General features: G+C 43.2%; 2 protein-coding genes across 4 annotated transcripts in view; one reads left to right on the top strand and one right to left on the bottom strand.

Annotated features, from left to right (window-relative positions):
* The window catches only part of LOC132398716 (serine/threonine-protein kinase 38-like), a 72,086-nt gene extending 63,117 nt beyond the window's left edge, over nucleotides 1-8,969 (top strand). For 2 of the 3 annotated variants that reach the window (XM_059978536.1, XM_059978537.1), the window contains 2 exons: nucleotides 4,661-4,752; nucleotides 8,326-8,969. In XM_059978536.1, coding sequence (XP_059834519.1) covers nucleotides 4,661-4,752; nucleotides 8,326-8,453 — 220 coding nt within the window. In that variant the 3' untranslated portion in view covers nucleotides 8,454-8,969. Of the gene's footprint in view, nucleotides 1-4,660; nucleotides 4,753-8,325 lie in introns of those variants that run through there. The other variant, XM_059978538.1, reaches the window with a different exon arrangement.
* Nucleotides 8,970-31,326: 22,357 nt separating this feature from the next.
* On the bottom strand, nucleotides 31,327-63,608 carry arl1 (ADP-ribosylation factor-like 1). The gene is made up of 6 exons (XM_059978543.1): nucleotides 63,480-63,608; nucleotides 45,333-45,470; nucleotides 41,385-41,466; nucleotides 38,715-38,826; nucleotides 35,214-35,392; nucleotides 31,327-31,728 (listed from the first exon to the last, which is right to left on the bottom strand). The coding sequence occupies exons 1-6, from the start codon at nucleotides 63,481-63,483 to the stop codon at nucleotides 31,698-31,700; spliced, it is 546 nt and encodes a 181-aa protein (XP_059834526.1). The 5' UTR covers nucleotides 63,484-63,608; the 3' UTR covers nucleotides 31,327-31,697.
* Nucleotides 63,609-72,089: the final 8,481 nt, after the last annotated feature.

Raw genomic sequence — 72,089 nt, 5'->3', positions numbered from 1 at the left:
AAGGTGGAGGGTTATATCGGAGGCAGGGTTTAAGGGTCGGCACTACATTGTGGGCTGAATGGCCTGTACTGTGCTGTATTGTTCTTTGTTCTTTAATGTGTACGCCTTTGGAATTTGGGAGGAAACGAGCACCTGGAGGAAATCCATGCAGTCACAGGGTGAATGTACAAACTCCTTACAGACCGCACTTGGAACTGAACTCAAATCTTACAGCTAATGCTGTAAAGAATTACACTAACGCAATGCTCTTGAGCGTAGTTGATAATGTTGGGCCTGGAACTGTAGCTCAGTATTCTGGACCAGAAGACATTAAGAAAATAAGACATAGGAGCAGAATTAGGCCATTCAGCCCACTGAGTCTGCTCTGCCTTCCCATTATGGCTAATTTATCATTCCTATTAACACCATTCTCCTGCCTTCTCCATGAAACCTCTGACACCCTTACTGATCAAGAGCCTATTAGCCTCTGCTTTAAATATACTCAATAACTTGGCCTCCACAGATTCACCACCCTCTGGCTAAAGAAATTCCTCCTCATCTCTGTTTTAAAGGGAAATCCTTCTATTCTGATGCTGTGCCCTCTGGTCCTAGACTCACCCACTATAGGAAACATCAGCTCCACATCCACTTTATCTAGACCTTTCAATATTCGATAGGTTACAACTAGATCCCCTGTCATTCTTCTAAGTTCTAGTGAGTTCAGGCCCAGAGCCATCAAGCACTCCTCATATGTTAATCTTTTCATCCTGGAATCATTCTCATGAACCAGAAGATACAGGAGCAGATAATGACTTTTTGCAGATGTACTAGAGGGTGTAGAACATTTTCCCCATTCACCAACTTTCAAAATCTCACCCTGGACCCAAAGGGTTAAACAACAAGCAGCGATTCCACCAAGTAGTATTACATTCAAAGCTAAACTCAGGTTTATTGTCATTTACACAATATGGTACAGTATAGTAATGCAGTGGATTCCAGTAAATGGGGACATCGGGACCAGTACATTTTGGCTGAGTTAAGGGGCTGTCCCAATAAGCTGAAGTTTAGAGGTATAACAAAGACAAAGACTGTCTAACTGAGTAACAAATTATGGATTTAAATGAAATGCAGAAATTAGAACACTACCAATACTGCTACAGTCGTATAGAACTGTGTATTAGTTCCTAATAGCTATTGATGGAGAGATTCATCCAGTGTATGCATTGAACAAAATCAGATAAAGGATTGTCTTCAAACAATGTTTTCAATGATTGCACCCTCCAAATCTTCGTTTTCATTGTAACATTCAACATGATTGTCAATACCTTCAAATTCTTTGTAGTACCTAACTTGTTGAAGCATTTTCACGCCTGGCCATTTCTGGCATCTCCAAGCCTGAATGCTTGAAATTATAGTGAGCAAAACAGTTCTGAATTGTGTTACTTCACATTTCTCGCTAACTATCAGTGACAAAAATCACTGTTTTCTGAAAACAAACACGTGCAAATGACGCTATTTCAAAACTATTTGCTTTAAGCATGGTGTTGTGCCTAATGGCCACACAAGCAAATATGACTGATGCTAGTTAGAACCTGTTCAGCAAAAGTATTCTATCCTAATTAAGTAGCACAGTGTCCCAAATAAGTGAGGGGAATCCTGGGAAGCTGACGGTGATGCAGGTGGATGCTTCCCTGGTGTCATGGATTATTGATTCCCTGACTGGCAGACCACAGTACGTGCGCTTGCAACACTGTGTGTCAGACAGAGTGGTCAGCAGCACTGAGGCTCCACAGGAGACTGTCCTGTCTCCCTTTCTCTTCACCATCTACACCTCAGACTTCAGCTACAACAGAGTCTTGCCATCTTCAGAAGTTTTCTGATGACTTTGCCATAGTTGGATGCATCAGCAAGGGAGATGAGGCTGAATACAGGGCTATGGTGGGAAACTTTGTCACATGGTGTGAGCAGAATCATCTACAGCTTAATGTGAAAAAGACTAAGGAGCTGGTGGTGGACCTGAAGAGGGCTAATCCACCGGTGTCCCCTGTTTCCTTTCAAGGGGTCAGTGTGGACATGGAGGAGGATTACAAATACCTGGGGATACAAATGGACAATAAACTGGACTGGTCAAAGAACACTGAGGCTGTCTACAAGAAGAGTCAGAGCCATCTCTATTTCCTGAGGAGACTGAGGTCCTTTAACATCTGCCAGACGATGCTGAGGATGTTCTTCGAGGCTGTGGTGGCCAGTGCTATCATGTTTGCTGTTGTGTGCTGGGGCAGCAGGCTGAGGGTAGCAGACACCAACAGAATCAACAAACTTATTCGTAAGGCCAGTGATGTTGTGGGGGTGGAACTGGACTCTCTGACAGTGGTGTCTGAAAAGAGGATGCTGTCCAAGTTACATGCCATCTTGGACAATGACTCCCATCCACTCCATAATGTACTGGTTAGGCACAGGAGTACATTCAGCCAGAGACTCATTCCACCGAGATGCAACACTGAGCGTCATAGGATGTCATTTCCTACCTGTGGCCATCAAACTTCACAACTCCTCCCTTGGAGTGTCAGACACCCTGAGCCAATAGGCTGGTCCTGTACTTATTTCCACTTGGCATGATTAACTTATTATTATTTAATTATTTATGGTTTTATATTGCTATATTTTTCACTATTCTTGGTTGGTGCGGCCTTAATGAAACCCAATTTCCTTCGGGATCAATAAAGTATGTCAATCTGTTCTCAATTTGTTTTTGTTTTTAAGAGTTGTCCCAAATAAGCTGCTGCCCCAATTAACTGGAATCCACTGTATTTGAAAGACACTTGGACAGATATGTCGACAGGAAAGATTTGGAGAGATGTGGGCAAATTGCAGGAAAATAGGACCAGCTCAGGTAGACAACTTGGTCAGTTGTTAGATTTTCAGATGGTCTTTGACAAGTTGCTGCCATGAGGCTGCCTAACAAGGTTAATAACCCATGGTATTACAGGAAAGATACCAACATGGATAGAAGTTTGGCTGACTGGCAGGAGGCAAAGTGTGGGATTAAAGGGGGCCTTTTGGTGGTGGAGTCTAAGACCAGAGGACACAGCCTCAGCAGAGCGGACATCATTTTAGAACAGAGGTGAGGATAAATTTCTTTAGCCAGATGGTGGTGAATCTGTGGAATTTGTTATCACACACAGCTGTGGAGGCCAAGACATTGGGTGTGTTAGTAAAAGGTTGATAGATTCTTGATTAGTCAGAGCATGAAGGGACAAGGGGAGAATGCAGGAGATTGAAGCTGAGAGGAAAATTGGATTAACCATGATGAAATGGCAGAGCAGACATGATGGGCCAAATGGCCTAATTCTGCTCCTGTACATTATGGTCTTATGGCCTGTTCTGGTTGGGTGCCAGTGACTAGTGGTGATTCGCGAGAATTGGTATTGGGACTGCTTGTATTTCTGTTATATGTCAATGATCTGGATGACTGAATTGATGGCTTTGTGGCCAGGTCTGTGGACGATACCAAGCTAAATGGAGGGGTAGCTGGTCTGAGGAAGAATGGAGTCTGCTAAAATACGATGACACTCAAGGAGAATGGGTGAAGGAGCAAAAGATGGCATATAATGTAGGGAAGTGTATGGTCAGGCACTTTGGTAGAAGGAATAAAAGCATAGACAGTTTTCCAAATGGAGAACAAATTCAGGTGCAAAGAGACTTTGGTGTCCTCGTCTAGGGTTCCCTAAGGATTTACTTGCAGCCTGAGTCAGTGGTAAGGAAGGCAAATGAAATGTTGGCATTTGTTTCAAGAGGACTTGAATACAAAAGCAAGGATGTAATGCTGAGGCTTTATCAACCATTTGTCAGGCCACACTTGGAGCAGGTTTTACCCCATTGTAACCACAGACATATAAATTGTTTTGGTGGCGATGTCTTTGGATGTTTCTTGATACTACCATCGGTCAGAAGGTGCAGGAGCTTCAAGACACACACCATCAGGTTCAGGAACAGTTGTAACCCCTCAACCACTGGCTCTTAAACCAGTGTGGATAAGTTCACTCACCACATCACTGAACTGTTCCTATAGACTCACTTTCAAGGACTTGACACTCATATTCTCAGTATTATTTACTTATTTTGTTTTATTGCACAATTTATTTCCTTTTGCACATTGGCTGTTTTTCATAAATTTCATTGTATTTCTTTATTTTCCTGTAAATTTCTGCAAGAAAATTCAAGATTGTTTAATGTCATTTCCAATACACAGGTGTAAAGGAAATGAAACATTTATTACTCCGGATCCAATGCAGCACAAGCACGATAAGATAAAGGACACAGTCATAAAAAATACAATAAATATTAATACATACAGTAGATAGCCTCTATACATAGATTGGTTATATGTCCATAAAATGACACTGGGCATGGGAGAGTCTGTACATAAGTTGACTGATAGGAAATGATAAAGTAGTGGTGGTTGGAGGTGAGGAGGGGTGGGTTAGTGGGTGGAGGTGTTTATCAGCCTTACTGCTTGGGGAAAGTAATTGTTTTTGAGTCTGGTGGTCTTGGTGTGCTTGCTACATAGCCCATGTAAATGAATCTCAGGATTGAATATGGTGACATACATGTACTTTGATAATAAATTTATTTTGAACTTTGAATGGAACATTGATGTCCGTGTATTTCTGTTTGGCAGAGAGCGCCCAGCGGCAATTCCCATCGAGATAAGAAGCATAGACGACACTTCCAATTTTGATGATTTTCCTGACTCTGGTATCTTGCAGCCAGGTAGGGCAGATTGGTCAGATTTGTCCCTGATATACCTATCTGTTGTTTGAATTGGAGAACATGACAATAGAATCTTGTAATCAAACCAGATAATCACATACAGCCTGTTATAAACAGGGTATCATATTAGGCCATTCACCCCATTGGGTCTGCTCTGCATTTCTGTCCTGGCTGATTTATTAACCCTCTGAACCCCATTCTCCTGCCTTCTCCCTGTAACCTTTGACACCCTGACTGATCAAGAAGTTATCAACCTCCACTTTATACCCAATTACTTGGCCTCCACAGCTGTCTGTGGCAAAGAATTCCACAAGTTCATCACTCTTTGGTGAAAGAAATTCCTCATCTCTGTCCTATGGCTGTTCCCTCTGGTCCTACACCCACTCACTTTAAGGAACATCTTCTCCACATCCATTTTACCTAGGCCTTTCAATATACGGTGATTTTCACAGATATCCCCCCTCAGTCTTCTACGTTAACTCTTTTGTTCCTGGAATTATTCTCATGAACTTTCTCTGGACTCACTCCAATGTTAGGACAACTTCTCTTAGATAAGGGGCCAGAACTGCTCACAATACTCCAAAGAATGCTAATATTGCACTTGTCTTTCTTACCACCGACTCAACCTGCAAATCAACTTTCACGGAATCCTGCACAAGAACTCTCAAGTCCTTTTGCACCTCTGATTTTTGAATTTTCTTACACCTTTGAAAATAGTCTTATATCTTTATTCCTTCTACCAAAGTACATGACCATATATTTCCCTACACTATATTCCATCTGCCACTTCTTTGTCCATTCTCCAAATATGTCCAAGTCTTTCTGCAGACTCCCTGCATCCTTAAGACTGCATGTCCCTCCAACTATCTTTGTATCATCTGCAACTTGGCCATAATGCCATCACCCAAATCATTGACATATAATGTGAAAAGAAGTAGTTCCCCTGCGGAACACAACTTGTTACTGGCAGTCAACCAGAAAAGACGCCCTTTTTCCCCATTCTTTGCCTCCTGCCAATCAGATTATCTAATATCCATTCCTGTAATACCGTAGGATCTTATCTTGTTAAACAGCTTCATGTGCGGCATCTTTTCAAAGGCCTTCTGAAGATCCAAATGATCAATTTCCACTGACTCTTCCTTGCCCATCCTACATTAATTCCTCAAAGAATCCCAAAAGATTTGTCAGGCAAGATTTCCCCCATGCTAACTTCAGCCTACTTTATCATGTGCCTCCAAGTACCCTGAATCCTCATCCTTAATAATGGAGCCCAATATCTTCCTAACCATTGAAGTCATGCTAGCTGACTTACAATTTCCTTTCTTCTGTCTGCCTCCCTTCTTGAAGAGTGGAGTGATATTTTCCAGTTCTCTGGAACCATCCTAGAATTTAGGGATTTCAGAACCCTGGGGTGTAGTCCATCTGGTCCAAGTGATTTATCTACCTTCTGACCTTTCAGTTTCCCAAGAACCTTCTCCCTAATAGCAACAACACTTATTTCTGCTCCCTGACACTGGCATACTGCTAGTGTCTTCACAGTGAAGACTGACGCAAAATACTTATTAAGTTCACCTATCAATTCTTTGTCCCCCTTTGCTACCCCTCCTACATCATTTTACAGTAGTCTGACAGTCAATATCACCTCTCTTTTACTCTTTATATATCTGACAAAAAGCTTTGGTATTCTCTTGGATATTTTTGGCTCCCTTACCTATATTTTTATCTACTTACTGTCCTTTTCATACAGTGTGTATTCTTGAATCCCAACTATGATCTTCTTTCAGCCATGACTCAGTGATGCCCATGTCATACCTGCCAATCTGTAGATGTGCTGCAAGATCATTTACCTTATTCCATATACAGTGTGCATTCAAATATAACCACTTCAGTCCTGTATTCATCACCCTTTTTGATTTTGTCCCGTTACAATTTAACTCATCTCACTGTCTGAAATTTTGCCCTATCATCTGTCTGTCCTTCTTCACAGTCTCACTACACACTGCATACACTTGTATACTAACTGCCCCATTGTCATCCCTATCATTCCAGTTCCCATAGCTCTTCCAAATTCAGTTTTAGCAAACCAGCATGCAAAGATATTGGTCCACCTTAGGTTCAAGTGTAACCTGTACTTTTTGGTTAGTCAGATTTTTGATTAGGGCATCAAAGGGTATGGGGAGAAGACAGGAGAATGGAAAATAAATCAGCCGTGATGATGGAATGGCAGAGCAGACTTGATCGGCTGTATGGCCTAATGTCTTATGGTGTTATTGCACAGGGGAAGAGAAAGATAAAATAGATTGGTCAGTTATCATCTTGTTTTCATATACTGCATGTTTGGAAATGAGATTCCATGGGAAATGTGTTTAATTTTACCCATTTCTGATTGGGGACAGTGTTCGCAATGAGTCTGCACTTTGATGAGCTGCTTTAGTGCCTCTGATGTGATTTGCTGGTCAGGGGTTTGCAGGATGATGTGATTCTCTGTACACAAGATCCCTGCAGGACCTGTTGTACAGACAGTCCCAAGGCAACATGAAATTACCTGCCCCCCAGAGGACCAATGGTGAACCGGTAAGGCTGGTGTCCATTTGCATGTCTCATTAGTTCCATGGTCAACCTTCCAGTTAGAAAAACCTGCCAGGAGAAGGGGCAAAGGCAGGTTATGGCACCTTAAACCATTCACTCTGGACAGACGGAGCTTGTTAGCTGTGGTTGGCAGCTCAGCTAGGAAAAAGAAAACTGATCTCAAATCTCCGCTGCCTTGTAGCCATACCAACTCATGGGGAAGGAGTTGTAGTAAACCCCGAGGAAAGAATTGGAGCTGTAGTCCCTAAGGTGGTCCTACACTGAGTTCAATGCTGACTGGCAACTCCTGTGACACCACTCATGCTAAACTGAATTGGTCTCAGTCATTCGTTTGGATTCAGCAGCTGCATGGACCCCATATCTCAGAAAGGATATATCGTCATTGGAGAGAGTCCAGAGGAGGTCCACGAGGATGATTTTGAGAATGCAGGGGTTAACATATGAAGAGTGTTTGGCAGCTTTGGGCCTGTACTCACTGGAATTTAGAAGAATGTGGTGGTGGTGGTGGGGGTGGGGGGGGGGAGATCGCATTGAAACCTACCGAATGTTGAAAGGACCAGATAGGGTGGATGTGGAGAGGTTGTTTCCTGTGGTGGGGTATCCAGAATTAGAGAGCACTGCCTCAGAATTGAGGGCTAACCTTTTAGAACAGAGGTTAGGAGGAATTTTTTTAGCCAGAGTAGTGAATCTGTGGAATTCTCTGCCACAGACTGCGGTGGAGGCCAAGACCATGGGTGTACTTAAGGCAGAGGTTGATCGTTTCCTGATTGGTCAGGGAAACAAAGGATATGGCAAGAAGGCAGGTGTAGGAGGTTGAGTGGGATCTGGGATCAGCCATGATGGAATGGCGGAGCAGACTCATTGGGCTAATTCTGCTCTTACATATTATTGTCTTCATGTCCATATTCTTTCATTTTCCTCACATTCATGTGCCTATTTGTCACAAACAAAGCCAATCTTTAATCTTATTATTTTTGCTTCCAGTGCCAAATGAGTCTGAATCTGACTATAAATCTAAGGACTGGGTCTTCATCAACTATACCTACAAACGGTTTGAGGGCCTGACAGCCCGGGGAACCATCCCATCCTACATGAAGTCAGAGAAGCTATGAAGGTGCGGTGATGTTCCAGGGATCTACAGCAACCTGACACTTGCCCTCCTGAAGAGATCCCTCTTCACATCCAGAACATCCAAATCGATGAAAATCCCTCTGGATTAGGAGTTTCTGTGCCACCAGAACGTACTTACTAGTGATGGTTCAGTCTACGCCATAATGTTCCTGGATTCTCTCCTTTTGCACTGAGAACAGCAGTTTTGGCTGTTTGCTCTCTGCCTGGTGCTTCAGCACTGGTGAAATGGTCGCATCGTCGCCATTCTGTGTAGCTGAGTGAGACGGCATTACCTACAGATAATCGCCTCTGAACGGAGAGCTGGGCAGCATGGTAGCAAAGTGGCTAGTGGGACACTTTACAGTTCTAACGATCAGGGCTCAACCCTCACCCTACCTGTGCATTCTCCCTGTAAACGCATGGATTTTCCTCCCACGCTCCGAAACAATGCACGAAATAGTAAGGGTTAATAAGCTGTGGGTGTGGTATATTGGCACAGGAAGTGTAGCAACACTCGCACGCTGTGTTGGTCATTGATGCAAATGATGCATTTACGTCAATGTTTTCATGTACCGTTCATGTCACAAATAATCTTTCATCTTTAAGGGGCAGGTGTCATTGGCCCATCCCAGGGCATTCGAAGCTGGCTGGGGGAACCGGGTGGTTGTTAGGGTTACATGCTCACTGACGAGTCAGAATCACGTGAACTTGAGTACCACTCGAAGGCAACACAGGCTGACACTCCGGTGCAGTACAGAGGGAAAGCCGCACAGACAGGGATTTCAAAGTTCAAAGTAAAATTTATTATCAAAGTACTTATGTGACCATATGCAACCCTGAGATTCACTCTCTTGCAGGCATTCACAGTAAATACAAGGAAAAGCAATAGCGCCAACGAAAAGCCACACACAAGACCAACAAACAACCGATGTGCAAATGCAAAAAAAATCCGAAACAATTATTTGTTTTGAAATTGAGTGTACCAGGTGTGAGACTGAACCAAGGTCCTTTCTACTGTCTCAGCAGATATGAAAGGTTCTATGGAATCACTCAAGGACAGGCCAGACCATTCTCCTTTGTATACTGGGCTGAAGCAAGCTCATGATTACGTAGAAGGTCTGGTCAGTAACAAACTGCAGCTCATGGCATCCTACGGTGCACAGAATGGCGTCTACACGTTCTTGTTTCTGCTAAAGACTTGCAGTATCTATACAGAGGTGGACCTTTGGATCATTCTAAATTGGTGCTCGCGAAGTAGGTCTCATCCCCAGCGTGCTTGTTAAGGATTCAGGTTGGTTCTTCTGTGATCACATCCAGGGGTTCAAGCACCAGTACAGTTCAGAGTAAATTTATTATCAAAGTACACCACATACAACCCCGAGGTTCATTTTTTTGTAGGAATTCACAGTAAATACTAAGAAACACAATAGAAACAGTGAAAGACCACACACACATGATGGACCAATAACCGATATGCAGAAGCAAAAGGCAAGATTCCTCACTGCCAATTCTGTTCACTACCAGAGCTGACTTCACCTTCAGTGAAACACTCGCTGCAGTGATCATAAGAGAGCTGGGCAGAAATTTCTGGCTTTCCTGCTCTTAGTTCCCAGGGCCTTTGGATTTCAATAGTTCTCTTTACTGTGTAGGAGAGCGGACCGTATCAGTATGTAGGGATTACAAGGTGCTGCTGACTGTCTGTGCTCTGGTCTCAGTTAGCTAAATGCCACGCTGCAGTTTGGCATTGCCACACGGAGATATCATGTGGTATTGTGTATTTAAAAAGATACCAAAGATCCTTCCTTCTTGATCATACGTTCTGTTTCTATGGGTAACTTTGTCTTATGTGCCTTTAGAATATTATGTATTGAAATGTAAATTTTTTTTAAACAAGTGCAGTAAAGCAGTTTTCTAACTTTTTTTGGTGGTTTAATTCATTTGGCTAATTTTCATGTTCACGTCCCTTTCGGAGTTTTACGATGACATGCACCTCCTGGAACGGAACTTTCACTGTCCGCTTCCCTCCACAGTTGCTGCTGATGGGTTCCTCCAGCTGTTGACAAGTCTAACTCGAAGATTTCAGTGATCTGTATAGCTACAACCTTTTATTTAATAAGAACCATAGAAAAATACAGCATAGAAACAGGCCCTTCAGCCGACGTAGTCTGACCTGTTGTTCTGCTTAGTCCAATTGAGCTGCAGCTGGACCTGAGCCCTCCACACCCCTCCCATCCATATACCTACCCAAACTTCTTTTAAATCAAACCCACATCCACCACTTCCACTGGCAGCTCACTCCATACTCTTATTGCCCTCCGAGGGAGGAATTTCCCCCTCAGATTCCCCTTAAATACTTCACCTTTCACCTTTAACCCATGGGTGAACCTCCAGTTCACAGGTTCCCAAGCTGAGATCCACAACCCCTTGCTTAATGCTGTTGGTCTATGGCATAAAAAAGGTTGTGGTCCACTGCACTAGTTCAAAGTAAATTTATTATCGAAGTACATGTATGTCACCATATACAACTCTGAGATTCATTTTCTTGTGGGCATTCATGTTTAATACAAGCACTATATTAAAACCAGTGAAAGCCCACTCTGACCAGGGTAGACAACCAGTGTGTATGGAAATACAAGAGAAAAAATAGATAAATAAGTAATAAATATTGAGAACATGAGATGAAGAGTTCTTGAAATTGAGTCCACAGGTTGTGGGAACAGTTCAGAGTTGGGGCAGGTGAATTTGAGTAAAGTTATTGCCCCTGGTTCAAGAGCCTAATGGTTGAGAGGTAATAACTGCTTCTGAACCTGGTGGTGTAAGTCCTGAGGGTGCTGTACCTTCTTCCTGGGTGGTGGGGGTCCCTGATGATGGATGCTGCTTTCCTGTGATAGTGTTTCATGTAGATGTGCTCAGTGGTTGAGTTGGCTTTACCCGTGATGGACTGGACTGTAGCCACTACGTAGGATAGTAGGGTTTTCAGTTCAAGGGTATTAGTGTTTCCATACCAAGTCATGATGTACTCTCCACCACACATATATAGAAGTTTATCAAAGTTGTAGATGTCATGCTGAATCTTTGCAAACTAAGGAAGTAGACGTGCTACCATGCTTTCTTTGTAATTGCACTTACCTGCTGGACCTAGGACAGGTCCTCTGAAATGATACCACCGAGGAATTTAAAGTTGCTGACCTTCACCTCTGACCCTTCGATGAGGACTGACTCACGGACTTTGGTTTCCTCCTCCTGAAGTCAATAACTAGATCCTTGGACTTGCTGACGTTGCGTGAGAGATTGTTGTGGCACCACTCAGCCAGATTTCAGTCTCCCTCCAGTATGTTGATTCATCACCACCTTCGATTTGGCCAATGATAGCGTCATCAGCAAACTTGAATATGGCTTTGGAATTACGTTTAGTCACACAATCATAAGTGTAAAGTGAGGAGAGCAGGGGGCTAAACACACAGTCTTGTGGTGCACCAGCGCAGATGGAGATTGTGGAGGAGATGTTGTTGCCAATCTGAACCACTTGTGCTGGTAGGCAACTTGGAGTGGTTCCAAATTGCTTCTCAGGCAGCAGTTGATTTGTTTCATCACCAGTCTCACAAAACACTTCTTCACAGTGGATGTAAGTGCTACTGGATGACAGCCATTAAGACAGGTTACCCCATTCTTCCTAGGTACGTGTAATTGAAGCTGACTTGAAGTAGTTGATCAGCACAGGTGTAACCCCTGGGAAAGGTTTTCACTGCCAATGTAATGGTCGTTCAGTGTTTGGGTTATGGTTAGAGATAATGTGCGCTGTCTAGCGAGGGGAGGGTGTTTTCATGCGGTGTGCCTGACACCGAGGTGATCTGGGTCTTTTGTTTGGCGAGAGATGGAGAGAGAAGACGCCGGAGAGGTTATAGGAATGGGGCTGGGAGTTGAAAAAGCCCGGGGAAATCGATGAAAGATCGGCGAAAGGGAAACCATGAGCTCCGACTCGTGCACTGTTCACTGTTTCATTAAAATGGGCCCTTTCCTTTTGCTTTTTCTTTACTAACCCTTTAGCCAAATTGAGAATTATAAATCTAAATCGTTTATTTGTATGTGGTGTACTGTCTGTTATTTTGTGGTACTGATTTTGTAACAGGGTAACACATCACACAGCATCCACACAAACGGGGTCTCGGGTGAGCTTAGACCTCAGTCTCACTAGTTTGACAGGGTGAGAGACTGTCTTCCCTAGACTTACACAGCCGACAGAACCTGAGGGTTTCTCAGGTCTTTAGTATTCAGCCAGGTACCCCAGCTGGGCTGGATGCTTTCTGTGGGTTTAGCCTCAGAGATGGAAAGCGCAGGGTTATCAGGGACTGTGGGAGTTCATGAAGGCTGCTCCATGTTTGGTTGGTCAAAGTGAGCAGAGAAGACATTGAGCTCATCTGGGAGTGCAACCCTGTTGTCACCGTGTTGCCTGATTGAACTTCATAAGAGGTGATGGCATTCAGCCCTGCCACAGCTGCCCAGCATCCTTCATTCATTCAGGTTTCGTCCCGACCTGCCACTCTGCTCATGAGATGGCTTTCCAGAAAGCATACCTGAACCTCTTGAAACCTTCTTGGTCGTCAGACTTGATTCACTCTGATCTTGCCTTCAGCAGATTGTGGATCGTATGGTTCCTCCAGGGCTTTTGGTTGAGGAAGAATCTGAATGATTTTGTGGAGACATGTTATTCTACGTCTTTTTTTATAATGTCTGTGACAACAGTCCTTCCCACCCAACCTTAATGGGGAAAGTCTGCAAGCATTCACCCTATCTATGTCCCTCATAACTCTGTATTTCTCTCTAAGATCTCCCCTCATCCTCCTGCACTCCAGGGAATAAAGTCCTAACCTACTGAACTTTCCCTATAACTCAGGTCCTCAAGTCCCAGCAACATCTTGTAAATTGTTTCTGTACTTTTTCAATCTTATCTATATTGTTCCTGTAGGCAGGTGACCAGAACTACACATAATACTTCAAAGTTGGCCTTACCAATTTCAACATAACATCCCAACTCCTGTACTCAATACTTCGATTTATGTTGAAGTTCAGGCTTACTTACTGAAACTGGAGAAGGTGTGGCAGCTCCTGGAATCTAGCACAACAAGCAATCTGCTGGAGGAACTCAACAGATGGAAGAGCATCTCTGGGAGGAAAGGAATTGTCCATGTTTTGAGCTGAAATCCCACTACATAAGGCCTGATGTAGGATTTCAAACCAAGATGTCAACAGTTCCTTCTCCACATCCCCCAACAGCAAACACTGATCGACCCGTGGGTTCCTCCAGCGCTGACAAGTTTATCATTTGCAAAAACAACTTGTATTGCTGTTTGTTCATAAAACTACAAAACATAGGAGAAGTAGGCCATTCAGCCCATCGAATCTGTGACACTATCCTATCATGGTTGATTTATCATCCCCATCAACCCCATTCTCCTGCCTCTTCACTTTGTTGCCTTTACTAATCAAGAACCTATCAAAATCCAGAATAAGTTTATCTAATGACTGGCCTCCTCAGCCATTTCAGTAAAGAAATTCCTCCTGATCTCTGTTCTAAAGTGACATCCTTCTCTTCCGAGGCTGCGCTGTCTGGTTCTACACTCTCCCACTATAGGAAACATCCTCTCCGTGTCCACTCCATCTAGGACTTAAAGCGTTAATTTGTCATTTCCAATTGCCAAATTTCTTCAGCTGACTCCTAGCAATGTCACAACTGGTTTCCCACCCAGCTCAGTTCCTCTCCTCTGAATCTTTGATGCTGATTATACAAAGGCAGATGGTGTTGACAGACAGTATCTTCTTCCAAAGGTTGAAATGTCTAGTACCAGAGTGCCTGCACTTAAGGTGAGAGAGGATCATTTCAAAGGAGATGTGGGGGAAAGTGTCTTTACACAGAGTGGTGGGTGGCTGGTATGCGCTGCCTGGGGTAGTGGAGGCAGATACATACGGCATTTTTTACAGACGTTTAGATAGGCTCATGAATGTGAGGAAAATGGAAGGATATGGACATTGTGCCCTTCAAGAGGACCACAACCTTGTCATGGTTAGGAGGTTTGTGTGCCTTAATGATCTGGAGAGCTATCCTGGCTGGAGTCAGGGCTTTATGCTTTGGCTTTTGGTAGGGTCACCCATGCCAAACAGGTCAAAGGGTAGAGGCCAGACTAAGAGCGATCTATCACTCCTCCAGGTTCAGGGGTTCAGCTCAGGGCTAACAACCCTGACTGGTAAAACAAAATTGTTATTGAAACAGCAATGAAACATCCTTCGACATCCGAGTGTGACGGTATTCCTGAGTCTCCACCCAGGACTTGCATGACTGACAGGAGTGAAAACCACGAGGAAACTATTGGCATGATTAAGACCCCTTCTTTGCCGCCCTAAATGCCAGCGTAATATAATGGGCAGTAAGTATGGCCATTGTATAGGGAAGAGATTAGTTTAGTTGGCCATTTGATTTCTAATTTAATTGGTGTGGTACAACATTGTGGCCGAAGGGCCTGTTCCTGTACTGTGCTGTGCTCGGTTTTATGTTGTACGTTCTACAGTGTGTTGTACATTCTGTGTTGCATGTTCTATGTTCTACATGTAATGTTGCATGTTCTGTGTTCTATGAAGCCCTTGTTAACACTTCCAGGACAGTGAGCAGACTGTGACCATAGTGATTGTGTAAACCTAGTAAAGACCCCATATTTCACTGAAGTACACACAATAAATCTTGTTGAAAAGAAGAATATTCCTATTCTGGCTCCCCTCTTATCTCTTCTTCTCTATTCAATTCTCCCTGGTGCCTCTCTTCTTGCCCTTACCTCCATGGTCCGCTCTCCTCTCCTATCAGATTCCTCCTTCTTCAGCCCTTTACCTTTTCCACCAATCACCTCCCAGATTCTCACTTCACTATCCCCCCGTCCACCCCCTCACCTGATCTCCCCTCTCGCCTGCCAGCTTCCCCTCCCCCACCTTATTCTGCCATCTTCCTCCTTCCTTTCCAATCCTGATAAAGGGTCTCTGCCCAAAATGTCGACTGGTTATTCATTTCCATGGATACTCCCTGACCTGTTCCTTCACCAATCCCTGTGTGTTATAATGTGGGAAGTTATCTCTTAATTATTAGTAGTGTAGAGTTCAAAGTATGGATATATATTGCAGCTGCCCTGTGTACAATCAGGGAGTGTTTGTTTCTGACAGAAGACAAATTGAGTTCATATAAACCACATAAGAGAAGAACCTGCATCCCACCTCCCTCATAAAACAATAAACCTCAGAGTAAAATGATACAACAGTTAGTGGAGAGCTGACATCGATCCTGAGCTCAGGTACTTCCTGTGTTTATTCTGTTTGCCCTGTGACAGGGCGGGACCCTCCCACACCACCAACGTGTGCAGCTGGGTGAATCAGCGTTACCTCTAGTGTAGGTAGATGGTACAAAATGAGGGGTGATTTTCTTATTTAGAGACACAGTGCGGAACAGGCCCATCTACCCAGCAACCCACCTACGCTCAGCAACACACCTACGCCAGGCAACACACATTTCAGGGATGACTTCTCCCCCTCTGCCATCAGATTTCTGAATGGACATTGAACCAATTAACACTAACCCACTACTTTTTTCTTCTCTTTTGCACTAATTTATTTTAATTTTTTTTTACATATACGTCTTATTGTAATTAACAGTTTTTATTATTATTCATTGCAATGCACTGCTGCCACAAGACAACAAACATCACAACATATACCGGCAATATTAAACCTGATTCTGATTCTCCCAGAATTAACCTGAGTCTAATCACTGGACAATTTACAATAACTACCAACAGGTACATCTTTGGACGGTGGGAGGAAACCAGAGCACCCAATGGAAACCCCCGCGGTCATGGGAGAATGTACAAACCCCTTACAGGTGGCACCAGAGTTGAACTCTGAACTTCAGAAAGCCTCGAGCTGTAATAGCTTTGTGCTGACTAGTATGTTAATATGGCGCGCCTAATGGGCAAGCAAGACAGAATAAGGCTACGTACACAAAATGCTGAAGGAACTCAGTGGGTCAGGAGGCACCTGTGGAAAGGAATAAACAGTCGATGTTTCGGGCTGAGACCCTTTTTCAGGAATAAGGCTGCAGGGGTACAGGGAGATAAAGAGGAGAAGGTGGATTAGTGGGAGGGGCCTGGCATGGATCCAAATGGGCTGAATGGTCTCACTAGTGTGTCATGATAAGTAAGAAAGGAGAACTAGTCATGCAAAGCCAAAGACAGGTTCCTCAGCCCTCTTGGAGCTTAACATTGGGATAAACATGTTGTGGAAAGGACCCTCAAGAAGTACCAAATGAAAATCAGAATCAGGTTTATTATCACTGTCATATGTCATGACATTTATGTTTTGTAGCAGCAGTACAGTGTAATGGGGTGTATGGCGTGTCCAGGGAGGGGTACCATCTCTGGTGAAGGGGCTTGGGGCAGCTCACTCACCTTTGGTTCCCCCTGGACACTCAGCTCACCAAGTGGGTGTTTACAGCCACTTTCCAATACACTGCTTCGACAGGCAGGCTAAACCAGGAGGGGCTTACCCAGCGGGCATCATATCCTGGTGAGACAGTGCCATGCCTGTCTGAGCAGGCAACATCAGCTCCAGCAGGCTGGGTGGATGAGATCCAACAGATAGGAAGGGGTTCAGTAATGCTTTGTGGAGAGTGAAGGCACAGAAGAAATCATGGTCATCCACTGCAACCATGGAAGACCCCAGTTTGTGACGACTACTTCTACCACCGGACCCAGACTTCCAATGTGGAGAGAGTGGAACTGCCCCAGTGCAGTGGCTTTTCCACTTTGAAAACTCTCCCGCAGGTCTGCTCTCATCATTGGATACACAGTGCAAAACATTAAAAAATACATAAGTTACAAAAATAAATAGTTATATATTCATTAAAATAAGTCGTGCAAAGACAGTGAGGTAGTGTTCATGTCCATTCAAATTTGATCACTCTGCTATAGAAAAGATGCAATTAAGCAGAGGAAATTTACCATAGACCATAAGACATAGGAGTAGAAATAGGCCATTCATCACATCGAGTCTGCTCTGGCATTCCTTCATGGCTGATTTACTATCCCTCTCACCCCCATTCTCCTGCTTTCTCCTCGTAACCTTTGCTGCCTTGTTTAATCGAGAATCTCCCTTAGCTTCAGCATAGCTATGGAAAGGGATAAAATCAGACGAAATGGTAAAGTGCTTAACTGGGGAAGGGCTAACTTTGAAGGGATGAGGCAGGAACTAGCGAGAGTAAAATGGAAACAGATGTTCAAAGGGGAAAGCACAGAAGTAATGTGGGAGAAGTTTAGGGACCAGTTGAGCTGGGTTCAGGAGAGGTTTGTCCCACTGAGGCAAGGAAAACACGGTAGGAAAAGAGAACCGTGGCTGATGAAATACGTGAGGCAACTTGTCAAGAGGAAAAAGGAAGCATATGTTAGATATAAGAAGCAGGAAGTAGGAGGGGCTTATGAAAAATATAGGGTAGCCAGGAAGGAACTAAAGAAAGGACTTAGGAGAGCTTGAAGGGGGCATGAGAAGGCCTTGGCATGTAGGATTAAGGAGAACCCCAAGGCGTTCTATACGTATGAGAAGAACAGGAGGATGACGAGAATGAAGGTGGGACTGCTAAAGGATAAAGAAGGCAACACGTGCCTGGAGGCGGAGGAGGAGGATGGGGAGATTGTAAATGAATACTTTGCTTCAGTATTCACAAGTGAAAAGGATCTTGATCAGGGTGAGGTTGAAATAGAGTGGGCCTGTGTGCTGGACAATGTGGAGATTATGGAAGAAGTAGTGCTGGATCTTCTTAAAAACATCAAGATTGATAAATCCCCAGGACCGGATATGATACACCCCAGGTTGTTGTGGGAATTGAGAGGAGAAATCGCTAGAGCATTAGCTATGATCTTTGAATCCTCTTTGGCTACGGGGGAAGTGCCGGAGGACTGGAGAATGGGAAATGTAGTTCCCTTGTTTAAAAAAGGTAATAGGGAGAAACCTGGGAACTATAGACTGGTGAGTCTTACGTCGGTGGTCTACGAACTACTGGAAAGGATTCTTAAGGATAGGATCTACGAGCATTTGGAGAAGTACAGTCTACTCATGGATAGTCAACATGGCTTTGTGAAGGGAAGATCGTGCCTCACGAGCCTGATTGAGTTTTTTGAAGAGGTAACAAAAGAAATTGATGAGGGTAGGGCAGTGGATGTGGTCTACATGAACTTTAGAAAGGCATTTGACAAAGTCCCTCATGAGAGACTCATCTAGAAAGTCATGAGGCATGGGATAAATGGAACCTTGGCTGTTTGGATAAAAAAAATGGCTTAAAGGAAGAAAGCAGAGGGTAGTTGTGGAAGAAAAGTATTCTGCCTGGAGGTCGGTGACTAGTGGAGTGCCACAGGGATCTGTCCTGGGACCCCTGCTATTTGTGATTTTTATAAATGACCTGGATGTAGAGGCAGAAGGATGGGTGAGTAAGTTTGCGGAAGACATTAAGATTGGAGGAGTTGTGGATGGAGCTGCAGGTGGTCGAAGGTTACAAGAGGAGATAGACAGTCTGCAGAGTTGGGCAGAAAAATGGCAGATGGAGTTCAATCCAGACAAGTGTGAGGTGATGCATTTTGTAAGGATAAACCAGAAGACTGAGTACAGGATTAATGGTCAGTTACGTAAGAGTGTGGATGAACAAAGGGACCTTGGGGTTCAAATCCATACATCCCTCAAGGTTGCTGCAGAGGTTGATAGGATAGTTAAGAAGGCCTATGGGATGCTAGGCTTCATTAACAGGGGGATTGAGTTCAAGAGTAGAGAGGTCATATTGCAACTCTACAAATCTCTGGTGAGACCGCACTTAGAGTATTGTGTTCAATTCTGGTCACCTCATTATAGGGAGGATGTAGAAGCTATGGAGAGGGTGCAGAGGAGATTTACCAGGATGTTGCCTGGTTTGGAGAACAAGTCATATGAAGCAAGGTTAGCAGAGCTGGGACTTTTCTCTTTGGAGTGTAGAAGAATGAGAGGGAACTTGATAGAGGTCTACAAGTTTATGAGAGGCATAGATAGGGTGGATAGTCAGTACCTGTTTCCCAGGGTACCAACAGCAAACACCAGAGGACACATGTACAAAATTAAGGGAGAGAAATTTAGAGGAGACATCAGGGGTAAGTTGTTTTTTTTTAACTACACAGAGGGTTGTGAGTGCCTGGAATGACTTGCCAGGGATGGTGGTGGAGGCTAAAACATTAGGGGTATTTAAGAGCCTCTTGGACAGGCACATGGATGAAAGAAAAATAGAGGGTTATGGGGTAGTGTGGGTTTAGTACTTTTTTAAAGGATTATATGGGTCGGCACAACATGGACAGCTGAAGGGCCTGTACTGTGCTGTGATGTTCTGTGGTTCTAATCAATCAATCTCCAAATAAATGTACTCAGTGACTTGGTCTCTACAAACATCTGTGGCAATGAATTTGACAGAGTCACCATCCTCTGTCTAAAGAAATTCCTCCTCATCTCTGTTCTAATTAGAATTCTTTGAGGAAGTGACCAGGCATATAGATGAGGGTAGTGCAGTGGATGTGATCTGCATGGATTTTAGCAAGGCATTTGACAAGGTTCCACATGGCAGGCTTATTCAGAAAGTCAGAAGGCATGGGATCCAGGAAAGTTTGGCCAGGTGGATTCAGAATTGGCTTGCCTGCAGAAGGCAGAGGTTTGTGGTGGAGGGAGTACATTCAGATTGGTGGGTTGTGACTAGTGGTGTCCCACAATCTTCGGTTCTGGGACCTCTACTTTTTGTGATTTTTATTACTGACCTGTGCTGTACTATTCTATGGTCTATCTTCTAAATGGACATCCCTCTATTTTGAGGCAGTGCCCTCTGGTCCTAGACTCCCCACTATAAGAAGCATTCTCTCCACATCCATTCTATCGAGACATTTCAATAGTTTGATAGGTTTTAATGAGATGGCCCCCCACCCCATCCTTCTGAACTCCAGCATCTACAGGCCAACAGCCATCAAAAGATCTTCATAAGTTAACCCTTTCATTCCTGTGGTCATCTGGTGAACCTCCTCTGGACCCTCTCTAATTCCAGCACAGCCTTCTTTTGAAGAAAGGTGAAATGCTTAAGAGGAACCTAAAAGGGAACTTTTTCACTCAGAAGGTGGTACAGGTGTGGAACGAGTGGTGGATGTGGGTTCAATTGCAACATTTAAGAGAAGTTTTGATACGTACATGGGTGGGAGGGGTAAGAGAGCTATGGTTTGGGTGTGGTTCCCAGATCCCTTTGTTCTACCGCACTTCTCTGTCTAACTATTCACTGTATAAGACCTACCCTAGTTGGCCCTCCCAAATGCAACACCTCAGATTTCTCTGCTTTAAATTCCAAATGCCATTTTTCAGTTTTATGGTTTTTTTTTGTATTTTTGCACTGCACTACACAACGATTTTCATGTCACGTAAGACCTAACGCGAATAAACCTAATTCGGAATGCGAGTCGTTCCACCCTGGAGTTATGGAGAGCTGCAGTTAAAGCTGGGCTTCAGCAGGGGGCAGTGTTAGCCCAGTCTGGACCGGGGCGGCGGGCGGCGGGTGGACGGGATCATTGCCAGAGATAGCCACACAACGGTCACCAAACATTCGCACAAATATCTGAATTGAAAAATATTAATAGGCCAGGAACCAAGTGTCAGAAAACTTCCATCAGCTCGGACCAGCGTGGATAAGTTCATTCACCCCAAAATTGAAATATTCCCGCAATTTAAGGGCTTACTTTCAAGGACTCTTCACCTCATGTTTTCGATACTACTGCTTGTGCATCTATTTATTATTATTTTATTTCTGTTTACTTTTCTTTTCGCATTTGCACAGTTTGGTTTTTCTCGCAGTGGTTGTTAACCGCGCTGTTGGGTGCAGCCTTTCAATGATTCTACTGTGTTTCTTGTATATACTGTGAATGCTGGCAAGAAAAATGATTATCAGGGTTATATATAGTGACACATAAGTACTTCAATAATATATTTAATTTGAACTTTGTACTCTGCCCAACACATGACGGACACCGTCTGTCCATTATCGGTCGCATCTCAGGTGAGGCTGCCTCAAGAATGCGAGACCCACCATTAAAGATCCCACCATTCGGGCCATGCCACTTTCTCACAGTTCCCATCGAGCAGGAGGAACAGTACCCACACCTCGAGTCTCAGGAACAACAACTTTCTGTTCTTGAACCAACCACACTAATCACTGTCCCAGTGTATCAACCCTATTCACTGTCACAGTGTATCAACCGTAATCACTGTCACCGTGTATCAACCGTAATCACTGTCCCAGTGTATCAATCCTTAATCACTGTCCCAGTGTATCAACCCTAATTACTGTCCCAGTGTATCAAATGTAATCACTGTCACTATCACCTGTAATCACTGTCACCGTGTATAAACCATAATCATTGTCCCAGTGTATCAACCCTTAATCACTGTCACAGTGTATCAACCCTAATTACTGTCCCAGTGTATCAAATGTAATCACTGTCACTATCACCTGTAATCACTGTCACCGTGTATAAACCATAATCATTGTCCCAGTGTATCAACCCTTAATCACTGTCACAGTGTATCAACTCTAATCACTATCTCAGCTCAGCAATACTATGACCATTTTATTTTCATTTTGCACCAAAATGGACTCTCATAATTGTGCTTTCTTGTTAACATTACGTATAGTTTGTTTCCTTTGAGTTTACTGTGTGCAGATGTTGCTGCCAAGTTTTTAATTACACCTGCCTGTACATCAACTTGTGCAGATGCTTAGTATGGATGGGTATGTGATGCTCAGTACAGACATAATGGAGCTGTTGACAAGTGACTGTTATTATTTATCTGTTAACCTTCCGGTGAGATTTCCTGTGTTTAGCCAATAAGCCATGCGCCTGCATGAAACTCGGAGGCCTCTGCTGTTTGAGGTGGAACATGGACGTTGCGTCCTAGCTGTCTATGATCGATGCACCAGCCACTACATAAGCCTGACCAGTACAATATGGCAAAACAAGCTATTGCCCAAACAGCAGGCTGCCCCTCTCCATGCAGCTGATGAACACAAAGAAACAGCAGAGATCGATACAATTTAGCACAGGTGGAGTCACAGTTGTCATTCAGTGTTGAACTCAACATAGGACTGCTATGGGATTTACTCCCAAAGTCTTCCCCATTTGTGGATACAGCCACAAGGCAGCGGAGGTTTGAGATCAGAGTTTTCCTTCTCCTAGATGAGTTGCCAACCACGGCTGACAAGCCCCATCTGCCCATCAAGACGATAAGGGTTAACCTATCCAAGTGCTAATTCCATTGACCAGAATGGCAACTATTTTAAAATCTTCAACTGGCCTCAAAATACATTACCAGCTCCTAAACGTGAAGTCTTTAACTCAATGGTGTGTTCCTGGGCTTCATGAGTTCTGAGTTATCATTCAGATGATGTCTGTACCTCCTGGGATTTCTGGGTGCAGAGCCTAGGACCAGAAGGCAGATTTAAAATCAGAACCACAAAGACTGCTCAATGAATAAATTGATAAATTCACACTAGACTTTTCTTGGTATCTACTCTTGTGCCACCAGCTAACTAAGTACTCATACTTAGGAGGATGAGGTGAAGAAGGGCCTCAACCCAAACCGTTCATTTCTATAGATGCTGCCTGATCGGCTGAATTCCTCAGGCATTTTGTGTTGTTCCTTAAGAGGTGACTTTATACAGATGTACATGATGACCAGAGGGATAGACCGAGTGGACGGCCAGAGACATTGTCTGTGGGTTGAAATAGCTAATTTGAGGGACATAATTTTAAGGTAATTGGAGGAAAGTATGGGTGGGTATCACGGAGAGTGATGGGTGTGTGGAACACACTGCAAGTGGTGGTGGTAGAGGCAGACACATCAGGGATATTTAAAAAAAACTCTTAGGTACATGAATGATAGAAAAAATGGAGGGCATTGTGGGAGGGAAGGGCGAGGTTGATCTTGCAGTAGGTTAGGTCGGCACAACATAATGAGCTGAAGGGCCTGTATTGTTCTATGCTCTATACCTTTTTATCAAAGTTACCAATAAAAATTGTAAAAGGTGTGCGTGTGCCGCTTTTCCCTGTCATACACCTGTATCCAATTTTTCAAGCAAACAAAGATCTAATTATACCTGCAGTTTCCTGTTCACCTGCCACTGTATTACCTCCTTCATAATGAACTTCCACCGTCTGCAATAACTTTATATGGCACCTTATCAAATATCTTTTGAAGAAATGCACATCAGATCTCCAGTTCCCCTTTGTTCATAGCATGTTACTTCAAAGCAATTTGTCAAACATTACTTCCCCTTCATATTGACTTTACCTTGATCTATTTTGAAAATGCCCAGATTTAAAACCGTTAATAAATAGACCATAAGACATGTGAACAGAATTAGGTCAACACCTTCGAGTCTGCACTGCCATTCCATCATGGCTGATTTATTATCCCTCTCAACTCCATTATCCTGCTTTCTCCATGTAAGGTTTGATGCCCTTACTAATTAAGAACCCATTAACCTCTACTTTAAATATACCCATATACCCAGTGACTTGGTCTCCACAGCTATCTAGAAACATAGAAACAATACAGGCCCTTTGGCCCACAAAGTTGTGCTGAACACGTCCCTATCTTAGAAATTACTAGGCTTACCTATAGCCCTTTATTTTACTAAGCTCTATGTACCTATCTAAAAGTCTTTTAAAAGACCCTATCATATCCACCTCCACCACCGTTACTGGCAGCCCATTCCGCACACTCACCATTCTCTGAGTAAAAGACTTACCCCTGACATCTCCTCTGTACCTACTCCCCAGCACCTTAAACCTGTGTCCTCTTGTGGCAACCATTTCAGCCCTGGGAAAAAGCCTCTGACTATCCACACGATCAATGCCTCTCATCCTCCTTCGCTCCAAGGAGAAAAGGCCGAGTTCATTCAACCTATTCTCATAAGGTATGCTCCCCAATCCAGGCAACATCCTTGTAAATCTCCTCTGAACCCTTTCTATGGCTTCCACATACTTCCTGTAGTGAAGTGACCAGAACTGAGCACAGTACTCCAACTGGGATCTGACCAGGGTCCTATATAGCTGCAACATTACCTCTTGGCTCCTAAATTCAATTCCATGATTGATGAAAGCCAATACACCGTACGCCTTCTTAACCACAGAGTCAACCTGTGTTGCAACTTCGAGTGTCCTAGGGACTCGGACCCCAAGACCCCTCTGATCCTCCACACTGTCCAGAGTCTTACCATTAATACTATATTCTGCCATCATATTTTACCTACCAAAATGAATCACTTCACACTTATCTGGGTTGAACTCCATCTGCCACTTCTCAACCCAGTTTTGCATCCTATCAATGTCCTGCTGTAACTTCTGACAGCCCTCCAAACTATCCACAACACCTCCAACCTTTGTGTCATCAGCAAACTTACTAACCCATCCCTCCACTTCTCATCCAGGTCATTTATAGAAATCACAAAAACTAAGGGTCCCAGAACAGATCTCTGAGGCACACCACTGGTGATCGACCTCCATGCAGAATATGACCCCTCTACAACTACTCTTTGCCTTCTGTGGGCAAGTCAGTTCTGGATCCACAAAGCAATATCCCATAGATCCCATGCTTCCTTACTTTCTCAGTGAGCCTTGCATGGGGTACCTTATCAAATGCCTTGCTGAAATCCATTTACACTACATCGACTGCTCTTCCTTCGTCAATGTGTTTAGTCATATCCTCAAAAAATTCAATCAGGCTCATAAGGCATGACCTGCTCTTTACAAAGCTATGCTGACTATTCCTAATCATATTATGCCTCTCCAACTGTTCATAAATCCTGCCTCTCAGGATCTTCTCCATCAACTTACCAACCACTGAAGTAAGACTCATTGGTCTATGATTTCCTGGGCTATCTCTACTCCCTTTCTTGAATAAAGGAACAAGATCCGCAACCCTCCAATCCTCCGGAACCTCTCCCATCCTCATTGATGATGCAATGATCATCGCCAGAGGCTCAGCAATCTTCTCCCTAGCCTCCCACAGTAGCCTGGGGTACATTTCGTTTGGTCCCGGCAAATTAGACAACTTGTTGCTTTCCAAATGCTCCAGCACATCTTCTTTCTTAATATCTACACGCTCAAGGTTTTCAGTCTGCTGCAAGTCATCTCTACAATCACTAAGATCCTTTTCCATAGTTAATACTGAAGTAGTGTTCATTAAGTACCTCTGCTATTTCCTCCGGTTCCAAACACACTTTCCCACTGTCTCATTTGATAGGTCCTATTCTTTCACGTCTTACCCTCTTGCTCTTCACATACTTGTAGAATGCCTTGGGGTTTTCCTTAATTCTGCCCGCCAAGGCCTTCTCATGGCCCCTTCTGACTCTCCTAATTTCCTTCTTAAGCTCCTTCCTGGCAGCCTTATAATCTTCTAGATCTCTAACATTACTGAGCTCTCTGAACCTTTTGTAAGTTTTTTTTCCTTCTTGGCTAGATTTATTACAGCCTTTGTACACCACAGTTCCTGTACCTTACCATAACTTCCCTGTATCATTGGAATGTACTTGTACAGAGCTCTACACAAGTATGCCAATCAATATTTGGGAAATTAAAATCTCCCATCACGACAACTCAGTTATTATTACACCTTTCCAGGATCTGTTTCCCTATCTGCTCCTCAATATCCCTTTTACTATTAGGCAGACTATAAAAAACATGCAGTAGTTATTGGCCTCTTCCTTTTCCTAACCTCCACCCACAGAGACTCTAGACAATCCCTCCATGGCGTCCACCTTTTCTGCAGCTGTGACACTATCTCTGGTCTACAGTGCTACGCCGCCACCTCTTTTGCCTTCCTCCCTGTCTTTTCTGAAACATCTAAAACCCGGCACCCAGTCTGTGCCAATGAATTCCACAGTGGCTAAAGAAATTCCTCCTAATCTCTGTTCTAAAAGGACATCCTCAATTCTGAGGCCGTGCCCTCTGGTTCTAGACTCCCCCACCAACTATAGAAAACATCCTCTCTATGCAAACTTTTCAACATTCAAAGTTGAAAGAAAATTTTATTCCCAGTGTACATTATTGTCACCACATACGACCCCTGCGGGCATACTCAGCAAATCTATAGAATACTAACTATACCAGGATCAATGACTGGGTCTCCACAGCCGTCTGTGGCAATGAATTCCCCAGATTCACCACCCTCTGGCTAAAGAGATTCCTCCTCCACTCTGTTTTAAAGGCTCATCCTTCTAAAGCTGTGCCCTCTGGGCCTAGGCTCACTCACTATAGGAAACAACCTCTCCACATCCATTCTGTCTAGGGCTTTCAATATTAAATAGGTTTCAATGAAATCCTCCCTCATTCTTCTAAACTCAGAGCCACATAATGCTCCTCCCTTTCATTCCCAGAATCATTTTTATGAACCTTCTCTGGACCCTCCAAAGCTAGCACATCTTTTCTTTGATAAGGGGTCCAAAACGGTTCACAATACTGAAGGTACGGTCTGACTTTCTTTCCAGCCAAAGTTCTGCACACCCCAATAATTGAGAAATGTGATGTAAATAAATTTTTCAGCTTAGATTTCCATTCCACTTTATCTACCTGTGCTTACATTGCTTTGCTGGGGATGTAGATGCGTTGTGTGTAACCCACCCCCAATGTTTTCAGCAAACCAAAGCTTCGTGGAGAGACCAGTCAAACCAGTTTTGCTGCCTCTCCCTTGATTCAGCATCTCTGCTTGGCATGTGGCCGAGCTAATTCCACTCCCTTCCTCTTTAACGATCAGTTTTTCTTTTGTTTATCAGCTGCCTTGTAGCTTTCATCTAGAACCTGTTTCCCTTCACGAGAACAGCTACTTCAACCAGTTGGTCCTTCAACTTATCACTATCTCAGAACACTGTGACCCCCTTGCACTACAATGGACTTGGATTATTTTTAAAACATAAGAGATTCTGCAGATGCTGGAAATCCAGAGTAACACACACAAAGTACTGGAGGAACTCAGCTGGTCAGGCAGCATCTGCGGAAGCGAGCTGTCAACATTCCAGGGGGGAGATCCTTTAGCGGGACTGGAAAGGGAGAAGCTGCCAGAATAAAAAGGTGGGGGGTGGGGAAGGATAGCTAGAAGGTGGCAAGGAAGGTCTCTGATAGGAGAGGAGAAAGGGAAGAAAGAAGGGTACAAAGGGTGGGGTGCTGTTGGGGGTGATTAGCATATGAGGCAAGAGGCCAGAGTGGGGAATATGTTTGAAGGGGGAAAGAGCATTTTTAAAAAACCCGTAGGAGAAATTGAAATTCATGCCATCAGGTTGGAGGCTACCCAGTTGGCTTCATCATGGCGCAAGAGGGATCAGGGTTGAATACCTCAACTTCATCTGTCAAAAGCAGAATTTTCCACTTTAATTGAGATTCTCATTCTGTTCCAACACGTCAGTCCACAACCTCCCCATGTGCCAAGATGCAGCCACCCTCAGGGAGGAAGAGCAACACCTTATATTCTGCTACTCTCCAACCTGATAGCATGAATATTGATCTCTCCTTCTGGTAAAATTTTTCCCTTACCAGTCCCTCTTCTATTCCCTACTCTGTTCATTTGCCTATCACCTCCTCTGGATTCCTTCCTCCTATGGTTCAGTCTCCTCTCCCATTAATTCCCTCCTCACTTTTCAGCTGATCTCTTCCCCCTTCTTTTCTAGTCCTGAAGAAGGGTCTCAGCTGACGATGTAGTTTTTCATTTGTACTAATTGTGTTCTTTCATGAAAAGATAGCTTGACTATTTTTATCATTTATCAGATGTAGACTGAAATGGAGAGTGAAATGTATCCTTTGTGAAAATCACTAACACAGTCCAAGGATGTGCTGGGGCAGCCACTGTTTCCAGGTCTACAATTTACCATTCTTCAGACTGTGGCAAGAAAGCAGAGCAGCTGGGGAAAACCCATACGGTCACAGGGAAAAGGTACAAACTCCTTCCAGACAGCAGTGGGAATTGAACCCTAATCATTAGCACTGTAAAGTGTTACACTAATATTTATGCATTTCTCATGTATGTTGTGCCTCTGCAGCCAGTAAGTTTCTCATTGCACCTATGCACACATGGACTACAGCAGATGACAAGAAGCTCCAATTTATTGTCCTTGCAGATGGCTCAGAAAAGTTCCTCCTCACATCATCTTGGATTTCTGGCTATTCACCTTAAACAGAACATAAGAGTATTACAGTACAGTTCAGGACCTTCACCCCTTGATGTTCTGCTGACCTTTTAACCCAAGATCAATTTAACTCTTCCACCCCACAAAGACCTCTTTTCTATCATCCATGTGCCAATCTATGAGTCTCTTAAATGCCCCTAATGTCTCTCCCTCTACCACCACTCCAGCAGCACATTCCCTGCATCCACCACTCTGTAAACACCTGCGTCTGACATCCCCCTATACTTCACGCCAATTATTTTAAACTGATGCCCTCATCTTAGCTATTTCCACCCTGGGAAAAAGGAACTGCCCACTCAATTTATGCCTCTTATCACCTTGTACACCTCTATCAAGTCACCTCTCATTATCTTCCACTCCAAAGAAGAAAAAGCCCTGGCTCACTCAACCTATCCACATAAGACATGCTCTCTAATCCAGAGAGCATCCTGATAAATCTCCTCTGTACTGTCTCACCCTACTCATGTTAATGCTACGCAAGGACCTTTGTGCAAATCTTTTGTGTGATTATATGTGCCGGATCCTAATGACGTGTGCTGTGTGAGACTGTATGTACCGTGCTGTGCACCTCAGCCCCAGAGGAAGTTTAATTTTGCTGTATACATCTGCATGTTGAGTAACAATTACACTTGTATGTGAACTTGAATTGATTTACAGATAAAGCTTTTTGCTGGACCAGATTTTCTCAGAGAACACAAATCGACAAATGACGCAATAGCCACTGCTCTACATACCGTCCTTACACAGCTGGAGAAGGATGCTTATGTGAGAATGCTGTTCTTGGACGACAGTTCAGCATTCAACACTATGGTTCCATCCAGGCTCGACAAGAAGCTCATAGACCTTGGCCTTGACTGTGCCTTGTACAGCTGGATCCTGGACTTCCTGTCAGATCGCTGGCAGATGGAAAGAGTGGGCTCCCTCACCTCCACCCCTCTGACTCTCAATACAGGACTGTGTACTGAGTCTCCTCCTTTACTCTCTGTATACCCATGACTGTGTCACCACCCACAGCTCTAACCTAATTAAATTTGTTGAAGACACTGCATTGATTAGCCTTATCTCAAACAATAACGAGGTGGCCTACAGGGAAGAAGTCATCTCTCTTACACAGTGGTGTCAAGAAAAAAACCTCTCTCTCAGTGTTGCAAAAACAAAGGAGCTGGTTGTGGATTATAGGAGGAATGGAGATGGGCTAACCCCTACTGACATCAATGGATCTGGGGTTGAGAGGGTAATCAGCTTCAAGTTCCTCAGCATCCAAATCACTGAGGACCTCACATGGTCTGTACACACCAGCTGTGTGGTGAAAAAGACACAACAGCACCTCTTTCACCTCAGATGGTTGAGGAAGTTTGGTGTGGGCCCCCAAATCCTAGGAACTTTCTGTAGGGGCACAATTGAGAGCATCCCGATTGGCTGCATCACTACCTGGTATGGGAACTGTACTTCCCTCAATCACAAGACTTTGCAGGGAGTGGTGCGGACAGACTAGCACATCTGTAGTTGTGAGCTTCCCATGATTCAGGACATTTACAAGGACAGGTGTGTAAAAAGGGTCCATAGGATCATTGGGGACCCGAGTCAACCCAACCACAATCTATTCCAGCTGCTATCATCTGGGAAGCGGTACCGCAGCATAAAAGCCAGGACCAACAGGCTCCGGGACAGCTTCTTCCAGCAGGCCATCAGACTGATTAATTCACACTGATTTGAATCTACATTACACTGACTGTTCTATTTATAAATTATTTTAAATTACTATTATTGCACATGGCACATTTAGATGGAGATGTAACAAAGATTTTTACTCCTCATGTATGTGAAGGATGTAAGAAATAAAGTCAATTCAATTCAGTCCTCATCAAAGGATCAGCAGTGGAAAGAGTGAGCAATTTCAAGTCAACATCTCTGAGGATTTATCCTGGGCCAAATATATTGATGCAATTACAAAGAAAGCACATCAGAGGCTATATCGGAGACTTGGTATGTCACGATAGACTCTCGCAAATTTCTCCAAATGTACTGTGGAGAGCATTCTAACTGGTTGTATTACCATCTGTTATGGAGGGGCCATTACACACAATCAGAAAAAGCTGCAGAAAGTTGTAAACTCTGCCAGCTCCAGCATAGGCACTATCCTCCCCGGCATCATGGGCATCTTCAAAAGGCAACGACTCAAGAAATGGGCATTCATCAGTAAGGATGCCCATCACCCCAGCCATGCCCCCTTTTCATTGCTACCATCAAGGAGGTGGTACAGGAACCTGAAAACTCACACTCAACATTTTAGGAACCCATGTACACTACCTCACTATTTTTTGTACTACTTACTTTTATATATATTTATTATTTCAATTTATAATATTTCATTATTTCAATTTATATTATTTCATATTACTGTCACAAAACATTTCACAAGATATGACAGTGATATTAAATCTGATTTTATGCTATTTGGTTCTGTGGACTTTTCTGAATAGTTTTTAGTTTTTATTCTGTTTCTCAAAAAAAACTTTACATCTTCACAGAACTTGCGGATTTATGAGAATAAAACATCACAGGGACTGTTGAGATAAATACCCAAAGCTTCAATCTTCAGTTGTTATGTTGTTGCAGAACATATCACCAAAGGAAGGAATGTTTTATTAGTGTATTAATGTTCCATTAAATCGCAAACCAGGAGCTGATTTAAACAAAAGTTTAACACTTCCCTTTCCTTGACAGAAATCCTCAACCCTTTCCTTAAGAGACCAATTAAACATTAAAGTGAACCCAAGCGATGAGAACCCCACATAAATATAACATTAAATCAAAAACAAAGACAAGAATAAATGGAATATGTAGTCCTTATACATATTAAAAGACTTCGAGATGCAGGGGTAAAAATCAAGACTGTTGCAATTTCTTGTGATGGATCAAAATGAACCAATGACGGTTTTCATTGTCTACATTTCAAAGCTTCAGCCAACCTGAAAAAGAGGGAAAAAATCCAATTTAATACACCGTAACAGATTGCAAATGAGCTGCCACTGATTGCTCTTGTCTGTGGTTGTGCTATGGGACAGCATCCACAAAGCCAGTGGTTGTACTGCAAATACTGCTGGGGGTACAAATGAGAAGACAGAACATAGAATATCACAGCACAGTGATGGCCCTTCAGTCCATGTACCCAGCATTCTGTGTGTAAAGAACTTACCTCTGACATCCCCCTTATACCTTCCTCAAACTCGCCTACTGCCCATTATGCCGTTGGTAGCATTCAGGGCTCCCTTATTGTGTCAGTAGCCTTTTCTCAGTTTTTACCTCTGTCAATCATGCAAGTCCCAGGTAGAGACTCAGGAATACTGTCACACTCAGATCAAGAGGGGTTCTTCATTGCTGTTTCCATAATAGTTTTGTTTTTACCAGTCAGTATTGTTAGCCCTGAGCTGAACCCCTGAACCTGGAGGACCAGTGGACCATCTTAGCCTGTCCTGTAACTTTTGATCAGTTTGGCATGGGTGCTCTACCAAGACTCTAGTCAGCATAAGCTCTCCAGGATATTGAGGCATGCAAGCTTCCAAACCACGACAAGATTGTAGTTGTCTTGGAAGATACTTCCCTTCAATCACCTCAATATTATACTGCTCGTCAGCCATTTCTGTTCTGGGAAAACATCTCTGGCTGTCCACTCAGGTCATCTTTCACCTCCTCCACTCCAGACAGAAAAGTCCCAGCTCGCTCAGCCTATCGTTCTAAGACATGCCGCCTAGTCCAGGTAGCATCCTGGAAATGTCCTTTGCAAACTCTCTAAAGCTTCCACATCCTTCCTATGAGGTGACCAACTGAGCACAACATTCTAAATGTGGTCTAACCACAGTATTATAGAGCTGTAACATCACCTCACTGCTCTTCAACTCAATCCTCTTGACTACTGAAGGCCAACACACCATATGCTTCTTAACAATCCTATCAATCTGCATAGCAACTTTGAGGGCTCTATAGATCCTCAAGATCTCTTTGTTCCTCTAGACTAACAGGAATCCTGCTATTAACGCTGTACTCTGCCTTCAAGCTTGACCTTCCAAGATGTTACATCATTAATACAGACTGGTGGCCTGACAAAGTAGGTAGAGGCAGGTACTGAACCTGTCCGCCAGCTCTGGTCCAATTACACACCAAGATCCGTCAACTACAGACACGAGAAGTAAGCCATTGAGTCTGAGACTGCTCTACTATCCATCTGGTGCCGCAATACTACTTCATATACACAGAAAGGTACCAGAAAAGAGACAGTAACATCATGAAGGATCCAACCTATTCTGTTCATGGACCATTTGTCTCACTCCCATCCAGGAGGTTATGTAGCTTCCATAGCAGGACCACCAGCCTCAAAAGAACAGTTACTGTTCCCAAGCAGTAAGGTTGATCAACACCATGACCCACTAGCCCAACCCTCCACACCCCTAATTTATCATTTCCTGTCAGATACCTTATACACCCATGCTTAGCATCACTTTATAGACATACAATCAATCTACATGTCAAAATGGTAGTTGTGATATGTCTAGTGTGGTGGTGTAGTGGGTAGTGCTTGTTGCTCTCACTTTCAGCTTCAACCGCGGGACTAGCAGTCTGCCAGTACAAAACCTCTCCAACAGGAAGCCTCAGGTAATGCCTCCTCACTGGCAACATACAGAAACTGAACTCCTTTCAGACTCAGGCTGAACTACAGAGGATAAAGAGGAAATCTCGCCCCTGCAAACGTAGCATGCAGGCTCACCAGTGTATGGACACGTCCTGGTGCTCGGGAACCACATACCCAGCTATGGGTAAATAGCCCCATACAGAGTGAGTGAGTGTATAAATAAACCAATCTTATATATTTATACTTACTGTGTTTTCCTCTCTTTCTTTTTACAATTTTGTGTTCTTTATCTTATTGTGTTTGTTTTGTACTGCATCAGCTCTGGACTAACAATTATTTTGTTCTCCTTTACACTTGTGTACAGGAAATGACAGTAAGCAATTTTGAATTGCCTTCCTTTGATGTCCAACAGTTTAATGAATATACTCAATAAACTGAGCAACAGAGCCCTCCAAGAAGGAATTCCTAGGATTCAAAACTTATCGATAACACTATTTGGAGTGAAGGAGGATGAGAGGTGACTTGATAGAGATGTATAAGATATTAAGAGGCACAGATAGAGTGGAGTGGACTGCGAGAGGCTTCTTCCCAGGGCAGAAACAGCTAATACCATTTTAAGGTGATTGAAGGAAGGTACAGGGTGGATATCAGTCTAGGTTCTTCCTCTCCACTCCCACAGTGATACACAGTTGAGACACTTAGGTAGACACATAAATAAAGGAAAAACGGAAGGCTACATGGAAGGGAAGGGTTAGATTGATTTTGGAGTAGATTAAAAGATCAGCACAACCTTCTGGGGTCACTGCACAGGACTGGAAAAAAGCTGCAGAAATAAGTAAACTTAGCCAGCTCCATTATGGGCACTCGCCTCCCCAGCACTGAGGACATCTTCAAAAGGCGATGAGTCAAAAAGGCAACACCTGTCGTTAAGGACCACCCCCACCAGCACAGGCCCTCTTCTCATGGCTACCATCAAGTAGGTGGTACAGGAGCCTGAAGACACATACTCAATGTTTCAGGAACAGCTTCTTCCTATCTGCCAACAGATTTCTGAATGGACATTGAACCCATGTACACTAACTCACTTATTTTTGCTCTACTTTTGCACTACTTATTTAATTATAAATATATATGCATTTCAGAATCTGGTTTAATATCACTGGCATACGTCATGAAATTTGTTACATTTATGGCAGCAATACAATGATAAATATAGAAAAAAAACAAAGTATATATGAAATTATTAAATAGTTAAGGTAAAATAAGCAGTGCAAAAATTGTTATTGCAATTTACAGTTTTTATGTTTTCCAGACACAGCAATACTGCTCACGAGTTTCACAATTCACCTCCAAGACAGGACTGGTGAGTCTTTCAGTCATAGGAGGTGAAGTATGCTTTACTAGTGCTGTCTGTGGCAATGAATTCCATAGATTCATCGCCTTCTGGCTAAAGTAATTCCTTCTCTAGATGGACTCACTCTATTCTGAGGCTGTGCCCTCTGGTCCTAGACTCTCCCACTTTAGGAAACATCCTCTCCATATCCACTCTATACAGGCCTTTCAATATTTGATAGATTTCAATGAGATCTCCCTTATTCTTCTAAACTTTAGCAAGTACAGGTCCAGAACCATCAGGCACTTCTCATATATTAACCCTTCTGTTCCCAGAACTGTTGCTACATAATAAATTTCATGACATATGCTGATGATATTAAACATAATTCTGGGTCAAACGGTTTGTACTGTGAAATACTGTTTTATATATCCTGAGTTAATGCTACCCAACAAAATAAAGGTTACCACTATTAGCTGCACAAAATTAATTACCAGTCCATAGCGTCAGACAAACCAATGTCTTTGGTTGCAGAGGTCTTGAATATCTGCCATTTCCGATCTTTCAAGGCTGGTAGGCCAAGGGCATTGGCCACTTCTGTGGGGGTCATTGCTTGTTCCATATCCTGTTTGTTTGCAAAGACAACTAGGATAGCCTTCTTCAATTCTTCCTCCTGTAAGCAAGCAGTAAAACAGTGGTTAAACATCTCTATTTAATGGCTGTAGGGGAAAAACAATGCCAGATTTTTATTCCGGGATAGCAAACTAAGGCAAGATTTTTAGTACCAGATCTTAGATCTTGCAGCAGCATGGGCATAGCAGCTTGCACAATGTTTTACAGTGACAGCAAATGGGGTTCAATTCCCGCTGCTATTTGTAAGGAGTATGAGATTAGCTTTATTTGTCACATGTAAATCAAAACAGAGTGAAATAGTTCACATGTTAAATAATTATCAATAGCAGAAAGACTCAAGCTCAGCAGTAAAGGTATATAAAACACCAGTTAAATATTGTCTGTACTGACATGCCTGTGACGCTGGTGCATGCTCCCTGTATCTCACTATACCTGTGTGTAAGACCATTGTCACATACTCCGTGACGGGTTAAAGAACCAGCGGAAATGGAAAACACTCTGGAGTCTGGTATTGCTAATAACTAATAGTGTTTATTAGTCACTACACATTACAGTACTATAAATGCAGATATATTACACAGGTTAGCAATGATATACATGTACATAAGTGTGGAAATAGGAACAAAACTAGGCTCTTTCAAACCTAGGGGTGAATGGATATAGTCTTACGATGATGAAGAGAGTTCAGTTCAGTTCGAGGTAGTTAGCTGAGTAACGTTTGAGAGAGAAAGAGAGAAAGATTTGTAATCCAAAGGCATATGTTGTGAGAAGGCAATTATGTAGATAATCCCAAAATAACAATAACAGTAGGTTTTATCTCTGAAGTTGTTCCAATCCACACACGAAGTATCACCGACAGTGATCTTCAACAAATATCCTTTCAACACAAGTGGTACCACACCCGAATTCAGCTACAGGACATCCCAAAGTGGTGGCCGCAGGATACTCAAACAGAATCCACGCATGGATTATCACCAACAGTAGCTTATCAACGAGGTACCATCTTCAAGTGGTAAAACTACCAACCCAGGCCAGCATAATCACACACAGGTAGTTTCCACACAAGGTTACCTCAAACACTCAACTGTGATAGCCACTTATCCAGTTCCACGAAATACAAAGTAACTCCAACAGTGATTTGCCACAGGAGTGCCTTTCTTCAGTGAACTTCCACACCCAAACAAAGGTAACACACAAGTGGTAATCACAAAGGTTTCCACCTCACCAGAGAACCCACTCCTGTGGATTAACTATGTGACAGTCACACCTTCGTATCCGAATGGAATTCAAACTCACCCATACAGGCTACAGAGGAGAGAGTCCAAACAGTGACCTCATTGTCACTAGGTTTCTTCTGTTTCAAACCTTCCTCTCCCCTCTTCTCTTCCTTTAAAGTCACCGACTGTGACCATAACCAAGGTGACCGTTCTTCTGTGGTAGAGTTATCAACCCAGGCCAGGGTTGGACACACAAATAACTTCCCACAGGTCACACCTTTTCTGCACTGCGCAAGCCACTGATCGATTCTCCTGAACGATCCTCTAAAAACCCACCTTCCTGTGGGCACAACAAGCTCATCCAGTCTCCAAAACCGTGTGTCTGTCTGTGTATCAGCAGACCTGGTATTTATCTCCACATGTTGGACACCAGCTGTCCATCAACCTGCTCCGTACTCCTCTCTAAGTACTTTACAAGCAGGCAGAAAAGTAAACAAGATTGTAGAGAACCATAACATCAATCTTCCGAGCAGTCTTTGTGTCTGTCTCTCTCTCTCTCTCTCTTAATAACAAAGTCTCTGCGTCAGCTCAAACAATGTTCAAAAACCAGTCTTATTCTCCCGACATTTTAAAGTGATAGTCCACAGAAAATATGAACCCTAGGGGTACATAGCACCATAAAATATAGGAGCAGAATTAAGCCATTTGGCCCATTGGGCCTGCTCTGCCATTCAGATATGGCTAACTTATCATTTCCCTCAACCCCATTCTCCTAGCTTCTCGCTGACATACAGACATACTTTATTCATCCCGAGGGAAATTGGGTTTCGTTACAGTCACACCAACCAAGAACAGTGTAGAAATATAGCAATATAAAACCATAAATAATTAAATAATAATATGTAAATTATGCCAAGTGGGTCAGGGCTGTATCCTTTGATGCCCTGACTTATCAAGAACCTATCAAGCCCCCACTTGGTCTCCAATAACGGCCTCCACTGTCGTCTGTGGCAATTAATTCCATGTATTCATTTCATTTTGGTTAAAGGAATTCCTTCTCATCTCTGTTCTAAATGGACATCCCTCTATTCTGAGGCTGGTCCCCCTAGGCCTACACTCACCCACAAAAGGTAACATTCTATCTAGGCCTTTCAATATTCGATATGTTTCAATGAGATCCCCCCCACTCCATTCTTCTGAATTCCAGCGATCAGGCCAAGGGCCATCAAATACTCCTCATACATTAATCCTTTCATTCCCAGAATCATTCTTGTGAACCCTTTCCACTGCCTTAGATAAAGGGCCCCAAAACTGCTCACAATATTCCAAGTGCGGTCTGACCATAAAGCCTCAGCATCATATCCTTGCTTTTCTATTCTAGTCCTCATCTATGATGGTAACAGTAATAGTGTTGAATATTTAATGGAATGTCACACACGTCCTTTATGTCAATTTGTACATCTACAGAATATGTTTTTAATATCTTAATACTATTGTATTATTATTTCATTTGGAGATACAACGTGGAACAGGCCTTTGAGTCATGCCGCCCAGCAAACCCATTAATTGAACCCCAGCCTAATCACAGGATAATTTACAATGACCAATTAACCTACTAACTGGTACGTCTGTGGAATGTGGGAGGAAACCCATGTACTCCACGGGGGGGGGGGGGGGGGGGGATGTACAAACTTTTACAGAGGACACTAGGATTGAGTTCTGCATTCTGAACTTTGATGGCCTGAACTATATAGTGGTGTGTAAGCTACCTCTGCATGGCTTGCTGTATGTGTTATGTACTGTGTTTTGAAACTTGTCTCTAGAGTTTACAGAAAATAGTGCAAAAACAAAAAGCATCCAGTGAACAGCAATTCTGTGGATGAAAATGCCTTGTTAATGACAGAGATCAGAGGAGAATCACCAGAGTGGTTCAACCTGCAGGAAGCTGACAGTAAATCAAATAACCACACGTTACAACAGTGGTTTGCAGAAGAATGTACAGCACATCGAACCTTGGGCTACAGCAGCTGAAGACTACATACATACACACAATAAAGTGGCCACTTTATTAGATACAGGAGGTACTGAGTGCCCTGCCAAATGATTAAATTCAAGCATCCACAAGACAAAGTACCCACTCCTTACCTCAAGCATAGCAACAAGTTCTGACTTTGAGATCCCCATCCTTTCCTTATCACAACTGTCCACAACGTAGATCACCGCGTCAGTGTTGGAGTAATAACAACGCCAGTAGGGCCTAGGAAAAGAAATTTTTCTTCACAACATACTCTGAAAATGACATCAGCTTTCTGATGTAATGTTGCTCTATCACTAGATTAGAATTAATTATATTCACTGCACATGCAAACACAGTGAGAAAGGGAGGGGTTGGGGAAGGTAAACTGACTAGCAGAGAGAACAAGTAACAAAAGCCAAAGTCCACTATGGCACAGAGGCCCTTTGGCCCATCTAGTCAATGCTGAACTTTCATCCTGCTTTGTCCCTTGGACCATAGCTCTCCATACCCCTCCCATCCTCCCATCTCTGTACTTACCCCAACTTCTCTTAAATGTTGCAATCAAACAAGGACCCACTATTCTGCTGGCAGCTTGTTCTACACTCTCACCACCCTCTGAGTGAAAAAGTTCCCCTTAAATATTTCACCTTTCACCCTTAAACTATGACCTCTAGTTCTACTCTCACCCAACGTCAGTTGACGGGGGGGGGGGAAGCATACTTGCACTTGTGCAAATTGCTTTAACGTATCTTTACCCCTCAATGTTGTATACCTCTAACTAATTTCCTTTCATTCCCTTAAGCTCCAGGGAATAAAGTCCTAATGTTTCCCTATAACCAAAGTAACCTTTCGCCTTTTCTCCTTGGAGCAGCGGAGAATGAAAGGTAACCTGATAAAGGTGTATAAGATGATGAGAGGCACTGATTGTGTGGATAGTCAGAGGCTTTTTCCCAGGACTGAAATGGCTAACACGAGAGGGCACAGTTTTAAGGTGCCTGGAAGTAGGTACAGAGGAGATGTCAGGGGTAAGTTGTTGTTCGTTTGTTTTTATTATAAAGAGAGTGGTGAGTGCGTGGAATGGGCTGCCGGCAACGGTGGTGGAGGCAGAGACAATAGAGTCTTCTAAAAGACTCCTGGATAGGTACATGAAGCTTAGAAAAATAGAGGGCTATGGGTAACCCTAGGTAATTTCTAAGGTTAGGACATGTTCAGAACAGCTTTGTGGGCTGAAGGGCCTGTGTTGTGCTGTAGGTTTTCTATATTTCTATGCTTCTGTAACAGGTCTGCAAGTCACCACAAAATACTTGTAAATTTTTTCTGCACACTTTCATAGAGTCAAAGTACTACAATTCAGAACAGGCCCTTCAGCCCATCTAATTCATGCCAAATTATTATTCTGCCTCCTCCCATCAACAAACACATGGACCATAGCCCTCTATCTTCCCCATCCATTCAACCTTATGACACTTTCCTGAACTACACACAATACTCCAAATTAGACCTCACCAAAGTCTTATACAATCCCAACTCCTGTACTCAGCACTTTGATTTATGAAAGTCAACGTGCCAAAAGCTCCCTTTACAACCCCACCTACCTTGGATACTACTTTCAAGGAATTATGGATCTGTACTCCCAGATCCTTCTGTTCTACTGCTCACCATGCAATTCCTAGCCTGGTTTGCCCTCTCAAAGTGCAACTCCTATTAAATGTACTTCAAAATCATTGACATCTTCCCTGAACTGCACACAATTCTCCAAATTAGGCCTCACCAACATCTTTTACAACTTCAACATAACATCTCAACTCCTGCACTCAATATATTGATTCTGATTCAATCCCTTTAACACGAAAAAACAAAACTGCTGGGTTAGCGTAACGGTTAGCACAACACTATTACAGCTCAGGGTGCTGGAGTTCAGAGTTCAGTTCTGATGTCCTCTGTAAGAAGCTTGTACGCCCTTCACGTGACTGTGCCAGTTTCGTCCGGGTGCTCCGGATTCCTCCCACAATCTAAAGACATAGCAGTTAGTAGGTCAACTGGTCATTGTAAATTTTCCTGTGATTAGGCTAGTGTTTAAGTTGCTGGGCAGTGCAGCTTGTTAGGCCAGAAGGGCATGCTTTGTGCTTTATCTCAATAAATAGAATAAAATATCTCTCTCCCTAATGCACTGTGAGTTTACCTGCACAAAGTCTGCAGCGGTTCATGAAGGCAGCTCACTACCACCTTCTCAAAGACACCCAGGGAGGGGTAATTAAATGCTGCTTCTGCTGGGAAGCTCACACCCCTTGAAAAAGCAAAACTCATGCAGTGAACTTGGTGGTACAGTTAGAAAGGACAGAGCTAAAAGGAGGATTAGAGCTTAATTACAGATGAAAGATTAATTGTATTTGTCACATGTACGTTGAAACATAGTGGAATGCGTCTTTGTTTCTGATGCACTGGGGGCAGCCTGCAAGTGCTACCACGCTAACAAAGCATGCCCACAATCACTAACTGTAACCTACATGTCACTGGAATGTGGGAGGACACCGCAGCACGCGGTCGTGGGGAGAATGTACAAACTCCTTGAAAACAGTGGCAGGATTTGAACCCCAATCACTGATAGCTGGTGTTGTAAAGTGATTTTGCTAACAGCTACACTACCCTGCTGTCCAAGCATTCACCATGCAGTGACCTGAGAAAATATACACATTGCCAAGAAAAATATCCATCTGATAATCACAGCCCAAAGCTCTTGTCTTGGAGAAAGCAAGTTAGAGAACGGTCAGTAATATAGAACAGGGAATTTTCCATACCGTATACTGGTCTGTCCACCCAAATCCCACACTTGAAACTTCAGGTTCTTGTAAGTCACTGTTTCAACGTTGAAGCCAATAGCTACAAAAAAAAAACATTCCATTTCATATTTAATGTATAAACAGACAGATTCCTGGAAGGTTCAGGGTGGGGGATAAAGAACAAAGCAGTTTCAAGACACAAAACACAGTTCAGGCAGCACTGATGGAAAAGAAAAGAGTCAACATTTCAGGCTGAGACCCTCTATCAGTTAATCAGCAATTCCACTATAGACTCAGTAACCGCTTCGTTAATGCAAGTATCTAATCAGTCAATCATGTGGCAGCAATTCAATGCATAAAACCATGCAGATGTGGTCAAAAGATTCAGTTATTCAGAACAACTATCAGAATGGGGAAGAAATGTGTTCTAAGTGACCTTGAATTGATTGTTTGTGCCAGACAGGGGTGGGGGGAGGTGGTGTTTGAGTATCTCAGAAACTGCAGATCTCCTGGGATTTTCATGCACAGCAGTCTACAGAGTTTACAGAGCATGGTGCGAAAAACAAGAAAAAAATCTAGCAAGTGGTAATTTTATAGGCAAAAGCACATTGTTAATGAGAGAGGTCAGAGGAGAATGCCAAACTGGTTTACGCTGACAGAATCAAGGTTAATATCAAAGAATGTATGAATTATATACCTTGAGATTTGCTTGCTCACAGGTGGCCACAAAGCAAGAAACCCAAAAGAACCCAATAAAGAGAGAAAAAAAAACCAACACAATATGCAAGAAAAAGAAAGTAATCTCGCAAGAAATTGAAGTGAATAACAACAGCATTCTGAACCAAAACTGAGTCCTCAGATCTGAACCATGGAGCAGCCCAGAGTAGGCCCAAAGTCTCACTTCAGTTCATATTAGCGGGTACGGAGTACAGCAGCCGTGGCAGTCTTCATAGCCTCAGCACCTGAGAACGAGTGAAATCTGCTCTCATCCCAACCAACACCCTACCTTTTCAGTCTATCTGGCCTAGTGTTTGAACCTATCCAACGGCAGAACAGTGAAAGGCTCTAGTCCCTGATACGGCCCAACGTTTATACAGTCTAAACAGCGAATCATACCTCACACTAGGACCCAGGCATCGCTACTGCGAAAGACCTTGGGCCTAGACCACGCTGCCCAGCGACAAGCTCTGGGCCCAGATTTCCCCTCCCAGCCTGAAGCTGCTCTCAAGCTCTTCAGATCAGCTCAGAACCCTAAGTGATTCAACCTCACACCTGAGCCAGTTGTACGGGTATCGGAACTCCATCTGCAACACCCCACGAACTCGGCTCATCCCATCAATTCACCTCACCATCACTTGACCCTTCGCCGTTTGCCATGATAATTTAACACAATTTACTATGGAAAAGCTATTTTTAGTGATGTTTATAGTCGGATTTCTCATTTTTTTGACTACCAAAAGCTGTCAAACAAGCTCAGTAGCACCATCTTAACAGGAAGTCGATAGTAACAGGAAGGCGGCAGTACCTCAAATAACCATGTGGTGTGCAGAAGAGTTTTTCTGAACAGGCAACACTTCAAACCTTGAAGTGGATGAGATACAGCAGCAGAAGGCCAAACACATACACTCAGTGGCCACTATATTTGGTACAGGAGGAATCCAATATCACTGTACCTTTGTTCCATCGAAACCAGTTTTCTTTAACTTGATATTTGTTATCTATTGTTTTCAAATTGGAGTTAAAAAACTTAACTGTGGCAATGAGGAAGTTTTAAAATTAACTCAAAATGACTACCTCCCTGTTGAAGTGTGTTACGTACCCTGTAACTGGGTCACTTACCAGCAAAGATAGAGAGGTCCATTGAAGTCTGATGGTACTATTTTTAACAGTATTTATTGAAAAAAATACACAAAAATAGTATCAATGCAAACATACAGATAATATACGTCGTCACTACTAAGTCTAAAAGCGAGGGTATAATAATAATCACTAAGAAATAGCTCTGTCGTTGTCTAGGGGATAATGTATTGTCCAATGGAAATATAAAAGTCACTCAAGTTCATGCAGGCTGCAGCCTTTGGTTGGAGTCAAGAGAGCGAGTTTAAAACTTGCCAATTCAATCCTTCGAGAGTCGTTGGGGCCGATTTCTCCTTTGTTTTAGCTAAAGCCGTTCTTCCGTGGTAAGGCCCACCAATTCCGAGGCAAATGGAAGAGGACACACGTGGGCTTTCCACCAGCTGTCGCTATTACGGGATTTCCAGTGATTCTTCTTGTGCGTCTAAAGGGGCTGTTCCCCAGACCCTCTTTAATCCTGACTCACAGGGTCTCAGATGTCAATCAGGTTGGGGGGATGCCACCCCTCAACCAGCCCACTTTTGGTCATTCCCTGAGGGCTTCAAATAAATAGCACAGTACTCACTACACAATTCCATCTCCAAGAGACAATGGCCGTTTCCTGTGGCTTTGTATCGCTGAGGGGCCAGGACATTCCAAACCCCTTTGTGGATTCTGTGTGTCTTTCTCTCATTTCCTGGGTCTCCTGACCCAAATTAATAGCGATCTTGCGATTCTCAGAAAGGATGGGGCTATTTTGGACCCTTCGGCCCCTCAGAGTTGGGGCACAGGCGTAACAAGTGCAAGATGTTTTTCTTCAGAAGTGGAGAAAGGGACATTCAAGTTTTTAAAAAAGACAGAAAAATAGATTGAAATTAAGAAGCAATGCATACAGCCACTGGTTCACAGACAGTGTGTACCAGGTGATAATAATTTTTAAAAAAGCAGAAATGGCTGGCTACATCAGAAAGATAGAAGTGTTCAATTGCATAACAGAAAACAAATGATGTATAGTGAACAAATTGAGCAGTATTTTGAAGCAAATGAAATAGCCGATAAAATCAAGTACCAGTGTTGCTGAGTGCAATGAGTGGAAAAGCAGAGTTTGCTTACCTACTTCAACCAAACCAGTTGAAATTCACTTTGCTGATATAATGAACATAATGCAGGAACATTTAGAACAATAATCATTGTTGATTACAGACATTTTAGGTTTCAAAACCAAAATTTTGGGTCAAGACCCTTCAGCAGGATTCTCAACCTGAAATGCCCACTCTTCATTTCCTCCACGGATGTTGCTTGACCCACTGAGTTCCTTAGAGACATGCTCTCCTCTCAATGCTGCCATCAGGAAGGCATAGGAGTCCCACGACCCACACCACCAGGTTCAGGAACAGTTATTACCCCTCAATCATCAGGCTCTTGAACCAGAGGAGACAACTTCACTCACCCCAACACTGAATTGTGCCTACTGAAATGGACTCACTTTCAAGGAATCTTCATCACATTTTCTTGTTATTCATTATTGTTTCTTAGTTTCCCCTTTCTTTTTGCATTTACAGTTCATTGCTGGGTTTTCACCCCCCCCCCCCCACGCCCACCCCCTGCTCTGTTGGATGTGGTTTTTCCATTGATTCCATTGTGCTTCTTGTATTTACTGTGAATGACTGCAAGAAAATGAATCTCAGGCTTGTATATGGTGATATATATGTATTTGATATTAAATATACTTTGAACTTCAATCAGGTTTAGTATCACTGGCATGTGTTGTGAAATTTACTCTTTTACAGCATCTTTTATTGCAAAATATAAAAACTAAAAATTACAGGAAGGAATCCATGTAAAATTTAAATTTAATGCAAAGAGAGAGAAAATTAAAGAGTGCGTTCCTGGGTTTGTTCTCCACTCAGAAATCTGATGGTGGAGGGGAAGAAGCTATTCCTAGAATGTTTGAGTGTGTGCCTTCAGGCTCCTGTACCTCCTCATTGATGGTAGCAATGAGAAGAGGGCATGTCCTGGGTGACAGGAGTCCTTAATGATTCCTCCAGCCCCTTTGTGTGTTGTGACACTGCACAAAGCAGGTTTCTAACAGTTAACAATCATAGCACAAGCAAGTGGCAAAACAACACTTACTGGGAATGGTGGTGACAACTTCGCCCACCTGCAGCTTATAGAGTATCGTAGTCTTGCCTGCTCCATCGAGACCCAAGATCAATATTCTCATTTCCCGTGACCCAAACAGGCCGTAAAACATGGTGGAAAACCACCCACCTACAATGAATCAGAGAATGACAGGTTTAAAATAGAAAGCTAATTTCTGTAACTAGGTCACTGTGCCACAACCTTCAGACCCATTTTAGTTTCCTAATTTACAACTTCATCTATACTCAGTGGCCTCTTTATTAGGGACACCTGCTCATCGATGCACGCATATGATCAGCCAACCACGTGGCAGCAACTCAAAGCACAAAAGCATGCAGACATAGTCCTTAAGTTTGTTATAGCTGGGGGAGGTAATGGGGACAAGCTTCCCATACCTATTAAATGCTCCCAATGGCATGCAACTCAAATAGCCTCTGGCAACCAAGTCCAGCTCCTGGACTTCACAAAAGAGAGGAAGACATCTGTTGGAAATCCAAACAACACATACAAAATGCTGAAGGATCTCAGCAGACCAGGCAGTATCTACGGAAAAAAGTACAGTCGACGTGTTGGGCCGAGACCCTTTGTCGGGATTGGATAAAAAATGCTGAGGAATAGATTTAAAAGGTGGGGGGAGGGGAAAGACAGCCGCCGTGTGATAGTTGAAAGCTGGAGGGGGAGGGATGAAGCGAAGAGCTGTGAATTTGATTGGTGAGATGGCATGAGATGGGGGAGAAATGAGGATGGGAAATGGAGATGGTATTATCAGAAGTTTGAGAAATCGATGTTCATGCCATCAGGTTGGAGGCTACCCAAACAAAGTACAAGGTGTTGTTCCTCCAACCTAAATGTGGCCTCATCGCAGTAGTGGAGGAGGCCATGGATGGATATCTCGGAATGGGAATGGAAAGTGAAATTAAAATGGGTGGCCACTTCACATCTGGCTTAGCTAAGCCCTGCCATGCACTGGTGCCAAACTGAATTGGCCTCTGCCATTCCTTTAATTTAAACGGGCCAGCAGCCAATCTGGGCATCGGAAGTTTTTTTGAGAGCGGACTTTAATCAGGTCCATTGCCCGAGTACAAAAGGCAGCAGCAGGTCACTGCAGCAAAACGCAGCTTTGACCAGTGTCTGGGATTGATTAGCAATAGCGAATTAAAGGAAAACAGGGGCAAGTGCACCGGCCATCGTCTGAGTGGACAGAGTCAGAGTGTTGACCCCGAGCCTTTAGCTCTTTGAAGCTTAAATTAGAGAAGGCAAAGGAAAGAAAAGCTCAAACACGAGGAAATCTGCAGATGCTGGAAATTCAAACAACACACGCAAAATGCTGGTGGAACACAGCAGGCTAGGCAGCATCTATAGGGAGAAGCGCTGTCGACGTTTCGGGCCGTGACCCTTCGTCAGGACTAACCGAAAGGAAAGATAGTAAGAGATTTGAAAGTAGTGGGGGGAGGGGGAAATGCAAAATGATAGAAGACCGGGGGGGGGGGGGGGGGGGGGGATGAAGCTAAGAGCTGGAAAGGTGATTGGCAAAAGTGATGCAGAGCTGGAGAAGGGAAAGGATCATGGGACGGGAGGCCCCAGGAGAAAGCAGTGGGGGGGGGGGGGGGGGAGCACCAGAGGGAGCTGGAGAACAGGCAAACAACTAAATATGTCAGAGATGGGGTAAGAAGGGGAGGAGGGGTATTAATGGAAGTTAGAGAAGTCAATATTCATGCCATCAGGTTGGAGGCTACCCAGCCGGTATATAAGGTGTTGTTCCTCCAACCGGAGTTTGGATTCATTTTGACAGTAGAGGAGGCCATGGATAGACATATCAGAATGGGAATGGGACGTGGAATTAAAATGTGTGGCCACTGGGAGATCCTGCTTTCTCTGGCGGACCGAGCATAGGTGTTCAGCGAAACGGTTTCCCAGTCTGCGTCAGGTTTCACCAATATATAGAAGGCCACACCAGGAGCACCGGACGCAGTATACCACACCAGCCGACTTACAGGTGAAGTGTCGCCTCACCTGGAAGGACTGACTGGGGCCCTGAATGGTGGTGAGGGAGGAAGTGTAAGGGCAGGTGTAGCACTTGTTCTGCTTACAAGGATAAGTGCCAGGAGGGAGATCGGTGGGAAGGAATGGGGGGGGGGGGGGGTGGGGAATGAGTAATCCTCTACTGTCAAAATGAATCCAAACTCAGATTGGAGGAACAACACCTTATATACCGGCTGGGTAGCCTCCAACCTAATGGCATGAACATTGACTTCTCTAACTTCCGTTAATGCCCCTCCTCCCCTTTTTACCCCATCCCTGACGTATTTAGTTGTTTGCCTGTTCTCCATCTCCCTCTGGTGCTTCCCCCCCCCCCCCTCTTTCTTTCTCCTGAGGCCTCCCGTCCCATGATCCTTTCCCTTCTCCAGCTCTGTATCACTTTCGCCAATCACCTTTCCAGCTCTTAGTTTCATCCCCCCCCCCCACCCCCCCGTCTTCTCCTATCATTTTGCATTTCCCCCTCCCCCCACTACTTTCAAATCTCTTACTATCTTTCCTTTCGGTTAGCCCTGACGAAGGGTCTCAGCCCGAAACGTCAACAGCGCTTCTCCCTATAGATGCTGCCTGGCCTGCTGTGTTCGACCAGCATTTTGTGTGTGTAAGAAATGCTCAAGTTGTTTTTCCTTCCCTTCTTCATATCTGCTCAGCTAGGACAGTAGAGATGCCAGGCAGAATAGCTGAAAGCTCCTCTTGTGGGTTGTGGGAAGCAGGGAGACCCTCAGTGTCCCTGACCACTACAACTGAGAGAAGTGCATCCAGCTGCAGCTTCTAACAATCCACATTAAGGATCTGGAACTCTGGAGGCTGAGGGGATGATAGACATAGAGAACATATCCAAGGGGTAGAATACAGGAAACTGGGTGACAGTCAAAGGAGCCAGTGCAGAGTACAACTGTGGCCATCCCCTCAACAAGTATATCACTTTGGATACTACTGAGTGCATGGGGGTGAGGGGGGGGGGAGAGAGAGAGAGAGAGAGCAGGGGTGATTATGATCTATCAGAGGAAAGTCACAGTAGCCGGGTCTCTTGCACTGGGTCTGCTTCTGTGGTTCAGTATAAGAGGGAAGAAGAGGCACGCTATGGTGATAGGGGATTCGTTAATTAGGTGAATGGACAGGAGGTTCTGTGGGTAAGAACAAGACTACCGGATGGTATGTTCCCTCACGGGTGCCAGGTTCTAGGATATCTTGGATCGAGTTCTCAACATTCTCAACATTAAGCAAGCGGGTGAACAGCCAGATGTCGTGGTCAATAGGGAGTTCAGGGAGTTAGGTGTTAAGCTAAATGGCAGGACCTCCAAGCTTGTGATCTCAGGATTGCTACCCATGCCATGTGCTAGTGAGGCCAAAACTAGGAATATTATACAGCTTAATAAATGGCTAAGGAGTTGATGTAGGAGGGAGAACATAAGATTTTTGGATCATTGGGCTCACTTTCAGGGAAGGTGGGATCTATTTAGAAGGGACAGTTTGCACCTGAACTGGAGGGGGACTAATATCCTAGCAGAAAGGTTTGCTGCTGGGGGGGGGGGGTTGCAGAGGGGGGTTTAAACTAGAGTTGCAGGGGAATGAGAACCCGAGTCCCAGAACAGTTAATGGAGAGGTTGTGGAGGCAGATGTTGGCAAAAGGTTAAGAACTAGTGGCCTGAACGGCATATGCCATTGCTTCTTGGCAATGCAAGAAGCATCATAGGAAAGACAGGTCACAGTGCTGAAGATGAGGTCGCGAGGAAAGGCTGTTGATACTGCAAAATTGCAGTCACCAGGATGAGTTGCTACGTAAAAGAAGACGTTCGAAAAGGATGAATACAGGACTGAAGGTGTGGCATTTGAATGCAAAATATATGGAATAAGGTAGATGAACTTGCAGCACGATTGCCAATAGACAGGTGTGATGTTGTGGGCATCACTGAATCGTGACTGAAGATTATAGCTGTGAGCTTAATGTCCAAGGATAAATTTGGACATTATATTGTATTAAAAGGATAAACTGGTAGGCAGAGGGGGAGGCATTGCTCTGTTGGTAAAAAATGAAACCAAATCTTTAGAAAGAGGTGACAGAGTGAGGAGGTGTTGAATCATCGTGAATAGAGCTAAGAAACTGCAAGGGTAAAACTACTCTGATGGGAGTTATATACAGCCAAGAACATAGTGTGGCTCTGTTAGTAAAGAAATGAAATGAAATAATTAGAAAGAGGTGACATAGGATTGGAAGGTGTTGAATCATTGTGGCAAGAAATAAGGAACTTCAAGGGTAATAAGACCTTGCTGGGAGTTGTATACAGACCCTGAAACAGTAGTAAGGACATGGCCTACAAATTACAAGAGATTGAAAATGTATGCCAAAAGGCCAATGGTCATAGGGATTTCAATATGCAAGTATATTGGCAAAATCATGTTGGTGCTGGATTCCAGGAGATGGAACTTCTAGAGTGCCTATGAGATGACTTTTTAAAGCAGCTCGTGGTTGAGCCCACCAGGGGATCAGTATTCTGGATTGGGCGTTGTGCAATGAACCAGAATTGATTAGAGAGCTTACGGTAAAAGAACCCTTAGGGGAAAGTGATCATAAATTTGAAAAGGAGAAGCTGAAGTCAGATAAGGGTAGTGCAGTGGATGTGATCTACATGGATTTTAGTAAGGCATTTGACAAGGTTCCACATGGTAGGCTTATTCAGAAAGTCAGAAGGCATGGGATCCAGGGAAGTTTAGCCAGGTGGATTCAGAATTGGCTTGCCTGCAGAAGGCAGAGGGTTGTGGTGGAGGGAGTACATTCAGATTGGAGGGTTGTGATTAGTGGTGTCCCACAAGGATCTGTTCTGGGACTTCTACTTTTTGTGATTTTTATTAACGACCTGGATGTGGGGGTAGAAGGGTGGGTTGGCAAGTTTGCAGACGACACAAAGGTTGGTGGTGTTGTAGATAGTGTAGAGGATTGTCAAAGATTGTAGAGAGACATTGATAGGATGCAGAAGTGGCAGATGGAGTTCAACCCGGAGAAGTGTGAGGTGGTACACTTTGGAAGGACAAACTCCAAGGCAGAGTACAAAGTAAATGGCAGGATACTTGGCAGTGTGGAGGAGCAGAGAGATCTGGGGGTACATGTCCACAGATCCCTGAAAGTTGCCTCACAGGTAGATAGGGTAGTTAAGAAAGCTTATGGGGTGTTAGCTTTCATAAGTTGAGGGATAGAGAGTTTAAGAGTCGCGATGTAATGATGCAGCTCTATAAAACTCTAGTTAGGCCACACTTGGAGTACTGTGTCCAGTTCTGGTCACCCTACTATAGGAAGTATATGGAAGCATTGGAAAGGGCACAGAGGAGATTTACCAGGATGTTGCCTGGTTTAGAGAGTATGGATTATGATCAGAGATTAAGAGAGCTAGGGCTTTACTCTTTGGAGAGGAGGAGGATGAGAGGAGACATGATAGAGGTGTACAAGATATTAAGAGGAATAGACAGAGTGTACAGCCAGCACCTCTTCCCCAGGGCACCACTGCTCAGTACATGGCTTTAAGATAAGGGGAGGAAAGTTCAAGGGGGATATTAGAGGAAGGTTTTTCACTCAGAGAGTGGTTGGTGCGTGGAATGCACTGCCTGAGTCAGTGGTGGAGGCAGATACACTAGTGAAATTTAAGAGACTACTAGACAGGTATATGGAGGAATTTAAGGTGGGGGTTATATGGGAGGCAGGGTTTGAGGGTCGGCACAACATTGTGGGCCAAAGGGCCTGTACTGTGCTGTACTATTCTATGTTCTATGTATCAGTACTACAGTGGAGTGAATGGAATTACAGAGGCATGAGGGTAAAGTTGGCCAGATTGGAAAAAAACACTGGCAGGGATGGCAGCAGAGCAGTAATGGCTGGAATTTCTGGAAACAATTCAGAAGGCACAGGATATACACATCCCAAAGAGGAAGAAGATTCTAAAGGAATGATGACAATGGCAGCTAACAAGAGAAATCAAAGCCAACATAACAGCCAAAGAAAGCAAAATTTAGTGGGAAGCTTTTAAAAAACAACAGAAGGCAACTAAAAAAAGATATTAAGGTAAAGATGGAATATGAAGATAAGCTAGCCAATAATATAAAAGAGGATACCAAAAGTTTCTACAGATACATAAAATGTAAAAGAGAGGTGAGAATGGACATCGGACCAATGGATATCAATGCTGGAGAAGTAAAGGGGGACAACGAAGTGGCGAACAAACTGAGTAAATATTTTGCATCAGTCTTCACTGTGGAAGACTCTAGCAGTATGGTGGAAACTCCAGGTGTCAGGGGTCATGAAGTGAGTCAAATTACCATAACAGTAGAGAAGGTTCTTGGGAAACTGAAAGGTCTGAAGGTAGATACGTTAACTGGACCAAATGGTGTCTAACTCAAGGTTCTGAAAGAGGTGGCAGAAGACGTCATGGAAGCATTAGTAATAACCTTTCAAGAATCACTAGATTCTAGAATGGTTCCGGAAGACTGGAGAATTGCAAATATTACTCCCACTCCTCAAGAAGGGAGTGAGGCAGAAGAAACTATGGGCCAGTTATGACCTCAGTGGTTGGGAAGAAGTTGGAGTTGATTATTAAGGATGAGGTCTCAGGGTACATGGAGGCACATGATAAGGTAGGTCATAGTCAGCATGGTTTCCTCAAGGGAAAATGTTGTCCTGACAAATCTGTTAGAACTCTGAAGAAATAACCAACAGGATAGACAAAGTAGAATCGGTTGATGTTCTGTACTTGGATTTTCAGAAGGACTTTGACAAGATGCCACATGAGGTTGCTTAACAAGCTACGAACCCATGGTATTACAGGAAAGACTCCAGCATGGATAAAGCAGTGGCTGATTAGCAGGAGGCAAAGAGTGGGAATAAAGGGAGCCTTTTCTAGTTGGCTGCTGGTGACTAGTGGTGTTCCACAAGGGTCTGTGTGTTGGGACTGTTTCTTTTTGCATTATATGTTAAGAATTTGGTTGATGGAATTTATGGCTTTATTGCAAAGTTTGCAGATGATATGAAGATAGGAGGAGGGGCAGGTAGCTTTGAGCAAGTAGAGGGGCTACAGAGGGACTTGGGTAGATTAGGAGAATGGGCAAAGAAAAGTCATATGAAATACAGTGCCAGGAAGTGCATGGTCATGCACTTTGGTAGAAGAAATGAAAGGGTTGTCTATTTTGTGGGATTCAGTTTAAGAGATGAGAGGTAATATCACAGCTTTATAGGACCCTGGTCAGACCCCACTTGGAGTACTGTGCTCAGTTCTGGTCACCTCACTACAGAAAGGTTGTTGAAACTATAGAAAGGGTACAGAGGAAATTTACATGGATGTTGCCTGGATTGGGGAGCATGCCTTATGAGAATAGGTTGAGTGAACTTGGCCTTTTCACCTTGGAGCGACGGAGAATGAGAGGTGACCTGATAGAGATGTATAAGATGATGAGAGGCATTGATCATGTGGATAATCAGAGGCTTTTTCTCAGGGCTGAAATGGTTAACATGAGAGAGCAGTTCTGAAGTGCTTGGAAGTAGGTACAGAGGAGATGTGAGGGTCAAGTTTTTTTATGCAGAGGGTTGTGAGTGCCTGGAATGGGCTGCCAGCGACGGTGGTGGAGGGGGATACGATAGGGTCTTTTAAGAGACTCCTGGATAGGTACATGGAGCTTAGGAAAATAGAAGGCTATGGGTAACCCTGGGTAATTTCTAAGGTAAGGACATGTTTGGCACAGCTTTGTGGGCCGAAGGGCCTGTATTGTGCTGTAGGTTTTCTATGTTTCTATTTTCTAAATGGAGAGAAAATACAAAAAACTGAGGCGCAAAAGGACTTGGGAGTCCTTATGCAGGATTCCTTAAGGGTTCATTTGCAGGTCAAGTTGGTGGTGAGGAAGCCAAATGCAATGTTAGCATTCTTTTCAAGAGGTCTAGGATATAAAAGCAAGGAAGTAAAGTTGAGACTTTATAAAGCACTGGTGAAGCCTCATTGGAGTATTGTGAACAGTTCTGGGCACCATATCTTAGAAAAAATATGCTGAAAATGGAGAGGGTTCAAAGGATGTTCACAAAAATGAATCCAGGATTGGAATGGCTTGTCAAATGAAGAATGAGTGAGGCGTCACCTCATTGAAACTTAGCAAATGGTGAAACGCCTTGAAAGGGTGTACTTGGAGAGGATATTTCCTATAGTGGGAGAGTCTAAGATCAGAGGACACAGCCTCAGAATAGAGGGGTGTCTTTTTAGAAAGGAAATGAGGAGAAATTTCTTTAGCCAGTGAGTGGTGAATCTGTGGAATTCTTTGCCACAGGCAGCTGTTAAGGCTGTCTTTATGAATATTTCAGGCAGAGGTTGATAGGTTCTTAATTAGTCAGGGTATATAGGGATATACATCGAAGGTGGGAGATTGGAGCCAAGCAGAAATTAAATCAGCCATGATGAAATGGTGGAGCAGTCTCAATGGGCCAAATGACCTAATTCTGCTCCTATATCTTGTGGTCCTAATCTTCTGCATGAAATGGGGGGGGGGGGGGGGGGGGACACTGCTGCATTGGCAACAGCTTGCTCTTCATATTGTAGCACCAACAAGAACGCAACATCCATGGTCGACCCTGACCAACGGAGGGCCTCTGTCAAGCAGTTTTAATTTTTAAAGTTGTGCAAAGTATTTAAGTGGCACATTGAAAATAGATCATGATAAAACTGCTTACATTAGATAAAATAATTCCAACTTCACACCTTCCTTAAAACAGTATTAGAAAGCTTAAACTCAGAACAAGGGGCGCGGAAGGAATTTTTTCCTTCAGAGAGATCTTTGGAATGCTCTATCCCAGAGTTGAGAATAGTTAGTCACTGAATATGTAAAACACATTTCAGAATTTTAACTTTGATAATAACTGAACCTTTGAAAGACAAATTTTAAACACAGAACTGTATAGCACAACAATGGCTCTTTGGCCCACAACATTGTGCCAAATCAATTAAGTTAGTAAATAATGGCCAACTAAGCTAATCTCTTCTGCCTTCACAAGGTCCATATCCTTCCATCTTCCTTACATTCTCTTAAAAGTCTCCCATGTAGCTGCCTCTGCCACCATCCCAGGCAAAAAAAAACTTGCCCCTCTCATCTCCTTTGACATTTTCCCCTTCTCAACTTAAATACATGTTCTTTGGTATTAGATATTACAACCCCAGGAAAAGGTACTATCTGTCTATGCCTCTCATAATCTTATTAACCTCCTTCAAATCTCCCCACAGCCTCTGCCGCTCCAGAGAAAACCCAAGTTTGTCCAATCTCTCATAATAGCATACGTCCAGTAAACCAGGCAGCGTCCTGGTAAACTTCTGCACCCTCTCCAAAGCCTCGACAGCCTTCTTGTAATGGGGTGACCAGAATTGTGTGCAATATTGCAGATGCAGCCTAACTGGAGTTTTATAAAGCTGCAACATAACTTCCAGACTTTTGAGTTCATTGTCTCGGCTATGAAAGACAAGCATGTCATATCCTCAACCACCCTAACAACCTGCGTAGCCACTTTTTGATATACAAAAGAATTTTACTGGTTACAGTAAAAGTTACATCTTCATGGATTTGTACAAACTGGATCTTGTGGTGTTATACAGAACCAATTTAAATGTTTGCTCATGTAAAGAAATCCCAATTAAACTACACCTCAGGACATCCAAAGGCATTTTACAGCCAATTACGTACTTTGTTTTGATAGATCAGTAAAGGTTGCACTTATGATTTTAATAAGGCATTTGACAAGGTAGGCTCATTCTGGAAGTCAGGTGTTACGGGATCCAGGAAAATATGGCTGCGTGGGTACAGAGAACACACACAAAATGCTGGAGGAACTCGGTAGGCTAGGCAGCATCAATGGAAAAGAGTACTGCTGGCGTTTTGGGCCGAACCTGCTGAATGGTCTTGGCTCAAAATATCGACAGTACTCTTTTCCATAAATGCTGCCTGGCCTGCTGAGTTCCTCCAGCTTTTTGTGTGTGTTGCTTGGATTTGCTGCATCTGCAGATTTTCTCTTGTTTGTGTGTGGATATAGAATTAGCTTGCTCACAGAAAACAGAGTGAGCTTGTAGGCAGAGAGTATTCTTCCAGGAGACGTTGGTCTTTGAGAGTCTTATAAATGACATGGATGAGGAAATGGAAGGGTGGGTTAGTAAATTTGTAGATTAAATTAAGGTTGATGGTGTTGTGGATAGTGTAGAAGGTCATCATAAGTTACAATGGGACATTAATAGGATCCAGTGCTAGTCTGAGAAGTGGTAGATGGAGTTCAATCAAGAGTGATACACTTCGGAAAGTCAAACATGAAGGTAGAATACAGCGTTAATGGCAGGATCCTTAGCATTGTGGAGGAACAGAAGGATCTTGAGGTCTGTGTCCATAGATCCCTTAAAGTTGCCCCACATGTTGATAGGGTGATTAAGATGGCGTATGATGCACTGAACTTCATTAGTTGGAGGATTGAGTTCAAGAGTTGAGAGGTAATGTTGCTACTCTATAACTCTAGTTAGTGTTCGGTTCTGGTCATCTCATTATAGGAAGGATATGGAAGCTTTAGTGTGCAATAGAAATTTACCAGGCTACTGCCTGGATTAGATATCATCTTATCAGGAGAGGTTGAGTCAGGTTCTCTCTTTCAAAAGAAGGAAACGGAGTGATTTGATAGAGGTGTACAAGATATTAAGAGGCATAGATCAAGTAGACAGCCAGAGGCATTTCCACCCATTTTTTAAAAGTCAAAAATGGAGACGGTTATATGGGAGAAGATCTTAAGATTGATCATGGAATAGGTTAAAAAGTTGGCACAGCCTCGTGGGCTGAAGGGCCTGAACATGCTCTGTACTATAGTCTACAATCTATGATCTACATTTTATGACCTACAACCTAACTCTCTCCTCCTCCTACTGAAATATGACGATTTTTATTTTATTTATAGAGATATAACTCAGAACAGGCACTTTTAGCCCACTAACCTGCCCTGCCCAGCAAACCCACTGATTTAACCCTAGCCTAATCACAGAACAACTTACAATGACTAATTAACATACTAACTGGTATGTCTATGAACGGTGGGAGGAAACCAGATAACCTAGAGGAAACTCACGTCTACCAGTTGCAAGCTCATGAAAGATTCTTTGTTGCATCTCTTCCACAGGAGTATTATCCCATATGTCAGTTGAGTTGCCAATTCACCAGTATTCACTACCTTTACACTACCTCACTACTTTGTTTATTACACTACTTATTTTAACTTAACTATTCAGTAGACATATATATTACATAATTATATATATATAATTACTGTAATTCTATTTTTCTCTATTTTTAAACTTGTATTTCATTGGACTACTGCCATAGAGTTAACAAATTTCACGATATATGCTGGTGATATAAAATCTGATTCTGAGTCATCATTTATTTTGCTATTTTGTTCAAATGTAATGTGATTGCCAATGTGCTTCATATTCAAGATTGTTTGAAGTTATTTCCAATACACAAGTGTGAAGGAGAATTAAATAATTGTTACCCACCTCGTAATCAACACCTCCACCCACTATCCCACTCTTCCATACCCCCAACCACCACTACTATTTTCTTTTCCTGTCAGAGTCACCAAATGTAGACTGGAGTCACTTTCTGGACATACAATCAATCTATGGGTACAAGCTATCTTACTTATTCATAATTATTGTGCTCTTTAACTCGTATGTTTTTTGTGTTGCATCAGATCTGAAATAACAATCATTCTCTTTACACTTGTGATTTGGAAATTACATTAAACAATCTTAAATCTTGAAAATGGGATGTGATCAGCACTTTGATCAATACTCCAGCGCACCATTGAATACGGTTCTGAATGAGGCCATTCACTCCTCGAGCAAAACAAATATGATCAGTTCAATTCAGGATTTGAACTCAACCTCAGTGAATGACGACTGCTTCATTACAAAACTTAAACCTATTCTTGTGTTTCACAAAGCATTTGTGCTGTTTATGGTTTAAGTTTTACAAAGGTGACTGATAATTCACTGAACCGTCAGCACCCCACATTTGAACGGTAGCAGACCATAAGGCATAGGAGCAGAATTAAGCCATTCAGCTCCTCGAGTCTGCTCCGCTATTCCATCATGGCTGATTTATTATCCACTCAACCCCATTCTCCAGCCTTCTCCCCATAACCTTCGACACACTGACTAATCACGAACCACCATCAATCTCCACTTTAAATAGACCCCCCCACTGACTTGGCCTCCACAGTCATGTGTGGCAATGAATTCTACAGATTCACTACCCTCTGGCTAAAGGTAATTCCTCATCTCAGTCCTAAGGCTGAGCACATGCTGAGGCTGTGCTTTCTGGTCCTAGATTCCCCCATAAAGGAAACATACTCTCCATCCAGATCTTTCAATATTCGCGAGGTTTCACTGAGATTCCCCTCTAAGCTGCAGCAAGTACAGGCCCAGAGCCATCAAATGCTCCTCATACACTAACCCTTTCATTCCCAGAATCATTCGCTGAACCTCCAATGGACCACACACCTTTTCCAATGCCAACACACCTTTTCTTAAATATTCCAGCTTGCTGACGACACCACTGTTGGAGGCTGAATCAAAGGTAGTGATGAATCAGCATAAGAAAGGGAGATAGAAAACCTGGCTGAGTGGTGTCACAACAGCCTCTTACGCAATGGCAGCAAGACCATGGAGCTGATTATACACTTCAGAAAGGAAAAAGAGGTCCATGAGCCAGTCCTCATTGGATGATCAGAGGTAGAAAGGATTTATATCTTTAAATTCTTGGGTGTTATTACTTAGGAGGACCTGTCCTGGGCCCAGCACACAAGTACAATATGAAGAAAATACCTCTACTTCCTTAGGTGTTTGTAGAGATTTGGCATGACATCTAAAACTTGCCTGATTTGAATTTTTTTTTTGAGGATGTGACTAAACACATTGATGTAGATATAGCGTATATGGATTTTAGCAAGGCATTTGATAAGGTGCCCCATGCAAGGCTTATTGAGAAAGTAAAGAGGCATGGGATCTAAAAGGACGTTGCTTTGTGGATCCAGAACTGGTTTGCCCACAGAAGGCAAAGAGTGGTTGTAGATGGGTCATATTCTGCATGGAGGTTGGTGACCAGTGGTGTGCCTCAGGGATCTGCTCTGGGACCCCTACTCTTTGGGATTTTTATAAATGACCTGGATGAGGAAGTGGAAGGATGGGTTAGTAAATTTGCTGATGATACAAAGGTTGGGGGTGTTGTGGATAGTGTGGAGGGCTGTCAGAGGTTACAGCTGGACATTGATAGGATGCAAAACCTGGCTGAGAAGCAGCAGATGGAGTTCAACCCAGATAAGTGTGAGGTGGTTCATTTTAGTAGGTCAAATATGATGGCAGGATATAGTATTAATGGTAAGACTCTTGGCAGTGTGGAGGATCAGAGGGATCTTGGGGTCCAAGTCCGACACGCAAAGCTGCTGTGCAGGTTGACTCTGTGCTTAAGAAGGCATATGGTGCATTGGCCTTCATCAAACATGAGACTGAGCTTAAGTGCAGAGAGGTAACATTGCACCTGTACAGGACCCAGGTCAGACCCCACTTGGAGTACTGTGCTCAGTTCTGGTCGCCTCACTACAGGAAGGATGTGGAATCCATAGAAAGGGTGCAGAGGATATTTACAAGGATGTTGCCTGGATTGGGGAGCATGCCCTGAGTGAACTCAGCCTTTTCTCCCTGGAGTGACGGAGGATGAGAGGTGACCTGATAGAGGTGTACAAGATAATGAGAAGCATTGATCGTGTGGACAGTCAGAGGCTTTGGCCCAGGGCTGAAATGGCCAGCACGAGGGGGCATAGTTATAAGGTGCTGGGAAGAAGTTACAGAGATGTCAGGGGTATGTTTTTTTTCTATTATGCAGAGAGTGGTGAGTGAGTGGAATGGGCTGCTGGCAGTGGTGGCGGAAGCAGAAACGATGGGGTCTTTTAAGAGACTCCTGGATAGGTATACGGAGCTTAGAAAAATAGAGGGCTATGGGTAAGACTAGGTAGTTCTAAGGTAAAGACATGTTTAGCAGAGCTTTGTGGGCTGAAGGGCCTATATTGTGTATAGGTTTTCTATGTTTCTAACTTTGACAAACTTCTATAGATGCGCAGTGGAGAGTACATTCACTGGCTGCATCACAGCCTGGTATGGAAACAGCAATGCCCTTGAATAGAAAATCCTACAAAATGTAGTGGATATAGCCCAAACCATTATAGGCAAAGCCCTCTTAACCACTGAGCACATCTACATGAAGCACTGTCACAGGAAAGCAGCATCCATCATCAGGGACCCCCATCACTCAGGACATGTCCTCTTCTTGCTGTTGCCACCAGGAAGAAGGTACAGGAGCCTCAGGACTCACACCACCAGGTTCAGAGAATTACTACCCCTCAACCATCAGGCTCTTGAATCAAAGGAGATAACTTCAATTGCCCCATCATTGAAATGTTCTCACAACCAATGGACTCCCTTTAATGTAAGTGTTCATTATGGTAAGACTCTTGGCAGTGTGTTCGATATTTATTGCTCATTCAGTTATTATTTCTTCTTTTTGTATTTACACAGTTTGTTCTCTTCTGCACTCTGGTTGAATGCCCTAGCTGCGTGGTCTTTCATTGATTTGTTATGGCTATTATTCTATAGAGTTATTGAGAATGCTCACAAGAAAATGAATCTCAGGGTTGTACTGAAGTTGACTTTGAACTTTGAGAAGGGGTCCAAAACTGTTCACACCACTCCAACCAGTGCCTTATAAAGCCTCAATATCACATCCTTGCTTTTATATTCTAGTCCTCTTGAAATGAATGCTAACATTGCATTTGTTTTCCTCACCACTGAGTCAGCCTTCAAGTTAACCTGTAGGGTGTTGAGTATAATATCAGCCCCACAACTATTTTCACATTTTACTGTCTCACTTTTTAAATTTAAAATATATTGAAGTAAGATTTTTTGAGCAAATTTAAAGAAATCATCACAGGTAAACTCCTTCCCACCACTGAGAACATGCACTGTTGCAGAAAAGCAGCATCCATATCAGAGATCCTCACCACCCAGGCCAGGCTCTTTTCTTGCTGTTGCCAAGGTACAAGAGCCTGAGGACTCGCATCACCAGGTTCAACAACAGTTTCTACCCCCTAACCATCAGGCTATTGAACAAAGGAGTTAACTACACTCACTTGCCCATCCATTGAGATGTTCCAACAATCAATAATCTCACTTTAAGTTCATGTTTATTGTTATTCATTGCTATTTATTTATATTTACATTTGCACAGTTAGTTGTCTTTCATTGATCCTGTTATAGTTACTATTCTATAGACTTGCTGAGTATGACTGCAGGAAAATGAATCTCTATGCGGTGACAAATATGTACTTTGATAATAAAATTTACTTTGAGCTTTGAAATTCCAAAACCTGTCAACAATTTACTAAAAATTTAAAACCAAAACTGTGAGGTTGAAAAAGTATTAATCCCCTTTGTAATGACTACACTAACTTCCCTCAGGTGCAATACTGTCTATTAACTTACCAACTCACCCAATTTGTTTTGTAGCGGATCATCCCCTCCCTCTGTAAGGTCCAACAGTATGGTAGATTATCAAGAGACCAAACCAAAATGAAGACAAAAGAGCATTCCAGACAAGTCAGGGAAATGATAATAGAGCACACATTTGAGGAAGGATACGACACCATCTCAAGGGCATTGAACCTACCTTGGAGCTCGGTGTGGACTATCATGAAAAAGTGGGAAAAATATGAAACCACAGCCTAGGCCAGGTTGCCCCTCTAAACTCAGTCGCCAGAGAATGGCATTTTTGTAAGAGAGGCTAGTGTGGCACCAAGCCATGCTGAGTGAGCAGCAGATCAGTGGCGATAACTGTAGATGAAGTTCATGGCTCCACAATCTCTAAGGCCTTGCATAAAAATGGGTATTTATGGAAGAGTGGCAAGGAAGAAGCCCTGGCCAAAAAACACATCCTTGCCCATAAAGACTTTGCAAATTGTCACTTAGAAGATACTGTAAAGATGCGGAAGAAGGTCTTATGGTCAGATGAGACTGAAGTGAAACTTTTTGACCTCAACACTAAGCAGTCTCTGAGGCCTCTGTCAGTCAGAATTGACCATATTGACCATGGATATTGCGTTCGAGCTGTCTAGATACACAAGCCTGGGTAATACAATATAGAGAGCAAGCAAGCTTGCCTATGCAGCAAGCTCCCCCTCTCCACGTAACTGATGAATCCAAAGGAACAACAGAAACTGATACAGTTTGCCACCAGCAGCGTCACATGAGTTGCCAGTCAACATTAAACTCAACGCATGGACTCCAGCTCTGGATTTTTCTCCTTGGGGTTTTCTCCCAAAACCATGCAAGTTTGAGGTCAGAGTCATTCTTCTCTTAGATCAGTTGCCAACCACAGCTGATGAGCCTTATCTGCCCAAAGCGATTGGTTTGAAGGTGCCAGTAACCCACCTTTGCCCCTTCTTCTGTCAGTAGAAACGGTTCTGCCAGGGTTAGAGCTAAGCCACACGTGTAGGCCAGGGGCTGGACTTGGTTGTCAGAGGCTATTTGAGGTGCTCACCATTGGGAACATTTAATAGGTAGTGGGAGCTTGTCTCCATTACCATCCCCAGCTATAACAACCTTAAGGAACACTAAGCAGTACACATGGTGCAAATCTAACACTGTGCATCAGCCAGGTAACACCATCCCTACTGTAAAGTATGGGGGAGATAACATCATGCCACAGGGATGCTTTTCAGCAGCAGGGACTGAAAATCTGGTTCGAATTGATTGGAAGATGAATGCTGCTAAATACAGAAATTCCTTGGATAAAAACCTGCTAGAAAACCTAAACTGGGGAGGAAGTTTGTCTTTTAGACATTAAGGACATTAATGCCAGTGCAATCATGGAGTGTCATCAAACGAAGAAAACTGATGTCCTTGACTGGCCCAGACTTGACCTTAACCCGAATGAATATCCCTGGCAACACCTCTAGATTGCTGTCCACTGCTACGATCCAACTAACCTGGCACAGCTTGAGCAACTTTGCAAGAAGGAACCTTACTCCATCACACAGTGCAAAGCTAATAGAAACTTAGCAAAAAAAATACAGTACTGGCTGTAACAGCTGCAAGAGGTGGTTCGACTAAGTACTGAACATTGGGGAATGGATACTTTAGAACTGCTGACATTTCAGTTTTTCAATTTTTAGCTTACCCTCCTTTACAATTTTCCCTGTTTTTCGGAGGGGCTCTACTGTGGTTGGGGGGGGAGGGGGAGGGAAGGAGCATATGATCCACAAATAAAATTTCCCAATTAAATTAATCAAAATTTCCTGGTTGTAATACACATTTATATGAACAAGGGGTTGGGGGCTGAATATCTGTATTGTAGTTATAAATTGTAAACCAATCAGAAAATGAGAACTCATACTTATAAAAAATTCAAGTAAGAGCCAATGGCTCAGGAGGGTGAAAACAAGCCAAACTACATCGGAGGATTGGTGGTAGAGATAGTGAGCAGCTTTAAGCTCCTGAGCAATAACATATCAGATGACCTGTCCTGGGCCCTGCACTTCCAACATTATCGCCACAAATTCTCCCTATTAGTCATACACATTTGACTCTGCTGATGCTAGAAATCCAGAGCAACACACACAGAAAATGCTGAAGGAACTCAGCAAATCAGGCAGAATCTATGGAAATGATGTTTTGAGCCGAGACCCTTCATGACTCAAAAATGTCGACTTTGCATTCCTTTCCACGGATGCTGCCTGACCCGCTGAGTTCCTCCAGCATTTTGTGTGTGTTGTTCCCTATTATTCACAATACCGGGTATTCCTCCCCATCTATCTCCCTCATGTCATTATAATCATCTCCTCCACGACACTGCCCTTTACTGGCACAGCTTACCCAAACAGAGCATCTCCCCGACCACCCCTCAAACTGACTTCCACAGCATCACACTCCCTCCCCACCCTCGCCCCTGCCCCGCACCCCCCTCTATCCCCATTCCCTCCTCTACCCTCTCTTCCCCCTCACTCACCCATCTCCCTCCGTCACTCCTCCGACGTGGCCGACGTTCGGGGCTGCGTGCGCATCTCCCGGTAAATAGGCCGCAACCAGTAGCCGCAGATTCGGCTCTCCCACAGAAGAATAATTCAGCAATATTATTTCTATACAAATATTTTATATATTCTTTTCGTCGCTATACCGCCATTATTAATTGAGTTTGTAAAGGGGACCAACGACAGCCGATTCGCCGCGGGCGGGTGCCATACTCCGAGCCGCCCGGTGTCGCTGTCGGTACGGTTTCCCGGCCCCGCGGTCAGAGCCACGTGAACCGTCAACATGGTGATAGGTGAGATGGATCAGTGGTGTTTTTGGGCTCAAGAGCCATTAAGAAATATGACGATGGAGGGAAGGAGGTCTTTATGAATCATTGCTGTGGGTCTTCGGGCTCCTCCCTCCCAATGGTAGTAATGGCCCAGAGAGTGAGGGTTCCTCAGTGATGGGCGCCATTTTCTTCAGACGCCAGCTCTTGAAGATGTTCTCAGTGGCAATGTGTCCCTGATAACGCTGGCTAAGTCTACAACCTTTTGCAGCCTCTCGTGATCCTGTGCATTGGAGCCTCTATACCAGCAGGTGATACAACAATTCAGAATGCTCTCCACCCTGCATCTGTAGAAAATTGCTAGATTCTGTGGTGACATACCAATTGTCAATCTTCAAAAGAAATATAGCTGCCAACATGCCTTGTTAGACCATTACACCATAAAACATTAGAATCAGAATCAGGTTTATTATCACTGGCATGTGATGTGAAGTTTGTTTACTTAGAAGCAGTCCTTCATCATCTAGCAGAGAAAAAATAATAAATAAACAAATCAATTACATATATTGAATAGATTAAAAACACACAAAACCTGAAATACTGTATATATATATATTTAAATGCAGTAGTGTCCAAAGATTCGATGTCCAGAAGACGGGAAGAGGCTGTTCCTGGATCGCTCCGTGTGTGTCTTCAAGCTTCTGTACCTCCTGGTGGCTGAAAGTCCTTAATAATGGATACTGCCTTTCTGAGACACCGTTCCCTGAAGATGTCCTGAATACTTTGTGGATCAGTACCCAAGATGGAGCTGACTAGATTTACAACAACCTGCAGCTTCTTTTGGTCCTGTGCAGTAGCCTCCACCCCCCCCCCCCCACCCCACCCCACTCCATACCAGACAGTGATGCCAGCCTGTCAAGAATGCTCTCCACTGTACAACTATAGAAGTTCTTGAGTGTATTTGTTGACATGCCAAATCTCTTAAAACTCCTAATAAAGAATAGCCACTGTCTTGCCTTTAGAACTACATCGATATGTTGGAACCAGGTTGGATCCTCAGAGATCTTGACACCCAGGAACTTGAAGCTGCTCACTCTCTCCTCCCTCCCAAAATTAGGCCATTTGACCCATTGAATCTGCTGCGCCATTCCATCATGACTGATTTATTTTCCCACTCAAACCCATTCTTCTGCCTTCTCCCGTGACTTTTGACACCCTGACTAATCAAGAACCTATCGACCTCTACTTTCAATATACCCAATGACCTAGCCGCCACTGAAATCTACAGATTCACCACCCTCTGGCTAAAGAAATTCCTACTCATTTCTGTTCTAAATCTACTTCCCTCTGTTCTAAGGCTGTGCCCTCTCCAATGCCAACACATCTTTTCCTAAAGGGCCCAAAAATGCTCACAATTGACCAATTCAATATAAAGCCTCAGCATTACATGCTTACTCTTATATTCTAGTCTTTTCAAATTGAATTCTAACACAGAAATCTACAGCACATAACAGGCCCTTCGGTCCACAATGTTGTGCCGACCATGTAACCCACTCTAGAGACTGCCTAGAAATTTCCTAGCACATAGCCCTCTATTTTTCTAAGCTCTATGTACCTATCTAAGAGTCTCTTAAAAGACCCTACAGTATCTGCTTCCACCGCCACCACCGGCAGTGCATTCCACACACCCACCACTCTCTGTGAAAAACTTAGCCCTGACATCCTCAGTACCTATTTCTAAGCACCTTAAAACTATGCCCCCCGGTGTTAGCCATTTCAGCCCTGGAAGTCTTGGAATACTGGAAAATTGCAAACATCATTCCACTCTTCAAGAAGGGAGAAAGGCAGAAGAAAATAAACTATAGGCCAGTTATTCTGACCTCAGACTAAGATGTTGGAGTTGATTATTAGGGATGAAGTTTCAGGATACTTGAAGGCACATGATAAAATAGGCTGTAGTCAGCATAGTTTCCTCAAGGGAAAATCATGCCAGACAAATGTATTGAAAATCTTTGAAGAAATAACAAACAGGATAGACAAGGAGAATCAGTTGATGTTGCATACTTGGATTTTCAGACGGTCTATGACAAGCTACCACACATGAGGCTGCTTAACAAGTGGTTCTTAACCCTTTTACCCAAAGAGTTTGGAAAAAGGGAGCTTTTTCTGTTTGGCTGCTGGCAGCTAATGGTGTTCCAGAGGGGTTTGTATTGGGACTGATTCTTTTTATGTTATATGTCAATAATTTGGATGATGTAATTGATGGTTTTGTTGCAATTTTGCAGATGATATGAAGATAGGTAGAGGGGTAGGTAGTTTTGAGGAAGTAGAAAGGCTAAAGAAGGAACTAGAGTAGGAGAATGGTCAAAGAAATGGCAGATATAATACAATGTCAGGAAGTGTGTGGTCATGCACTTTGGTAGAAAAAATGAAAAGGTAGACTACTTTCAAAATGGAGAGAAAATATTAAAAAAACTGAAGTGCAAAGGAACTTTGTGCAGGATTCCCTAAAAGTTAATTTGAAGGTTGAGTCTGTGGTGAGGAATGCAAATGCAATGTTAGCTTTCGTTTCAAAAGGACTAGGATATAATAGCAAGGATGTAACGTCGAGACTTTATAAAGCACTGGTAAGGCCTCACCTGGAGTATTGTGAGCAGTTTTGGTCTCCTTATCTTGGAAAGGATGTACTGAAACTAGAGAGTGTTCAAATGAGGTTCATTAAAATGATTCCAAGATTGAACAGCTTCTCATAAGAAGAGTGCTTGATGGGTCTGGCCTGTATTCATTAGAATTCAGAAGAAAGAAGGTGACCTAATTGAAACCTATCAAACGGTGAAAGGCCTTGATAGAGTGGATGTGTCCTATGGTGAGAGTGTCTAAGACCAGAGGACACAACCTCAGAATAGAAGCTGTCCTTTTAGAATGGAGATGAGGAATTTCTTTGGGTAGAGGGTGGCAAATCTGTCATGTTCTTTGCCATAGCCAGCTGTGGATGCCAAGTCTTTATATATATTTAAGGCAGAAGTTCATAGATTCTTGATTGATCAGGACATGAAGGGATACAGGGAGAAGGCTAGAGTTTGGGGCTGAGAGTAAAATTGGATCAGACGTGATGAAATGTGGAGCAGATTCAATGGGCCAACTGACTTATTTCTGCTCCTATATCTCATGGTCTTTGTTTAGAACATAGAATGATACAGCCAGGAACAGGCCCTTGAACTTACAATGTCGTGCTTAATCAAATAAATTAGTAATCCAATGGCCAACTAAACTAATCTCTTCTGCCTAGACAATGTTCATAGCCTTCCATTTTCCTGACATGTATGTATTCATGTCTCTTAAAAGTGCCTGCTACCACCCAGACAGTACATTCCAGGCACCCGTCAATCTCTCTCACCTCCCATCTCCTTTGAGATTACCCCTTTCATCTTAAATACATTGTATTAGACATTTTGACCTCGGGAAAAAGATACTGCCTGTCTACTTTAAGTATGCTTCTCATAATCTTATAAATTTCTATTAGGTATCTCTTCAGCCTCTGCCGCTCCAGAGAAAACAATCTAAGTTTGTCCAACCTTTTGTTTCTGCTGTACGTTATTATTTCTGCTGTGTTTTGCACCTTGGCACCAGAGGAACAATGTGTCATTTAGCTGTATGAACATGTATGGTTGAATGACAATAAACTTGAACTTAAATGAACAGATTTTTTTTCCCTATGACATTGGTATCTAGGCTTGTTTTAATGTACTTATATTCTTGTGTTGTGCACTGTTTGGCAACTCAAAATTGAACTGAGGAGATTTGATACGTCACCAAAGACTCTGGCAGATATCTACAAATGTACTGTAGAGAGCATACTGACTGGTAGCACCATCTCCTGGTATGGAACCTTCAGTACACAGGATCAGACAAACTTAGCCGGCTCCATCAGGGGCACTAGCCTCCCACCAATGAGGACATCTTCAAAAGGCGGTGCCTCAAGAAAGCAACATCCATCATAAAGGACCCTCACTATCTGGGACATGCCTACTTCTCATTGCTACCAACAGGGAAGAGATACAGGAATCTAAAGACACACACATATTGTTTTAGAAACAGCTTCTTACCCTCTGACATCAGATTTCTGAGCTGTCAATGAATCAATGAATAACTCATTGTTCTGTTCTCTTTTTTTTGTGGTGGGGTGGAGATACGTCTCTACCAAAGGAGGTGTAAGGCGCTCCTTCCCCCCGCTAGCCTGTAGATCAGCCTTGGGCAAGGTGTAGCATCTGCTTAGCCCCCAATCAGGATCACAGGAAACCATGGGAGCAGGTGATGGATGGCCATATGAGCAGCTGGTGTTTATCACAAGTCCTGGTTATGTGACCACTGACCCCATGCAGACAATCTCTGAAGAGTATTGATAATAGCTTGGGTTCACCCATCTTGTAAAGACGCTGCCCAGAAGAAGGTAAAGGCAAACCACTTCTGTAGCAAAATTTGCCAAGAAGAATCATTCATCACATCATTATCCGTGAGGCCTGATATCCTCATTCTGTCAGAAACCTCGAGGCAGGTGATCCATGAACCAGTGCTGTTGGGACACAAGCCAGGTCAAGCCTGATCACCCCTGGCTGGGTCACCTGGGTGAGAGTGTCTGATGTTGGAAGACACAAAACACTCGGTAAGCCCCAGGTCACATCACTAATGATGTATCCAGGGGTGTATCCCAGCATCACGGTCATGGAAATAAGAAACACTAAGAGCACCAGCATGAAGGAGGTCTTCCCCACAGGCAACGATCCCTCGCAGATTAAAAACAGATGGAAGATCATGATCACCTATGTCATACGACAGGGCACATGATGATGATTATTTGTACTTATCTGTAATTAACTGTTTACATTTCTTTAACCGTATAACCATATAACAATCACAGCACGGAAACAGGCCATCTTGGCCCTCCTAGTCCTTGCCGAACTCTTAATCTCACCTAGTCCCACCTACCCGCACTCAGCCCATAACCCTCCACTCCTTTCCTGTCCATATACCTATCCAATTTTACCTTAAGTGACACAACTGAACTGGCCTCTACTACTTCTACAGGAAGCTCATTCCACACAGCTATCACTCTCTGAGTAAAGAAATATCCCCTCGTGTTTCCCTTAAACTTCTGCCCCCTAACTCTCAAATCATGTCCTCTCATTTGAATCTCCCCTACTCTCAATGTAAACAGCCTATTCACGTCAACTCTATCTATCCCTCTCAAAATTTTAAATACCTCGATCAAATCCCCCCCTCAACCTTCTACGCTCCAATGAATAGAGACCTAACTTGTTCAACCTTTCTCTGTAACTTAAGTGCTGAAACCCAGGTAACATCCTAGTAAATCGTCTCTGCACTCTCTCTAATTTATTGATATCTTTCCTATAATTCGGTGACCAGAACTGTACACAATATTCCAAATTTGGCCTTACCAATGCCTTGTACAATTTTAACATTACATCCCAACTTCTGTACTCAATGCTCTGATTTATAAATGCCAGCGTTCCAAAAGCCTTCTTCACCACCCTATCTACATGAGACTCCACCTTCAGGGAACTATGCACTGTTATTCCTAGATCTCTCTGTTCCACTGCATTCCTCAATGCCCTACCATTTACCCTGTATGTTCTATTTGGATTATTCCTGCCAAAATGTAGAACCTCACACTTCTCAGCATTAAACTCCTGTAACTCTTAATTCTTTCTGTAACTTATAGTAAATCTTTTTGAGGATCAATATAAATCTTTATAGTAAATCTCTGTACTGTGACAGCAAAATGAGAAATTTCACAATGTATGTCAATGAGAAGCCTGATTCTGATCAAGGATAATGTTTTCTCAAGCAACATATTTCTGTAACAAGTGGATCTAGGACCTCTGACATTAGGGGATTTACTTACTGAAATAATTGCATTTATGTTCCTGGGGAAGAAGAAAAGTACTCCTTTAATATAAAATAACTTCCCTAGCAGAGAGTTACTTGTACATTTATTTTCCCCTTTTCAGCTGCAGCGAAAAGGATTTGGTAAAAAGATTGAGTTCAGTTTTTATTAGCTTAATCGACAGTTAAGTGGGTCACAAACCTGAATCTTTCCCTCATGGACTTGCCAGTCTGACCTCAGTCTTCACTCCGAAATCCATCTTTGCCTCGTCAAGACCCGATCATCTTCATCAATCAGCCGGATATATTGAAAGGCGGTGACAAGGTAAACAAATACATTGCACAGGTGACGCATTGCAGTTGGACAATTGTACAGTGGTAACATAATGATCAGTCTGTATCTATGGGGAGAAATAAATAGTCAACATTTCCAGCTGAGACCCTTAACCAGGACTGTCTTGGCCCAAAATATCAACTATTTATTCCTCTCCATAGATGCTGCCTGGTCTGCTGTGTTTTGTGTGAGTTATTCTGGATTTTCAGCATCTGCAGAATCCTGGTTTGAAACATTGACTATCTATTCATTTCCATAGATGCTGCCTGACTTGCTGAGTTCCTCCAGCATTTTGTGTGTTTATAAAGTAGTTAGTACTATTGTAAATGTGGGGAGAGAGCAGGTGTGGAAAGATCTAGGCTGCCAGGGAAAGATAAATTGGTATTAAAAAAGTGAAGATTTTGGATTTTATTATTAACTAGTAAATTGGTTTATTATTGTCACGTTAACCAAGATACAGCGAAAAACCTGTCTTACATACTGGTCATACAGATCAGATCATTACACAGTGCATTGTGGTAAAACAAGGGAAAACAGTAACAGAAACACTGGGAAACTGGAAATCTAGAGTAACACACAGAAAATGCTGGAGGTCAGGCAGTGTCTCCTGAAGGGAATAAACATAATAAACAACAACATAGTGCAGAAGTAAGTGTTATTGCTACTGAGAAAGTATAGCGCAAGTAGGCAATAAGGAGTAAAGTCATAACGAGGTAGATTGTGAGGTCAAGAGTTAATTTTATCATACTAACAGTCTTATAACAATGGGATGGAAGCTGTCTGGGTATACGCACTCTCAGGTTTTGTATGTTTTGCCTGATGGGAGAGGGGAGAAGAGAGAATATTCAGAGTGGGTGCTGTCTTTATGCTGGCTGCATTATGGAGGTAGTGGAGGAATGGAAGCCATCCTTGAGACTGCTGGTATGTTTTTCTGGGCTTTTGTATCTTCTTTCCAATAGGGGAAGGAGGAAGAGAGAATCTCTCTGGTAGGTAAGGACTTTGATTACGTTGGCTGCTTTATCATGTAATTAAATACAATGGGCATTGACAAGTGGTATTGATGTTGATATCCATGACACTACAGGATTGGTATAAAATTAAACTTTATTTCTTTAATGTTGTTTTGGAATGAAAAGCCCTCTTCACCACTGAGTTCACCTACAAAGAGTACTGCTATGAGACAGCAGCATCCATCATCAGGAACCCCCATCATCCAAGCCATGCTCCTTCCTCACTGCTGCCATCAGGCAGAAGGTAGAGGAGCCTCAGGACCCACACCACCAGGTTCAGGAACAGTTATTATCAACAACCACCAGGCTCCTGAACCAGCATGGATAACTTCACTCACCTCAACAATGAACTGTTTTCACAAACTATGAACTCTCTTTCAAGGACGCCACAACTCATGTTCGCAGTATTATTTACTTATATATTTACTTATTATTATTGTTTTTTTGTATTTGCACACTTTATCTTCTTTTACATATTGGTTGTCAGTGTTGTAGTTTTTCATTATTACGTTGTATTTCCCTGTTCTCCAGTGAATCTCTGCAAGAAAATATATATCAGAGTCGTAAATGGTGACATATACAGTATGTACTTAAATTTACTTCGAAGTTTGAAATCTGCTGTCCCTTTCTGCTCTGACCATTATATCTACTGTTAACCTTAAAGGACGTATCCTGTCTGATTCAAGAGGCACTAGATTGTGGACAATAAACAGTGGCCATATCAGATGCTCATATCCCATGAGAATCAAGATCTAGTGGCAATGAATAGGGGTAGTGACTTACCAAATTTATGGGACTGTTAAATAGTCTTATATAATAATTGGATAGAAGCTGTCCATGTGGTAAGTGCTTCAGGCTTTTGTATCTTCTGCCTGTTGGGAGGAGAGAGAAGAGAGAGAATTAGAGCAATAGAACTCATCACACCGGTCAGATGAGTCTTCACTGAACATCCTTTACAACAAGTATACCCTTATTTGGGTAAGGAAACTCAAATAAGAACATATGTACAACACAGAACATTACAGCACAGTACATGCGCTTTTGCCCATGATGTGTCAACCTTTTAACCTTCTC

Source organism: Hypanus sabinus, chromosome 8 (genome assembly GCF_030144855.1).
Source record: "Hypanus sabinus isolate sHypSab1 chromosome 8, sHypSab1.hap1, whole genome shotgun sequence".
Classification (NCBI taxonomy): Eukaryota; Metazoa; Chordata; class Chondrichthyes; order Myliobatiformes; family Dasyatidae; genus Hypanus; species Hypanus sabinus.
The sequence above is the reverse complement of the archived record's forward strand: the minus strand, read 5'-3'. Positions and strand labels throughout refer to the sequence as shown.

Excerpts from the sequence above, each read along its gene's own strand:
- arl1 (XM_059978543.1), bottom strand. Across the intron at positions 41,467-45,332 it reads AGTTGTCACCACCATTCCCA|CTATTGGCTTCAACGTTGAA; the intron begins GTAAGTGTTGTT and ends TTTTTTTTGTAG. Across the intron at positions 31,729-35,213 it reads TTGTCTGACGCTATGGACTG|GTTGGCTGAAGCTTTGAAAT; the intron begins GTAATTAATTTT and ends CCTCTTTTTCAG.